The sequence below is a fragment of the Triticum urartu genome, chromosome 4 (genome assembly GCF_003073215.2).
Source record: "Triticum urartu cultivar G1812 chromosome 4, Tu2.1, whole genome shotgun sequence".
NCBI classification, from domain to species: domain Eukaryota; kingdom Viridiplantae; phylum Streptophyta; class Magnoliopsida; order Poales; family Poaceae; genus Triticum; species Triticum urartu.
In genome coordinates, this window is record NC_053025.1 from 517,507,794 (window position 1) to 517,579,186 (window position 71,393).

Below are 71,393 nucleotides of genomic sequence, written 5' to 3' on the forward strand. Positions count from 1 at the left end.
TGAGTTTTTGATTGAGTTATTGCCAGGTACAGGCCCAATATCGAAGCGACCGTACCGGATGCCAGCAAAGGATTTGGTGGAAATTAAGAATCAGATTAAGGAGTTATTGGATAAAGGTTACATTCGCCCAAGTTCTTCGCCTTGGGGATCACCCGTACTTCTAGTGGAAAAGAAGGATGGATCATTAAGGATGGTTGTAGATTATCGGGGATTGAATGAAGTAACCATCAAGAACAAGTACCCACTGCCAATGATTAATGATCTGTTTGATCGTTTGCAAGGAGCTAAAGTGTTTTCCAAGATCGATTTGCGATCAGGGTACCATCAATTGAAGATTCAGGAGCAGGACATACCTAAGACAACATTCACCACGATATATGGACTGTATGAGTATACCGTTATGTCATTTGGATTGACTAACGCACCTGCCTATTTTATGAACCTGATGAACAAAGTGTTTATGGAGTTTTTGGATAAGTTCGTCGTAGTGTTCATTGATGACATCCTGGTTTATTCAAAGAATGAAGAGGAGCATAAGGAACATTTGCGTTTGGTTTTGGAGAAACTAAGGGAACATCAGTTATACGCCAAATTCAGCAAATGTGAGTTTTGGTTGAAGGAAGTTGGATTCCTCGGACACGTTATATCCGGAGAAGGTATAGCAGTTGACCCCATAAGGTTGAGACCGTAACCGAATGGGAAGCACCAACAACAGTTGGAGAGATCCGGAGTTTTCTTGGACTCGCAGGATACTACCGGAGATTCATTGAGAACTTTTCAAAGATTGCAAAGCCTATGACTGAATTGTTGAAGAAGGATACTAAGTTCAAATGGACTGAGGAGTGTGAGGCTAGTTTCCAGGAGTTGAAGAAACTGGTTACCTCACCAGTATTGATTTTGCCAGATCAGACCAAGGATTATGAGGTGTATTGCGACGCTTCACGTCGAGGACTTGGAGCAGTGCTTATGCAGGAAGGAAGAGTTGTTTTGTATGCTTCACGGCAATTGAAGCCTCATGAATTGAATTATGCCACGCATGATTTGGAGTTAGCAGCCGTAGTGCATGCATTGAAAACATGGAGACATTTCCTCATTGGAAATCATTGTGAGGTGTACACGGATCACAAGAGTTTGAAGTACATTTTCACGCAGAAGGAGTTGAACCTCAGACAAAGGAGATGGTTGGAGCTCATCAAGGATTATGATATGAATTGCATTACCATCCCGGAAAAGCTAATGTAGTAGCTAACGCATTGAGCCGCAAGAGCCAATGCAATACCCTAATGACGGGGAAAATACCCAAGGAGTTAGCACAAAACCTTCGTGAGCTATGTTTGGAAATAGTTCCGAGAGGCTATGTAGTAGCATTGGAGATTCATTCAACATTGATGGATAAGATCAGAGAAGCTCAGAAATCTAACAAAGAGATTGCTGCTATAAAGGAGAAACTTAGCAAAGGAAAAGCTAAGGGATTTCGTGAGGATGAGCACGATACCTTATGGTTTGAGGACCGTGTTTATGTGCCTAATGACCCGGAGATCAGGAAGTTGATTTTGCAAGAGACACATGATTCACCATATTCGATTCACCCAGGGAATACCAAGATGTATTTGGATTTGAAGGAAACATTCTGGTGGACCGGAATGAAGAAGGATATTGCAGCATATGTAGCAGTTTGTGACGTATGTTAGAGAGTAAAGGCAGAGCATCAAAAGCCAGCAGGATTGTTACAACCATTGCCGATACCCGAATGGAAGTGGGATAAGATATTCATGGATTTTATCACAGGACTACCCAGGACAAAACAGGCTATGACTCGATATGGGTAGTAGTTGATCGTTTGACAAAGGTAGCACATTTTATTCCAGTTAAGACCACTTACACCAGTGCTAAATGGGCAAAGATATACATGACTTGGATCATTTGTTTGCATGGAGTTCCAAAGAGTATCGTATCAGATAGAGGAATCCAATTTACCTCAAAGTTTTGGAATCAGTTGCATGAAACTTTAGGAACCAGACTAGAGTTCAGCACAGCTTTTCATCCGCAGACAGATGGACAGACCGAGAGAGTCAATCAGATTTTGGAAGATATGCTGAGAGCTTGTGCACTAGATTATGGATCTAGTTGGGACGATAACTTGCCGTATGCGGAGTTTTCTTATAACAACAGTTACCAAACCAGTTTAAAGATGGCACCTTTCGAAGCTTTATACGGAAGGAGGTGCAGGACACCGTTGTCATGGGACGAAGTTGGAGACCGTCAATTCTTTGGACCAGATTTGATTTAGGAGTCTGAACGGAAAGTTAAGTTGATTCGCGATAGGCTCAAGGTAGCCCAGTCCAGGCAGAAGAGCTACGCAGATTCTAAACGCAAGGAGACAGTTTACGAAACCGGAGACAGAGTTTATCTCCGAGTATCCCCACTTCGAGGAGTTAAGCGCTTTGGAGTTAAGGGAAAGTTAGCACCGCGTTTCGTTGGACCGTATAAGATCTTGCAACGTATGGGAGAAGTCGCTTATAAGTTGGAATTACCAGAGGGACTGTCAGGAGTTCATGATGTATTCCATGTTTCTCAGCTGAAGAAATGTCACGCCGAGATGGCGGAGGTACCGCTAAGAGATACAGTACCGCTTGAAGCGATTCAGTTGAAGGACGACTTAACATATGAGGAGAAGCCAGTCAAGATTCTCGATTATGCCAGCAGAGTTACTCGCAGCAAGGTTATCAAGTTTTGCAAAGTTCAGTGGAACCACCACTCAGAGGATGAAGCCACCTGGGAAAGAGAAGAAGATTTGCTCAAGGACCACCCTCACCTATTTTCTAGCCAACCCGAATCTCGAGGGCGAGATTCATCTTAAGGGGGGTAGGTTTGTAACATCCCAAATTTTGCAATTTGGAATGTTATACACTAGATCATCATGCATATCATATTTTCTTGCATTTTGGTTGATCCTAGAAATTTCACGCAACTCAAGGACCTTCGGAGAGAGTTGGGGATTTCGTTATTTTCATATTTGAGAGTTTTCTCGAATTTGAAAAGAGGATCATTTGATTTATTTATTTCATCTTCAATTATTTTCCTATATCAAAAATGAGAGAGGGAATAATATGACTTTCCCAAATTTAGGAAAAATGAAGATTTAATAAATCAAATTTTGGTTCCGGATTTTTGCATTTTATTTGGATAGGGAAAAATGCGCGTTTTCGAAAATTGCATTTTAGGTCCGGAAAAGTTCATTTTGTTCGACTCATTTTTAGGAGTCGGGGAAAATTTACTTTAGGTTTTTCGGAGTTCGTTTAGTTTTCTTTTTCTTTTTTTTCTGCGCGCGAATTTAAAAAAAAGCCAGGCCAGCCGGGCCAAAGGCCCAGCCAGCCGCCGCCTCCCGTGCGCCAGGCGCCAGGCGCAGGAGCGCCAGGCCGCCGCCTCCCCTCCTCAGCCGAGTCCTAAAAGGACTCTGGCCGGTTAGCCCCTCCTTTCCTTGTTTCGTTTTCCTATTCCTACTCTATTTCTTGTCCCCTACCCCAAGTCTCCCTCCCCTCACCCAATATAAATACCCCAACACCCCCCCTCTAAATCATCAAATCAAACCCCAAGCCCCACCGACCCCACCGCGCCCTACCACCGCCGCCGCCACCCCACACCCGCGCCGCCACCTTGCCCCAGCCGCCGGAGCCCCTCGCCGGAGGTTGCCCCGCGCTCTCTTTTCCTCGGATCGTTTTCTTCTAATCGTTCCGATTCTTTTCTTCTCTTCTGATTCGTTTTCTAGATCGGTTTTTCGTTTCGGTTTTCTTCTCCGAAACCCTAGATCGGATTCGTTTTCTTTTCCGATTTAGTTGCCTTTGGACCGTTCGCCGGACCGTTCGTCCTAACGAACGTGATCACCGGATTCTTCTAGGTTAACGAACGTCCGTTCGTTTAACCGTTCTTCTTTTTCTTCTCGTCGGATTTATTCCGCGATCGCGATCTCAGATCCGATCTTCGTTCTAGTCTTTCTTCTCGCTCGTTTATCGGAATCAGGTGATTCAAGCGCCTGGAGTTTCGTTTCGAAACCGCCGTTCCGTCTAATCAACTTAAACAAGTTTTTGCCCCGGTAAAATTTGACCTAGTTTCAACTTGCTAGAACCGAGTTGTTTTCTTCCGCCGTTTGTTTTCCGTTTTTGTTCGGTTCGTTCTTTCTTTGCAACCGGAGTTCTTAAGTTGAACTTTCTGGTTCGTTCTCTTGTTCGAGTTTTACCTGTGCATTAGATGAGTACTTATTGTGCTTGTTGTTTGTCTGCGATAGATTACCCGGATTGCGCCGCCTGTTACTTCGAAATCCCTAGGTCTCGCGGATCATCAGCAAGGCAAGTAACACTTTGATCATACCTTTTCTACAACCCATGTTTTATTGCATTAGATCAATCCTCTCACATTGCATGATTAGGATCTAATTAAATTGTGGGATGGGAAGTAGATGAGGATAGTACCTATTACCTGTTTATTATCAAACCTTTGGGAGTTACTTCTACGTTTGCTTATTATGCCATGCTTTGCTAGTAGACGTGGATTGGGTGAGTGATATCCATGACAGATGTGAGTTGATAATTTTAATGGTTTATCTAAGGTGGCAACTTAAACACACATCTGGGTGGATTGAGGCACCTGATGTCTATCAGGACTTGCCTGTTTTTTTGGACCGCCACCCAGGCTCAAAGGGATCATAAGATCTTTCATGCTAGAAAACTTCCGTGTGCAGCCACATGCTACTATGGGCTCTGGCATAGTTGACTAAGTTGTGCGAACTCTTACAGGGTGGACTAGTAGATGTAGGGGTTGTAGGTGGTACGGTCTACCCCACATGTAAGGTGCTAGCGCTTCTGAAAGACTATGTCTCGATCATCCGTCTTCTCAAACACCATGTAGTGCGAGAAAACAAACGGAGGCGATCGAGTCATGTGGGGAAAAGTGCGCAAACCTCTGCAGAGTGTACAAACTAATCATGATTAGCCGTGTCCCCGGTTATGGACAACTTGAGTATCTAGTACTTGAATATCATGTGAATCTCAACATGTTACTTCTAATTAATGTTGTTGGGTTTTAATTGTTCACTTAATTGGGATCGGAATGCTGTCAACCATTCTCGATGTTTCACAAGCACCATGGTAGTTAAATAAATTTATTCCTTTGCAGTAGGGAAAAACTGGCTTTACGCAAAACTGTAACCATAGAGCTTTCCACCAGCCATATATGCATATAGTATAGCTGTTTCATTTCCATTACTCTCTATGTGTTACAGTGCCAGCATATTCCATGTGCTGACCCGTTTTCGGGCTGCAACTTCTCATGTTGCAGACTTTTCAGACGACGAGTAAGGTGCTTTTAGGTCGTGGTTCTATACTCAGTGATGCCGTTGGAGTTGATGGACCCATTTATCTTCCGAGTCTTCCGTTGTTATCTTTATTAGATGGCCTTAAGCCATATTTATTGTAATAAGTTCTCTTTGAGACAACGATGTAATAAGTGTGTGATTGCCACTCTGCTATAAATCCTTCGATGTACTGTGTGGTGTCAGCATTACTGATCCAGGGATGACACCGGAGCATAGTAGACTTGATCCATTCGGGTCGGGTCGCCACAGAGATGGTATCAGAGCACACGCTGACTGTAGGACACGACCACTAAGTTAAAGCCATAGGTCACCATTCTCTTCTCATTTTCTAAACTCCTCATCTTTTCTACTCTTTTAGGATGACGAACGCGAAGATTAAGTACGCTCAACCGGATGAAGGCACACCATTTGGATTTCACCTGAAGGAAGTCACCAAGTACCTGAACATTGGATTACCAAGCTTCACGGGAACCTTCAACGCCACTCTGCCTGAAGAGGAGCGCTGGAAGATTCAAGCTCACGTTCCGGGAAGAACATTCGCGCCAATCACGATGCCTATAGATAGTGTTTTCAATGCACCAACCTGGAGTCTGGGAAGGAGCATGGTAGCTCATATCACCATAGGACGCATTGGAGAAGTTTATCAAGAAGACCTCAAGGACACTATCTACCAGATTTGCGGACGCCGAGATGAACAATGGGAGTTAGTCAGCACCAAGAAGGATAGATCTATTGCATCTTTCATCCAGGAGTTAAACCAGCACATTCGACGCCACGAGAACCAGATGTGCAATGATATGATAGAGTTGAAGAATGCGAAGGCAAGGATCATCGAGTTAGAAGGAGAACTGAAGTCTACACGCAAGGACTACATGGACGAGATCGTAGATCTAGCAAGGCACAATGGCGATCTTAAGCAGGAGATAGAAGAACTCAAGAGGAAGTTAGCATCCACGGAGGAAGACGAGTACATCGCATGTCCGGACAACTACATCATCATCGACGACACCGATTCGGATCCAAGTGAACCTGACTTTGAAGACGAAGCTGGAGCAGATATCATGGAGTCTTCCACCGGTTCAAATTTCTAGATGACCACCAGATAGTAGTAGTATTCCCCCATGTAAACACAATAGTTTGAGCACTTTTGCGATAGTTAGACCGTTTGTAAGCCCTTGTTTGATTGATTGAAGTGATTTTGTGTGCAGTTGCTCATGTGCATTGGGGTAGCGTTTTCCCTTTAGACCTCACTCTATTCTTAAGTCTCGTCTTTTCTAAAACCTCAGATGCCTTCGAGACGTGACAATGGATTTCCATCGGAGCTCACTCAGTTGATCCAGCAACAGAATCAATTGATGCAGATGTGAGTCCAGAACCAGCAGAACAACAACAAAAACCCACCACCACCTGTTGACCACTTAGCCCGTTTCCTTAGGCTGAATCCGCCGGTGTTTTCCAGTAGCACCGAGCCAATAGTAGCAGACGATTGGCTCCGCAAGATAGGAAGGGAGTTGACCACTGCAGGATGCACGGATGGTGAGAAAGTGAAGTTTGCCGCTCACCAGCTTGATGGACCCGCGGCAGCATGGTGGGAGAATTTCACAGCCACCTACCCAGTTGACACTGTCACATGGGATCAGTTTCAGCAAGCTTTCCGCACTACCCATGTTTCAGCAGGAGCTATGGCCATGAAGAAGCGTGAGTTTCGCAACTTACGCCAAGGAGGAAGGACAGTTGGCCAGTACGTTGACGATTTCAGCAAGTTAGCACGTTATGCCCCAGATGACGTTGCTACGGATGCAGCTAAGCAGGAGCAGAGTATGTGGCAAGTTTATGGTGTGATCGGTTACCATTAAGGATTTGTAACTATGTGTTTCCCTCAGACCTAATAGTATTGGAATCTCAAGGACTGGATGTGATATTAGGCATGGATTGGTTATCAAAGTATAAAGAGAATATTGAGTGTGCTAGTAAGTCAATTTTGCTTACTACACCAGAAGGGAGAAGGATCAAGTATGTATCCCGGCATGTACCAAAAAGGACACAAGTGAATTGCCTAACAGGAGTTGTGCAAGAAGAAGTACCAGTGGTAAAGGATTTTCCTGATGTATTTCCTGAGGAATTACCAGGCATGCCACCGGATAGAGACATTGAGTTTTTGATTGAGTTATTGCCAGGTACGGGCCCAATATCGAAGCGACCATACCGGATGCCAGCAAAGGATTTGGTGGAAATTAAGAATCAGATTAAGGAGTTATTGGAGAAAGGTTACATTCGCCCAAGTTCTTTGCCTTGGGGATCACCCGTACTTCTAGTGGAAAAGAAGGATGGATCATTAAGGATGGTTGTAGATTATCGAGGATTGAATGAAGTAACCATCAAGAACAAGTACCCACTACCAATGATTAATGATCTGTTTGATCGTTTGCAAGGAGCTAAAGTGTTTTCCAAGATCAATTTGCGATCAGGGTACTATCAATTGAAGATTCGGGAGCAGGACATACCTAAGACAGCATTCACCACGAGATATGGACTGTATGAGTATACCGTTATGTCATTTGGATTGACTAACGCACCTGCCTATTTTATGAACCTGATGAACAAAGTGTTTATGGAGTTTTTGGATAAGTTCGTCGTAGTGTTCATTCATGACATCCTGGTTTATTCAAAGAATGAAGAGGAGCAAAAGGAACATTTGCGTTTGGTTTTGGAGAAACTAAGGGAACATCAATTATATGCCAAATTCAGCAAATGTGAGTTTTGGTTGAAGTAAGTTGGATTCCTCGGACACGTTATATCCGGAGAGGGTATAGCAGTTGACCCCACTAAGGTTGAGACCGTAACTGAATGGGAAGCACCAACAACGGTTGGAGAGATCCGGAGTTTTCCTTGGACTCGCAGGATACTACCGGAGATTCATTGAGAACTTTTCAAAGATTGCAAAGCCTATGACTGAGTTGTTGAAGAAGGATACTAAGTTCAAATGGACTGAGGAGTGTGAGGCTAGTTTCCAGGAGTTGAAGAAACGCTTGGTTACCTCACCAGTATTGATTTTGCCAGATCAGACCAAGGATTATGAGGTGTATTGCGACGCTTCACGTCGAGGACTTGGAGCAGTGCTTATGCAGGAAGGAAGAGTTGTTTTGTATGCTTCACGGCAATTGAAGCCTCATGAATTGAATTATGCCACGCATGATTTGGAGGTAGCAGCCGTAGTGCATGCATTGAAAACATGGAGACATTTCCTCATTGGAAATCATTGTGAGGTGTACACGGATCACAAGAGTTTGAAGTACATTTTCACGCAGGAGTTGAACCTCAGACAAAGGAGATGGTTGGAGCTCATCAAGGATTATGATATGAGATTGCATTACCATCCCGGAAAATCTAATGTAGTAGCTGACGCATTGAGCCGTAAGAGCCATGTCAATACTCTAATGACGGGGAAAATACCCAAGGAGTTAGCAGAAAACCTTCGTGAGCTATGTTTGGAAATAGTTCCGAGAGGCTATGTAGCAGCATTGGAGATTCAGTCAACATTGATGGATAAGATCAGAGAAGCTCAGAAATCTGACAAGGAGATTGCTGCTATAAAAGAGAAATTGAGCGAAGGAAAAGCAAAGGGATTTCGTGAGGATGAGCACGACACCCTATGGTTTGAAGACCCTGTTTATGTGCCAAATGACCCGGAGATCAGGAAGTTGATTTTGCAAGAGGCACATGATTCACCGTATTTGATTCACCCAGGGAATACTAAGATGTATTTGGATATGAAGAAAACATTCTGGTGGACCGGAATGAAGAAGGATATTGCAGCATATGTAGCAGTTTGTGACGTATGTCAGAGAGTAAAGGCAGAGCATCAGAAGCCAGCAGGATTGTTACAACCATTGCCGATACCCGAATGGAAGTGGGATAAGATAGGCATGGATTTTATCACAGGACTACCCAGGACAAAGGCAGGCTATGACTCGATATGGGTAGTAGTTGATCGTTTGACAAAGGTAGCACATTTCATTCCAGTTAAGACCACTTACACCAGTGCTAAGTTGGCAAAGATATACATGACTAGGATCATTTGTTTGCATGGAGTTCCGAGGAGTATCGTATCAGATAGAGGAACCCAATTTACCTCAAAGTTTTGGAATCAGTTGCATGAAACTTTGGGAACCAGACTAGAGTTCAGCACAGCTTTTCATCCGCAGACAGATGGACAGACCGAGAGAGTCAATCAGATTTTGGAAGATATGCTGAGAGCTTGTGCACTAGATTATGGATCTAGTTGGGACGATAACTTGCCGTATGCGGAGTTTTCTTATAACAACAGTTACCAAACCAGTTTGAAGATGGCACCTTTCGAAGCTTTATACGGAAGGAGGTGCAGGACACCGTTGTCATGGGACGAAGTTGGAGACCGTCAATTCTTTGGACCAGATTTGATTAAGGAGTCTGAACGGAAAGTTAAGTTGATTCGCGATAGGCTCAAGGTAGCCCAGTCCAGGCAGAAGAGCTACGCAGATTCTAAACGCAACGAGATAGTCTATGAAACCGGATACAGGGTTTATCTCCGAGTATCCCCACTTCGAGGAGTTAAGCGCTTTGGAGTTAAAGGAAAGTTAGCACCGCGTTTCGTTGGACCGTATAAGATCTTGCAACGTATGGGAGAAGTCGCTTATAAGTTGGAATTACCAGAGGGACTGTCAGGAGTTCATGATGTATTCCATGTTTCTCAGCTGAAGAAATGTCACGCCGAGATGGCAGAGGTACCGCTAAGAGATACAGTACCGCTCGGAGCAATTCAGTTGAAGGACGACTTAACGTATGAGGAGAAGCCAGTCAAGATTCTCGAGTTTGCCAGAAGAGTTACCCGCAGCAAGGTTATCAAGTTTTGCAAAGTTCAGTGGAACCACCACTCAGAGGATGAAGCCACCTGGGAAAGAGAAGAAGATTTTCTCAAGGACCACCCTCACCTATTTTCTAGCCAACCCGAATCTCGAGGGCGAGATTCATCTTAAGGGGGGTAGGTTTGTAACATCCCAAATTTTCAATTTGGAATGTTATACACTAGATCATCATGCATATCATATTTTCATGCATTTTGGTTGATCCTAGAAATTTCACGCAACTCAAGGACCTTCGGAGAGAGTTGGAGATTTCGTTATTTTCATATTTGAGAGTTTTCTCGAATTTGAAAAGAGGATCATTTGATTTATTTATTTCATCTTCAATAATTTTTCCAATATCAAAAATATAAGAGAGGGAATAATATGACTTTCCCAAATTTAGGAAAAATGAAGATTTGATGAATAAATCAAAATTTTGTTTGCCGGAGTTTATTTGCATTTTATTTGGATAGGGAAAAATGCGCGTTTTCGAAAATTGCATTTTAGGTCCGGAGAAAAGTTCATTTTGTTCGACTCATTTTTAGGAGTCGGGGAAAATTTACTTTAGGTTTTTCGGAGTTCGTTTAGTTCTCTTTTTCTTTTTCTTTGGTTTTTTGCGCGCGGAATTATTTAAAAAAAAAGAGCCAGGCCAGCCGGGCCAAAGGCCCAGCCAGCCACCGCCCCAGCCTCCCGTGCGCCAGGCGCCAGGCGCAGGAGCGCCAGGTCGCCGCCTCCCCTCGCTCAAGCCGAGTCCTAAAAGGACTCTGGCCGGTTAGCCCCTCCCCTTTCCTTTGTTTCGTTTTCCTTTTCCTACTCTATTTCTTGTCCCCTACCCCAAGTCTCCTCTCCCCTCATCAATATAAATACCCCAACACCCCCCCCCCCTCTAAATCATCAAATCAAACCCCAAGCCCTCCACCGCACCCCACCCCGCGCCCTACACCGCCGCCGCGCCACCCCACACCCGCGCCGCCGCACCTTGCCCACGCCGCCGGAGCCCCTCGCCGGAGGTCGCCCCGCATCTCTTTTCCTTGGATCGTTTTCTTCTAATCATTCCGATTCTTTTCTTCTCTTCTGATTCGTTTTCTAGATAGGTTTTTCGTTTCAGTTTTCTTCTTCGAAACCCTAGATCGGATTCGTTTTCTTTTCCGATTTAGTTGCCTTTGGACCGTTCGCCGGACCGTTCGTCCTAACGAACGTGATCACCGGATTCTTCTAGGTTAACGAACGTCCGTTCGTTTAACCGTTCTTCTTTTTCTTCTCGTCGGATTTATTCCGCGATCGCGATCTCAGATCCGATATTCGTTCTAGTCTTTCTTCTCGCTCGTTTATCGGAATCAGGTGATTCAAGCGCCTGGAGTTTCGTTTCGAAACCGCCGTTCCGTCTAATCAATTTAAACACGTTTTTGCCCCGGTAAAATTTGACCTAGTTTCAACTTGCTAGAACCAAGTTGTTTTCTTCCGCCGTTTGTTTTTCCGTTTCTTTGTCGGTTTGTTCTTTCTTTGCAACCGGAGTTCTTAAGTTGAACTTTCTGGTTCGTTCTCTTGTTCGAGTTTTACCTGTGCATTAGATGAGTACTTATTGTATGCTTGTTGTTTGTCTGCGATAGATTACCCGGATTGCGCCACCTGTTACTTCGAATCCCTAGGACTCGCGGATCATCAGCAAGGCAAGTAACACTTTGATCATACCTTTTCTACAACCCATGTTTTATTGCATTAGATCAATCCTCTCACATTGCATGATTAGGATCTAATTAAACTGTGGGATGGGAAGTAGATGAGGTAGTACCTATTACCTGTTTATTATGAAACCCTTGGGAGTTACTTCTACGTTTGCTTATTATGCCATGCTATGCTAGTAGACGTGGATTGGGTGAGTGATATCCATGACAGATGTGAGTTTGTTAATTTTAATGGTTTATCTAAGGTGGCAACTTAAACACACATCTGGGTGGATTGAGGCACCTGATGTCTATTAGGACTTGCCTGTTTTTCTTTGGACCGCCACCCAGGCTCAAAGGGATCATAAGATCTTTCATGCTAGAAACTTCCGTGTGCAGCCACATGCTACTATGGGCTCTGGCATAGTTGACTAAGTTGTGCGAACTCTTACGGGGTGGACTAGCAGATGTAGGGGTTGTAGGTGGTACGGTCTACCCCACATGTAAGGTGCTAGCGCTTCTGAAAGACTATGTCTCGATCATCCGTCTTCTCAAACACCATGTAGTGCGAGAAAACAAACGGAGGCGATCGAGTCATGTGGGGAAAAGTGCGCAAACCTCTGCAGAGTGTACAAACTAATCATGATTAGCCGTGTCCCCGGTTATGGACAACTTGAGTATCTAGTACTTGAATATCATGTGAATCTCAACATGTTACTTCTAATTAATGTTGTTGGGTTTTAATTGTTCACTTAATTGGGATCGGAATGCTGTCAACCATTCTCGATGTTTCACAACCACCATGGTAGTTAAATAAATTTATTCCTTTGCAGTAGGGAAAAACTGGCTTTACGCAAAACTGTAACCATAGAGCTTTCCACCAGCCATATATGCATATAGTATAGCTGTTTCATTTCCATTACTCTCTATGTGTTACATTGCCAGCATATTCCATGTGCTGACCCGTTTTCGGGCTGCAACTTCTCATGTTGCAGACTTTTCAGACGACGAGTAAGGTGCTTTTAGGTCGTGGTTCTATACTCAGTGATGCCGTTGGAGTTGATGGACCCATTTATCTTCCAAGTCTTCCGCTGTTATCTTTATTAGATGGCCTTAAGCCATATTTATTGTAATAAGTTCTCTTTGAGATAACGATGTAATAAGTGTGTGATTGCCACTCTGCTATAAATCCTTCGATGTACTGTGTGGTGTCAGCATTACTAATCCAGGGATGACACCGGAGCACAGTAGACTTGATCCATTCGGGTCGGGTCGCCACATGTAGAGCCTACGTCTAAAGCATAGGGGACGACCTTCGTCCTTTCTCTCTTCTGCCGTGGTCAGGTCTTGAGTCTTACTCAATGCTCACACCTTGTAACACAGCCAAGAACTCCTTCTTTGCTGATCTATTTGAACTCCTTCAAAATCTTGTCACGGTATGTATTCATTTTAAAGTACTATTAAGCGTTTTTGATCTATCCTTATAGATCTTGATGCTCAATGTTCAAGTAGCTTAATCCAGATTCTCCATTGAAAAATACTTTTCAAACAACCATGCATGCTTTCCAGAAATTCTACATCATTTCTGATCAACAATATGTTAACAACATATACTCATCAAAAATTCTATAGTGCTCCCACTCACTTCTTTGGAAATACAAGTTTCTCATAAACTTTGTATAAACCCAAAATCTTTGATCATCTCATCAAAGCGTACATTCCAACTCCGAGATGCTTACTCCAGTCCTTAGAAGGATTGCTGGAGCTTTGCATACTTGTCAGCATCTTTCAGGATTACATACAACCTTTCCTCAAGAAAAACGTTGAGGAAACAATGTTTTGACATCCTATCTGCAAGATTTCATAAATAATGTAGTAACTGCTAACATAATTCCAACAGACTCTTAGCATCGCTATGAGTGAGAAAGTCTCATCGTAGTCAACTCCTTTGAACTTGTCGGAAAACATCTTAACGACAAGTCGAGCTTTCTTAATGGTGACACTTACCATCATTGTCCGTCTTCCTTTCAAAATCCATCTGCACCCAACAGCCTTACGACCATCAAGTAGTTCTTCCAAAGTCTATACTTTGTTTTTTATACATGGATCCTTTCTCGAATTTTATGGCCTCGAGCCATTCGTCGGAATCCGGGCCCACCATCGCTTCTCCATAGCTCGTAGGTTCATTGTTGTCTAGCAACCTGACTTCCAAGACAGGATTACGTACCACTCTAAAGTAGTACACATCCTTGTCGACCTATGAGGTTTGGTAGTGACTTGATCCGAAGTTTCATGATCATTATCACAAGCTTCCACTTCAATTGGTGTAGGTGCCACAGGAACAACTTCCTGTGCCCTACTACACACTAGTTGAAGTGACGGTTCAATAACCTCATCAAGTCTCCACCATCCTCCCACTCAATTCTTTCAAGAGAAACTTTTCCTCAAGAAAGGACCTGTTTCTAGAAACAATCACTTTTGCTTCCGGATCTGAAATAGGAGGTATACCCAACTATTTTTGGGTATTCTATGAAGATGCATTTATCCGCTTTGGGTTCGAGCTTATCAGCCTGAAACTTTTTCACATAAGCGTCGCAGCCCCAAACTTTTAAGAAACGACAACTCAGGTTTCTCTAACCCATAGTTCATACGGTGTCGTCTCAACGGAATTGTGTGGTGCCCTATTTAAAGTGAATGCGGTTGTCTCTAATGCCTAACCCATAAACGATAGTGGTATTCGATAAGAGACATCATGGTATGCACCATATCCAGTAGGGTGCAGTTATGATGTTCAGACACACCATCACACTATGGTGTTCCAGGCGGTATTAGTTGTGAAACAATTTCCACAATGTCTTAATTGTGTGCCAAACTCGTAACTCAGGTATTCATCTCTATGATCATATCATAGACATTTTATCATCTTGTCACGACGATCTTCAACTTCACTCTGAAATTACTTGAACCTTTCAATAATTCAGACTTGTGTTTCATCAAGTAAATATACTCAGCATCTACTCAAATCATCTGTGAAGTAAGAACATAACAATATCCACTGCGTGCCTCAGCACTCATTGGACTGCACACATCAAAATGTATTACTTCCAACAAGTTGCTTTCTTGTTCCATCTTACTGAAAACGAGGTCTTTCAGTCATCTTGCCCATGTGGTATGATTTGCATGTTTCAATTGATTCAAAATCAAGTGAGTCCAAACGATCCATCTGTATGGAGTTTCTTCATGCATATCTACCAATAGACATGGTTCGCATGTCTCAATCTTTTCAAAAACGAGTGAGTCCAAAGATCCATCAACGTGGAGCTTCTTCATGCATGTTACACCAACATGACTCAAATGGCAGTGCCACAAGTACGTGGTCCTATCATTACTATCTTATATCTTTTGGCATGAACATGTGTATCACTACGATCGAGATTCAATAAACCATTCATTTTAGGTGCAAGAACATTGAAGGTATTATTCAAATAAATAGAGTAACCATTATTCTCCTTAAATGAATAACCGTGTGGCGATAAACATAATCCAATCATGTCTATGCTCCACGCAAACACCAAATAACAATTATTTCGGTTTAACACCAATCCCGATGGTAGAGGGAGCGTGCGATGTTTCATCACATCAACCTTGGAAACACTTCCAACATATCGTCATCTCACCTTTAGCTACTCTCTGTAGCCTTTTATTTCGAGTTACTAATACTTAGCAACCGAACCGGTATTTATTATCCTAGTGCTACTAGGAGTACTAGTAAAGTACACAATAATATAATGTATATTCAAAATACTTCTGTCGACCTTGCCAGCCTTCTCATTTACCAAGTATCTAGGGTAGTTCAGCTTCAGTGACCGTTCCCCTCATTATAGAAGCACTTAGTCTCGGGTTTGGTTCAACCTTGGGTTTCTTCACTAGAGCAGCAACTGATTTGCTGTCTCATGAAGTATCCCTTCTTTCCCTTGCCCTTCTTGAAACTAGTGGTTTTACTAACCATCAACAATTGATGCTCCTACTTGATTTCTACTATCACGGTGTCAAACATCACGAATTGCTCAAGGATCATCATGTCTATCCCTGATATGTTATAGTTCATCACTAAGCTCTAATAGCTTGGTTGCATTGACTATGGAGAACTATCACTTTCTCATCTGGAATATTAACTCTCACTTGATTCAAGCGATTGTAGTACTCGGACAATCTAAGCACATGCTCAACGATTGAGCTTTTCTCCCTTAGTTTGCAGGCTTAAGAAACTTGTCAGAGGTCTCATACCTCTTGACGTGGGCACTAGTCTGAAATCCCAATTTCAGTCTTCGGAACATCTCATATGTTCCGCGACGTTTCAAAACATCTTTGGTGCCATAATTCTAAACCGTTAGTATTACTCACTGAACTATCACGTAGTCATCAAAATGTGTATGTCAGATGCTTCCCAACATCTACAGACGACGCTCAAGGTTCAGCACACTGAGCGGTGCATTAAGGACATAATCCTTCTATGCAGCAATGAGGATAATCCTCAGTTCACGGATCCGGTCCGCATAATTGCTACTGTCAACTCTCAACTAAATTTTCTCTAGGAACATATCTAAAACAGTAGAACCAAAGCATGAGCTACGACATAATTTGCAAAGACCTTTTGACTATGTTCATGATAATTAAGTTCATCTAATCAAATTATTCAATGAACTCCCACTTAGATAGACATCCCTCTAGTCATCTAAGTGATACATGATCCGAGTCAACTAGGCCGTGTCCGATCATCACGTGAGACGGACTAGTCATCATCGGTGAACATATTCATGTTGATCGTATCCACTATACGACTCATGTTCGACCTTTCGGTCTTCCGTGTTCCGAGGCCATGTCTGTACATGCTAGGCTCGTCAAGTTAACCTAAGTGTATTGCATGTGTAAATCTGGCTTACACCCGTTGTATGCGAACGTTAGAACCTATCACACCTGATCATCACGTGGTGCTTCGGAACAACGGACCTTAGCAACGGTGCACAGTTAGGAGGAACACTTTCTTGAAATTTTAGTGAGGGATCATCTTATTTATGCTACCGTCATTCTAAGCAAATAAGATGTAAACATGACAAGCATCACATGCAAATCATAAAATGACATGATATGGCCAATATCATCTTGCGCCTTTGATCTCCATCTTCGAGGCGCGGCATGAACACCATCGTCACCGGCATGACACCATGATCTCCATCATCGTGTATTCATGAAGTTGCCTCGCCAACTATTACTTCTACTACTATGGCTAACGGTTAGCAATAAATTAAAGTAATTACATGGCGTTTTCATTGACACACGGGTCATAAATAAATTAAGACAACTCCTATGGCTCCTGCCGGTTGTCATACTCATCGGCATGCAAGTCGTGATTCCTATTACAAGAATATGATCAATCTCATACATCACATATATCATTCATCACATCCTTTTGGCCATATCACATCACGTAGCATACCCTGCAAAAACAAGTTAGACGTCCTCTAATTATTGTTGCATGTTTTACGTGGATGCTATGGGTTTATAGCAAGAAAGTTTCTTACCTATGCAAAACCACAACGTCATATGCCAATTTCTATTTACCCTTCATAAGGTCCCTTTTCATCGAATCCGATCCGACTAAAGTGGGAGAGACAGACACCCGCTAGCCACCTTATGCAACTAGTGCATGTCATCGGTGGAACCAGTCTCACGTAAGTGTACGTGTAAGGTCGGTCCGGGCCGCTTCATCCCACGATGCCGCCGAATCAAGATAAGACTAGTAATGGTAAGCAAATTGAACAAATCATCGCCCACAACTACTTTGTGTTCTACTCGTGCATAGAATCTACGCATAGACCTAGCTCATGCCACTACTGGGGATCGTAGCAGAAATTCAAAAAATTTCCTACGTGTCACCAAGATCAATCTATGGAGAGACTAGCAATGAGAGAGGGGAGTGCATCTTCATACCCTTGAAGCTCGCAATGCGAAAGCGTTACAAGAACGCGGTCGGTGGAGTCGTACACGAAGCGATTCAGATCGCGGCCGAATCCGATCTAAGCACCGAACAACGGTGCCTCCGCGTTCAACACATGTACGGCCCGGTGACGTCTCTCGTGCCTTGATCCAGCAAGCAGAGAGGGAGAGGTTGGGGAAGACTCCGTCCAGCAGCAGCACGACGGCGTGGTGATGGTGGAGGAGCGTGGCACGCCAGCAGAGCTTCGCCAAGCACTACAAGAGATGAGGAGGAGGTATTGGAGGGGAGGGGTTGTGCCAGGTGCAAGGGTCAAGCTGCCCTCCCACCCCTCCACTATTTATAGGTTGGGAGAGAGGGGGCCGGCCCCCATCTAGGGTTGGGGCGGCGGCCAAGGGGGGAGGAGTGCCTCCCAATTCAAGTGGAGGCCCTCCCCCTTAGGGTTTCCCCTCTCCCATGCGCATGGGCCTTGGGGGGCTGGTGCCTCTGGACCATTAAAGCTAGGGAGCCCCCCTACAGCCCATGTTGCTGTATTGGACGTGGTGGAACATTTTCCGGACCTCCGGACCCCTCCGGAACCTTCCGGAAGCTTCCCGGTACAATACCGGAAAAAACCGAACTTTTCCTGGAACCCGAACAACAACTTTCCATATATAAATCTTTACCTCCGGACCATTCCAGAACTCCTCGTGGCATCCGGGATCTCATCCGGGACTCCGAACAACATTCGGTAACCGCGTACATACTTTCCCTATAACCCTAGCGTCATCGAACCTTAAGTCTGTAGACCCTACGGGCTCAGGAATCATGCAGACATGACCGAGACATCTCTCTGGTCAATAACAAACAGCGGGATCTGGATACCCATGTTGGCTCACACATGTTCCACGATGATCTCATCGGATGAACCACGATGTCAAGGATTCAGTCAATCCCGTATACAATTCCCTTTCTCTACCGGTATTGTACTTGCTCGAGATTCGATCGTCGGTATCCCGATACCTTGTTCAATCTCGTTACCGGCAAGTCCCTTTACTCGTTCCGTAACACATCATCTCGTGATCAACTCCTTGGTCACATTGTGCACATTATGATGATGTCCTACCGAGTGGGCCCAGAGATACCTCTCTGTTTACATGGAGTGAAAAATCCCAGTCTCGATTTGTGCCAACCCAACAGACACTTTCGGAGATACCCGTAGTGCACCTTTATAGCCACCCAGTTACGTTGTGACGTTTGGCACACCCAAAGCATTCCTACGGTATCCGGGAGTTGCACAATCTCATGGTCTAAGGAAATGATACTTGACATTAGAAAAGCTTTAGCAGACGAACTATACGATCTTGTGCTAGGCTTAGGATTGGGTCTTGTCCATCACATCATTCTCCTAATGATGTGATCCCGTTATCAATGACATCCAATGTCCATGGTCAGGAAACCATGACCATCTATTGATCAACGAGCTAGTCAACTAGAGGCTTACTAGGGACATGTTGTGGTCTATGTATTCACACATGTATTACTATTTCCGGTTAATACAATTATAGCATGAACAATAAACAATTATCATGAACAAGGAAATACAATAATAACCATTTTATTATTGCCTCTAGGGCATATTTCCAACAAAAGGAAGTTGGAAGAAGAGTTTGCCCAGCACAAGTCTCGTCAGAGGCAGGCCTGGTCGGAGGTCACGTGTACACAAAATCCGAGCTTGATGCATACTTGGAAGAAGCATCCGAGAAGGCCGGTGATGACTTTGATGTCTTGGGTTGGTGGAAGAGGCATGTCGAAAAGTTTCCTATATTGGCATCTATGGCCCGTGACTTTCTTGCAATTCCTTTGAGCACAGTGGCATCTGAATCAACCTTCAGTTGTGGTAAGTGGATACTAGGCGACAAGAGAAGCTCTTTGAACCCTGATATGCTAGAAGTGCTTGTTTGTGCTAAAGATTGGTTGTTCAAACCAAAGGAGGGTGAGCTAACCAATTACATTTTGGTTCTACTACTTGTGTAAAATGTGATATATAAAACTTGCAGTATAGAAGTGTTCATATGCCTTTAAATTAATCCTTTGTTTCATTTGCGGGAGATGGACAGTAAGCACACATCTAAAAACTTGAAACCGAGAAAAGGTAAAAATATGATCTTGATCATCGATTTGCCTTTGCCTTGCTTCTTTTTTCCGTTATAGTGATTGGACAAGCAAAACCACTGTCGCTAAGCAAGTAAACATTGCCAACACTAGTCTGTAGAACATTGTGGTTTTGTCCAATCTTTTGCTGTATACAACTAGATTGTGGCATTCTAGCTACCACATTTTTTCACACTGAATGCATTCCTGTCAGCGGCTGCCGGTGAATGAAGTTCATCCATCAGCCGCTGCCATGTCACCATCGCCCACAAGCATTTTTCCACAACCTGACACAGTAATACTATTAAAAAACCATATGGGTTCTTCCACAAGATAATAGGATAAAGAGATGGACGTCATCCTCCTGGCAGGGTAGGATTAAAGTTCAAAGCATAGATAGAGCCTCATATGTTACTGTTGATGCGGTGCCAGGCATTTTTATATGGAATTGTGGTTTTGTCCAATCTTTTGTCGGATTATGTGGAAACTGCAATCGTGATCTCTATATGTTACTACTTTAGACCACATGGCTGATTGATTATGGTTCTCAATTCTCAAAAAGTTATGATCTGATAGAACTCTCTCTGTGATGCAACAGTGGTTTAGCATGGTGGTGCGAATGTGTTGCGGCTTGGTTTTTGAGCTACAGACCTTATCAAGCAGCAAAGTCATCTCACATATAGCATGGTGGTGCGAATGTGTTGCGGTTTGGTTTGTGAGCTACAAACCTTATCAAGCAGCAAAGTCATCTCACATATGCCGGCGATGAAGATGCATATTTATTGGCCGAGGGAGCAACAACACAATTCTGGTGATTCTGCCAATGTTGCTTGTTTGTTCTATTGCCACTGTTTGTTTGATGCTTTTCTGGCAGCCAGTAGCATAATTGTACTTATGTCTAAATTGCTCTCTTTTCAAATGCGTTGCCCAGTTGCTAGTCATGTAGAAAATAGATGGACTTTCTACTTTGTTCTGTTTCAGTGTGGCAGAGAATGTAGCCTAAGCAGTAGCCTATTCAGAAAGGACATGTCACTGTAAAACTGTAGTTGAAAACAGTTATGTCACTATTAAAATATTGTTGAAATTATTGTTTGGCATGCCACGGTTAAACTTCAGTTGAATACGGTTATGTATTGGGTTTAAACTCATGGTTATGTAGTGGGTGTGTACCGGTTTGGGTGGAATAAATATTGGGTGCAGTTTTGGTTTGGCTGAAAATAGTATTACCTGGTTATGGTTCATGTTTGGTTTAGAGAGGTACTTGTACGTGTCTAGCTTAGTTATGGTCCGGTTATTAACCTGTTCTCAGATTTACCCTTATGACAAAAATGTTTCATTTAGTTTTTTAGGAAAAAATGTTTCATTTTGTTGATTCTACCGAATTTTGTTCACCAAAAGTGAACGATTAAATTTCACGCCTAGAAGTCCAAACCCCAATTTGGAGACCGAGTTTTCTTCGCATTGGGCGTACCTATGTCCCGCCTCTTGCGAGACACTAGCTGGCCTTGCCACAGGGCACCGGTACTGGGCTGGCCCTATAATAATGTGTGACGTTATGCTGGTGTTGTGACGACGTCACACGTGTTTTTTGTTTTTCCATTCCGTTTCTTCTACACACTTTTCCTTTTTGTTTCACATTTATTTGCAAATATTTATAAATAATCTTTATCTTGCATTTGAAAAAATATTTACGTGTATAGAAAATGTTTCTAATATATAAGAAAAGTGCTAATGACATTTAAAACATCTCACACATTTGAAAAAAATGCATGTGCCATTTAGAAAAATATTATACACCCAAAAAATATCATGTAATTAAAAAAAGTTTCGTACATTTTTTAAAAGTATTTTTCATTTTTTTCATAAGTTTTAAAAATATGTTGGTGACATTTAAAAAAGAGTCAATTACACCGCAGGTGCCTGAACTTGGCGAGAAAAGTCAATTTGGTGCTAAAACTTACAGCATACATTGAACCGGTGACAAAACTTGGCTTGGGTGCGCAGGTGCCTGAACTTGGCGAGAAAAGTCAATTTGATGCTAAAACTTGCAGCATACATTGAACCGGTGACAAAACTTGGTTTGGGCATGCATCTACGATGCTAATTATGCTTGTATACGCACATGATGTTGATGTGGTGAGCCAGCATGGCACGGTCCCCACCCGTCAGTGACGGGGAGCCGTGGACGAGGGCTTGTGGCCTGTTTTTTTGTTTTGCGAAGATGTGCTGGAATTTTATTTTTCTCAAAATAGCCCCTAAAATTGTTTTCCTTAAAAAATGAAACAACACTACACATCTGTATAACAATTGGGCCCCACCTGTCAGGATACATTACATGGAGGAAATTAATATGAAAAATATTGCGCCACGGACCTCCGAACATACCAGGTGTAATTTACTGTTTAAATTGGATAGCTTTTTTTAACACATTTAAATTGGATAGCTAGTCCTAATTAACTATAGGCAAGCACGCACATAAGGCTTAAATGGGCGCCTGTCCCCGCAGCCTATTTTCCAAATGTTAGTTTATTCCTTTCTTAGAATTATGTTGTGTTGTTTCTCAAAAACTATAAAAAAATATGATTATGTTCTATCATGTACTCCCTCCGTTCGGAAATACTTGTCCTAGAAATGGTTGTATATAGATTTGTTTTAGTTCTAGATACAACCATTTCTAGGACAAGTATTTCCGAACGGAGGAAGTAAATTATAAATTATTTAAATACAAATTAAATAAATTATTTAAAATAATTTTATGTAATTTATAAAATATACTTATTTAAAATAATTTTCATATAATTCTAATAAATGTTCTTATTTAAAAGAATATTCGTGTAATTCTATAAATATACGTGATAGTTTAAAAATATTTATATAACTAGAATAATATTTATGTTTTTAATAATATGTATTATTTACAATAATTTTCAGGAATTATGAAAATATTTCAATGATTCAGAAAAATATTCATGTATTTTTAGGCTATCTACACGTATTCACACTTCTGTCCCGTGAAGAATCTCCTGCTGCAGAGATAAGATGTATGACTTCCAGATACCATCACTCGTCATTGTCAAGGGAGAAATATTATTTTTTAATATAATGTTTCATGTAATTCTAAAAATTGTTAATGTATTATTTGAATATATATATATAATTAAAATTATAAATATATTTTTTGAGACAACATCATAAATATTAATTATAATTATATTTTTGAATTAAAAAACTAACATGTGAGAAATGGGCCGTGGTAACTGCAGCGGTGCAGCCTATAGACAGCTAAAAAAAATCCCATGTAGACAGCAAATTTGTCTAAAAAAAGTTGACAGCAATGCGTGTCCGCTCATAGGATATTAGGACTAGCTATCCCATGTAGACAGCAAATTTGTCTAAAAAAAGGTTGACAGCAAATAATAAAGGCTAAGTCTAGCAAGCAGCCGGTTGCTCGCTTAGCCTACACCGAGCGGCCGGTCTAAATTGGAAGTTTTGTGTCTCCTTTCTAATTAATCATTCTAATTAAAAAAAGTTTTTACCTGGTTCTTAAATGTCTGCACAATCATTTATTCGATGCATGCATTTTATTTTTTGGTGTATTTAATTCGTGGTTTCAAAACCTAAAAAAAGCATAATTTTTAATCTGCATGTCGGAATTAAGATCCGTTTTCTTCACTGGAATCCTAGCGACGTGCTCTTCGAAACTAGATCTCGCATGGGGATGTTTCGACGAACTAGTCTTCCTGCCAACTAAACATCAATGTGTGTACAACTAGACTAGATTGTCGCGCCAACTGAGCATATGTGTGTGCCAAAAAGTCCTATCAACTAAACATCAATGTGTGTGCAACTAGACTAGATTGCCGCGCCAACTGAGTATATATGTGTGCAACTAGTGTTCTGTCAACTAAACATCAATGTGTGTGTAACTAGACTAAATTACAAGCCAACTGAGCATATGTATGTGCAACTAGTCTTCCTGCCAACTAAACATCAATGTGTGCAACTAGACTACATTACAAGCCAACTAAAAATCAATGTGTGTGCAACTAGACTACATTACAAGCCAACTAAACATCAATATGTGTGCATTTAGACTACATTACAAGAGAAGGTTGCACATCGACTTTTGTCAAGGCAATAGACTAGTTGCACATCAAAGTTGTCATGATTGCTGGGTTGCAACCTTATACAAAGATGCAGCTTCAAACATTAGTTTTGGAAAAAAGTTACACGATGTAGTAATAAAGTTGCACAATACAGTAATAGAGTTGCACAATATAGCATCAAAGTTGGCATTAAAAAAATTCGTCAAAACATACCCATGCAGGATCTAGTTTCAAAGATCTCGTCGCGAGGATTCCAATAGTGAAACGGATCTAAATTCCGAAGCACGGTTTAAAAATATGGCTTTTTAAAATTTTGAAAACCCGAATAAATGGACATGTGCATCTATGGAATAGTGTCGTGTCTTACCCATGTGACCATCCTAGTAATACATGCCACATCACGAATAAAGACAAAATTAGACCACAAAATTAGACCACAAAATTTAGACCACAAAACTACATACATGCCACATCACGAATAAAGGTCGGCCGCTCGTTTCCTCTAATTAGTTCATATGCACTTTTTAGAATTTAGGAATAATAAATACTTGGTGTGATTGCTAGTCTGCCGTGTTGGTGGGTTGAGGTCGCTGGTTCGACCCATGGCGGACACAGTTTCTCTACTACTATAAAATTCTTAGTTGGCGATGATGGTGTGCCTGCCATCCATCAGTTTAGACCATCAGATCTTCATCCAACGTACAGGAGGCAACCCACTTCAGCCGGGTGATTCTCTCCTCCCCTGCTACAGTATAAAGGTGAAAAGGAAGCGACCGGGAGGCGACTTCAGTTCTTCCGCCGACGATCTCGTCGCTCCTCTTCGCCTCCGATGGCCGTCTGACCTCGTGAAGCGTGGGGGGAGCTCCAGCACTCCGCCTGCGTGTAGATACGGGTTGGTTGGGCGGCGCTCGGATGGTGGCGCCGCGTCGCGTCCAATAAAGCGGTCCTGGCTCCTACCCCATCTCGCCGGCGATGGCGAGGAGCCTATGGGCCTGTGTGGTCTGGCGGTTCTGCTGAGGCGGCAGTTACACCATCGACTCTGGTATTTTTTCCTCCAGCCCTGTCCCCGCCTCGGTGGTTCATGCGCTAGAGCTGCCGACGGGGTGTGTGAGTAGTTGTACAGGTGCTGTGGCGGTGATGGCCGCCTAAGATTTGGTTTGCGGCGACTTACAAAGGCGGCTGTTCTGGAGACCAGTTTGTAGCTAGCTGGACAGAGGATCTGGTGGCCCTTCTCGCCGGAGGAGATCCAGAGGCGGTGGAGCGCAGGGTGTGTCCTCCCCGATCGATGGCCTTCATCAGTTTGGTGCCTCCGTTCATGTTGACTTCTGTTCCGTATCACAACCCAGATTCTTGCCAGGCGCTTCTCCTGCTCACAAATGGATTCGTCCACGGTCATCTCGGTGGCGGCGGCCAAAGGCGTGCGGGCTCTCTTTGGGGCCTTCAGGGATGTGGTTCTGTTCTTCTTTGTTTGGAGGTCCTTTCTTCAAGTTTTCAGCTGGTTCTGGTGTCTTCGCGTGACGGCGTGAGTGTGTACGTGTTTATTTTTTACTTTTGAGGGGAAAATGTCAGCGCATGCCATGAGCAAGCCAACAATAACAAATATTGGGAGGAGGAGTCCGGCTGCTGGATGCGCCATGCGTGTGCTGTTGTAAACTTGTAATGCGTTGAGAGGATTCACCATTGTCTTGCGTGGAGCAGGTTCTAGAGCTAAGGCGAAAGACACAACTTTTGGGACTGGGTCGTGTGCCTGGACTGCATGTATTGTAGGTTGTGTTATATGCTTTAAGGTACTTGTGTTTTTTTTCAAATCATGAAAGTGGTTTAGAATGTTACAACATCAATTTTTCGGATGCGTGATTTACCATTGGCATTACATTTTTTAAATGGATGGCATGGTGCATCATATAATGCTCATACCTCATAGACAAGCATAGATGATCAGATGACTCGACATGGGCAGGTGGAGGAATGAGATAATGTGCTAACATGTTGAGCCCATCGACTTGAGCCGAAGGATAGTAGTCACCGTACTTCCATTGCGCATATTTGCAGGGACCAGTATTGATATTTCTGCATTGTTGTTCTTCCATTATTGATACTAAAGTTAGGTACGCAGTATAACTGAGATGCTTAATGTGTCCCCTTTTCTAGCGGAGAATGGTGCAGACTGCAGGTGAAGCCCGTGCTAAGAAAAGAGGAGCCGAAGAGATAGATTGATTTGGACTCAGAGATAAAGTTGGTCGAGTATAATCATAATCACCAAATGAGTGTGGATGGATTTCTATTTGCCTCATGCTCTCTACCACTCAATATTAGGATAAAGTAAGCGTTGAGAAACCCGAGTAGGAAGAATACCAAGTCTTCTTGCAAGGTGAAAATGAAGGAGAAAATATTTGTCTTGGACCAAGGGGTTATCGATTGGAAACCGTATATCGGTTGTGGGCCTATTAACAATATAAGGTCACTTTGATAAATGTCAAGTAAAGTAAAAAAAAATTGTTCCGTGGCGACGCACGGGTATCTTAATTATAACTTAATAAGTAAACAAATGTTCTATTGATCATTTCTTACCCCGTAGCGTAGCACGGGCATCTTACTAGTTTCATATTAATCTCCTCTTCATACTGTTTCCTGACGAGTGGGCCCCAAGGGTCATAGAGACAAAGTTATGTTTCTGAGCTTTTTATAGAAAAGAAAAAAAATAAGGGCCTTTTTCATGACAAAAAAATTCAAGGTGCTTTCTGAAAAAAAAAACCAGGCCGCACTCCTTCGCCCCGTCCCCATTCACTTACGGGTGGCCCGCGCGCCATGTTGGCGTGCCACGTCAGCATCATGTACGTATATAGACGTGATTAGCACCGTAGATGCACGCACGAACCAAGTTTTATCACTGGTTCAATGTATCCCGCAAATTTTTAGTATCAAACTGACTTTTTTTGCCAAGTTCAGACACCTGCGATGTAATTGACTTTTTAAAAAAATGTATAAACAAAAGTAAAAAAAATGTTTTCATAGTTTAGAAAAAAATGTTTTCATAGTTTAGAAAAAAATGTTTCTTATCATTCAAAAAATATTTCAAGATGTATTTGAGAAATGTTTAACACCTATTCAAAAAAATGTGAAATCATGTGTGTTAAATGTATATAAAAATGTCTTATGTATACAAAAAATGTAGAATGTAAAAAAAATAAGCATGAAAACAAATATTTTGCTAAAATGTAACTTGTATTTGATAAATGTTTATACAAAAATGTACAATGGTTATGAAAAATATAGATAAACAACCTGAAACAAAATCAATGTAAAACAAAGAAATAAAATACCGACAAAGAACCCAAAAGGCATGAGAAGCGACAACAAATTGTTCCACACCAGACTGGAAAGCAAAATAACAATGGTGTACGGCGGTGATCGATGGTACAAAAAGAAGAGCGCACAAGCATAAAAAATAACACCGGCAAATAGCGAAAAAGGTAAAAAAAAATGCTTAAAACAATGGACCAACTAGTCCATTTTGTATTAGGGTTAGCTAATTCTTGTGACATCGGGGCTAAAAAGCCGAGCCACTAGTGTTGTGGTTGAAATGTTTTTTTTTTAACCAGGCGCAGAACATCCCCATCTTACTCACAGCAAGCATTTGCCGCCACATAGCGGAAACTTTTTTTCAGAAGCTTCACGGAAGACCGGCACATTTCTTGAGTCTCAGAATTTCCAAAAGATTAGAATCCTCCTGATTACTTTTGGAGGAAATAGGGAAAAGGAAAAAAGAAAAGTGATTAGATGAAGAAGCTACATGCAACGATCTTGTTAATTCTCTGTTGTGGAAAACAAGAGACAAAACACCATAACTATCGATCCGATTCCTTTGTTATTCAGAGATTAAATTTGCAGAAGCTAAAATAAATAAATTTGCAGAACCATTTGACAGAAAAATAGTACCATCACTGCAGCGCAATTGCGCAAGTCATAAAAGCCACAGCAAAATTTTGGTTACAAACTCGGCCTAAATCAACCTATAATATAGTTTCACTCGAATAAGTAAGATCGGTAGCTTCACGATCTGAGCATGATTTGGGTTTTGGAGACTCTTAATCTGGGGACTAGCAGACGCCGTTGGTCTTCTTGGCGAGCACAAACTTCTTCCAGGCCTCCGTGACCGACTTCTGCGTCTCGAGCTCCGTCTTCTTGACGTGGCCGTTGGCGACGACGACGGTCTTGGGCAGCGCGGCCGGCAGCAGCGCCGGGGGCGCGAGCTTGGAGGGCAGCGCGTCGAGCTGGGCCATGACGGTGTCGATGTCGAGCACGAGGCGCTCGGCGAGGGTGCGGCTGAACTCCTCCCGGATGACGACGCGGAGCACGGTCACGTGCTGCGCGTCCGCCGGCATGGTGTAGGCCGGCACGATCCAGCCGAAGCGGCGCAGCATGTCGGAGATCTCGAACTCGTCGTGCCGGCTACGGTCCTTGAGCGAGAAGGCCACCAGCGGCACGCCCTCGTCCTTGGACACGATGCTGAAGCGCCCCGTCTTCTCCAGGCCCTCCTTCACCACCATGGCGTTCTCCTGGCAGTTCTCCATGATCTTCGTGTACCCCTGCGCCATCGCCATTGCCATTCCGTCGCGTGAGCTCGCTCACCAAAGGAAGGAATTCGATGCTTGAACGGACGAAGATCGGCAAAGAAGTTACCTCGATGCCGTGGCGGATGAGCTGGTAGTACTGGCCGATGACCTGGCTGGAGCCCTTGGAGAAGTTGAGGGTGAAGGTGGGCTGGTCGGAGCCGAGGTAGTTGATGTGGAAGATGAGCTCGTCGGGGAGGTCCTCCTTGGTGCGCCACACGCACCAGCCGATGCCGGGGTAGACGAGGCCGTACTTGTGGCCGCTCACGTTGATGCTCTTGACCCACGGCAGCCGGAAGTCCCACTCCAGCTCCGGGTACAGGAACGGCGCGATGAAGCCGCCGCTCGCCGCGTCCACATGGATCGGCGTCTCCCACCTGCGAAAACTACACTCAGCACACCACGAGCGACGACTCTGTTTCTTGTTCCGGCGGCTGCTCTGCTCTTGTACGCATTGCTTACCCGGTCCGCTTGTTCTTCTCCTCCAGCAGGTCGTTGATGCGCTTGACGTCCTCGAACTCGCCGTTGAGCGTGGAGCCAAGGATGGCGGCGACGCAGATGGTGTTCTCGTCCACCATCTCCACCGCCTGCTCCGGGTCCATGACGTAGTACCCCTCCCGCAGCTTCACCTCCTTGAGCTCCACCTCAAAGTACCGAGCGAACTTCTCCCAGCACACCTGCATCAATTTAAATGTTTGGATGGGTTTCTTGGCTCTCAATTCTTCCATGGATCGCGAGGCAGAGGGTTGATAAGTAACCTGGACGTTGGCGCCGGTGATGATGTTGGGCTTGTCGAAGGGCTTGCCCTCGGCCCTGCGCTTGTTCTGCCACCTCCGCTTGAAGGCCAGCCCGGCCAGCATGATGGCCTCCGACGACCCCACCGTGCCCACGCCCACGGCCGTCTCCGACTCGCCCAGCGGCGCGTGGAAGAGATGCGCGATCATGTTCACGCACCGGTTCTGCAATGCAACGCCGCACGAGGAGAATAAGAGCAATTCTCTGCACGCGCGTCGGCGGCGAGGAAACAAGAGCTTCGAAGCAGAGACTGGCAGTTACCTGGAACTCGGTGGTGACCGGGTACTCGTCCATGTCGACGTAGTTCTTGTTCATGGAGGCCATGATGAGCTTGTCGCACTCGGGCTCCATCCACGTGGTCACGAAGGACGCCAGGTTCAGCCGCGGGTTGCCGTCCAGCATCAGCTCGTCGTTGATGATCTGGTACGCCGCCTCCTTGGGGATCGAGTTCTCCGGCATCCGGTACCTGCACGCACGCGCCAACCACCAGATCCACCAGCCGGTCAATCACTCCTCGAAGAACATCGAAGCCATTAGACGACGACGAACAGGAAGAACAACAGGCACGCAGGCGCATACATACCTCGGGAGGGACGAGCGGACATAGCGGGAGGCGAAGGTGGAGTGCACCGACACGTCGGTGTCGGAGGCGGCCCTGGAGAGCACCATGGCTGCTGCTGCTCGCTCTCGGCTCTAGCTAAGCTGTTGATTATCAGGCGCAATAGGATGCGATGACTCGACTCTGTTGTTGTGTGCTATGGCGGGGGCGGCACCCCGGGTATATATACGCGGGCGAGGGGCGCAAACATGGAAGTTCTTGGGCAGGGGGGCAAGGCGAAGGCCGCGCGGTGGTGCGTTTGCTTGCCATTGCCGCGCGTTCCCAAAAGGAAAGGTCAAGGGAGGAAGGAGAGGGTCCGGTCAGCCTCGGGCCCGGTCCATGTGCGCTGCTACTATTCGTCCTGCGCCGCGAAATTGGCAGGAGCAGCGCCAGCAGAACGTCGCCTGCCTTAACTTTGTGGTTAGACTTGGACCCGACCAAGGCTTCAAGCTCGTGTCAAACATCAGATCTTTTTGGCCGAAAAATGTCAAATATTAATCCAATTGCCAGTCTACGTAGTTGGGGTATATCCTTGTACTGTCCCTACGCATCGAGCGCGGGCAGAGCCGGTCTTCCACTAAACGAAAACCATGGGCAAAACAGGGTGCACATCGATCATGTCTAAAACATAACCTACCCGACTCTTTCTCGTGCATTTGGGCCGTTTCCACACTTGTTTCTTTTTGATTGAGGCGCATTACTGTCCAACCGAGGATGCTAGTGTTCAACACAATGGGTTGGGGGATCTCGCAACCAAAAAAGAAAAGGCATGGTTAAAGCCGACAATGTCATGTTTATTACACCAATTAACAAATTAACCATGCGTTCACTGGGCTTCACTCTCCAACCCAGAATGCCACCTTAACACAAGGGGGTGTGGGATGTCCCCCTCTCCAAGACTGGATATTTCATTTGTTGAATCAATTATTAAGAATGGAATGACATATTATGATCGGCCTTTTGTTCCAACGAAACGGTTGTACTAGCAGTGAGGACTACGCACAATTCCGATGACATTGTGTCTTTTCCTTTTTCTTGAGTATACTCGTGTAGAGTCATGTTGTAAGTAGATCATCAAACTGAATTTCTACTGACATGTTGCTTCAATTTGAGTTATAACTGATTGATTTTCTTAAGCACTCGGGATAGCTACGAACTCTAGCTCTGCTCGATTCGATCAATCCAATGGAAGCGTAGTTCTGGCAAATGTTTGAGATAGTACAGGAGATGCAAGAGGAATGGCGGAAGAAAAAAGATGATCTGAGAAATAGACCCAACCACCAATGATCCGAGATGCCTGACCTCACCTGCTTCTCACCTACCTTTCGCCCCTACATGGGCTCTTGTAGAGATTTGGTGGTATGTAGGTAAGGAGTTAAGCTAGTTACTTTCTGGACTGACAACCAGCCACCATGGCATAGATGGCCCATCTTGGGAGCAAGGACCTCTGCCTTTGTCCGGGGCTGGGACTTTGGAGTGAGCTAGAGCCATCGGTGGAGCGATGCTTAGCAAGTGCTTAGGAAGGGTTTTGGCAGCGATTTGCCGGTAACATATGTGCTCTTCACTTTGCCCATTCTTGGCCAGCAACTCTTGCCGCGGGGGGGGGGGGGGGGGGGGGGGGGGGGGGGGGGGGGGGGGGGGGGGGGGGCATTTGCCCCCACCCCTCAAGACTATACGTATTGTTTTTGTTATACCAATTATCAATCGGACGTTGTTTTGTGCACAACATTTGTTCCAAGAAAAATGAATCTACTAGCACTAAGAACTGGACATAGTTACGATCATGTGGTGTCTTTTCTTCTTCTTGCACCCTCATGTGAAAATGTTGTTGAAGTAGACCTTTTGTATGAATTTTGAGGAATATGTTGCTTCAATTTGAATTATTATCGATCATTCTTTGTGTTTGTAGGGTCTGGTTCGATATGGCACAGGCCCTGGCCGACACCCTAGTTCTCACGAGCTACAAGTTAGGTGCAACTCCCGACTCAATGCTCAAGGCTAGCCTTCATCCTAATTTTAGATGAAGAACTCGTCGAGCATCTCATTGCTACTAAAACTCTCAATGCATGATTATGGCCAAGTAAGCTCCAGTAATCACCGGGGCGGGATTCTTTCGTAATAAGCGATTTGGTCGATCCATGAGACCCTTAAGGCTATGGCATGTAGAGAAGCACTAGCTTTGGTAAGTGATCTTAACGAATGGAATCAACAAGTAGTGACCAATTGTGCAGCATTGATCAAGCATCCAAAAGAGCAATATAAGGGCGTAAGCAATATGATTATTCAGGATATAGAATAAATGCTGAAAGTTTTTTATGAAGTGTAGTTTTCTCATGCAAGGCGAGAGACTAAAGTCGATGCTCATAACTTAGCTAGGTGTGCTACCATGATTAATATTGGGTGTCATTAATGTCTTCTAGCCATGCCGGCTATTGCATGTATTCATGGCACTGGCTTGGCTGGAGTTTTGTTTGACTGTGGTTGAACACTAACTGGAATCCATCTAGTTTCTCGGATATTTTTGGCTGCATTAAGATCTATACGGGTCAGTTTGTTCATGTTTTTTAGATGACTTTTTGCCGCTTCTACCTAGTGCTTCTGGACTACTCGGAATAAGTTTACTGCTGAACTTATGTTTTCGAACGGTCCGACCGATTGTTTGATTAAAATTGGTGCCTTATACAACAATGGAAGGCACTATCTAACGCGATTGATGATGAAGCGGTCGCCTCGCTCATTGCAACGATCCGTGCTTCTGCCATATCCCCCCCCCCTATGTTGGTGCCTCCTTGAGCGCAATTCTCCGTTTATTTTTCATTCTTGCTGGCTTGCGTGCCATGTTGCCCTTTGGTGGAGGGGTGTTATGGTTTAGAATTTGTCCGACCGATTGTTTGATTAAAATTGGTGCTTTATACAACAATGGAAGACACTATCTAACGCGATTGATGATGAAGCGGTCGCCTCGCTCATTGCAACGATCCGTGCTTCTGCCATCCCCCCCCCCTATGTTGGTGCCTCCTTGAGCGCAATTCTCCGTTTATTTTTCATTCTTGCTGGCTTGCGTGCCATGTTGCCCTTTGGTGGAGGGGTGTTATGGTTTAGAATTTGTCCGACCGATTGTTTGATTAAAATTGGTGCTTTATACAACAATGGAAGACACTATCTAACGCGATTGATGATGAAGCGGTCGCCTCGCTCATTGCAACGATCCGTGCTTCTGCCATCCCCCCCCCCCTATGTTGGTGCCTCCTTGAGCGCAATTCTCCGTTTATTTTTCATTCTTGCTGGCTTGCGTGCCATGTTGCCCTTTGGTGGAGGGGTGTTATGGTTTAGAATTTGTCCGACCGATTGTTTGATTAAAATTGATGCCTTATACAACAATGGAAGGCACTATCTAACGCGATTGATGATGAAGCGGTCACCTCACTCATTGCAACGATCCGTGCTTCTGCCATCTCCCCCCCCCCCCCCCCCTATGTTGGTGCCTCCTTGAGCGCAATTCTCCATTTATTTTTCATTCTTGCTGGCTTGCGTGCCATGTTGCCCTTTGGTGGAGGGGTGTTATGGTTTAGAATTTGTTCGTTGGTTGTACTAAATTATGTTCACTCTCCTCATTGGGCTTTGTTTATAAAGTCGGGCACTATGTCTTCTCTCTAAAAAAATATAGTAAAATGTTTTACACCCTCAAAGAACTAAGACTAAAAATATTGTATGTATCAAACCAATTAACAAGGAATGTTATATTGCAGAGGTACTTTCGTATCACGAAACATGTACTGGTACTGCAATAATCTAACAGGAGCTGTACATTTCGAACTAAGATAAGAATAAATATGACTCCCTCCATTTCACAATGTAGCACACACATATTAGTATTATTTTAAAAAGTCAAGCTTGGATACCTTTGACCAAATTTAGAGACAAAACTATCTGTATGTAAAATAAATAGCAAACACATATAGTAGTGCGAAAACATCTCTCGCGTCGTATGTAATGATATTTATTTGATTCGGCATTTCTAAATATAGGTGTTTTTTTTCTCTATATAAGCCTGTTCAAACTTTACAAAGTTCGGCTTTTAGAAAGGAATGTACTATGTGTACTGTATATGGAACGGCTATCCCCTCAAGATAAGGAATGTGCGCGGCTGTTGGGGATCGTGCTGACGGGACGGGATGCCTGAAACCGAGCGGCGATTACCATGGAACGCCTGCGGACCGAGCCGAAACCACCGCCGCCTCGCCGTGGCGTCCGAGTCACGTCGCACGCACGCGCGGTGCGGGTGCAGTGACCGCGTCCAGCACCGACCGACGTCCCCTGCCTGCCGCGGGTTTTCCTTTTCCCGGACCGGACCGGACCAGGCGAAACCGCCGTCACCAGTCGCGCCTCCCCGCGGGCGGACGCGGCGGCGGCATCCCGCGCGCGCGCCTTGCCGTCCAAGAGAAGAGAAGCGGATTCCCTTTCCCGTCCTGCGAGTATGTACACAAGTTTTGGAAGGGCTCGACGTACGGGCTACGTACATACTACATGCTGTATGGCCTCCATACATTACAGAGCAACCGATTCAGGAGTGGCAGGGGCGCGAGGTGTCGCCCGCTTTTCGACAGCCCTTCTAGCAGCCTGGTGCAAACCGCAGGTTGGTATTACCGATCCGCTCGTCGCCGAATCCTTGTCACCACGAGAGAGAGTCCTATTTGCAAGTCTCAGGGGCTACTCACATGTGATCATGGAGACGGACTGCCTGGAGATTGTGAATCTCTTGAACGATCGCCACAACACTTGCTCGATTGTGGCTCCTATTTTGGTAGAGATTGAAGAGCTTACTATGACGTTTGATTTTTTTAGTATTCAACATGTAAGTAGGACAGCTAATCTCCCGGCTCACTTATGTGCGAAGCGTGCCTGCTCGCTTATGGTGACTGAGAGTTGGTTGGACTCAGAACCCTCGTTCCTGATCACAAGCCTGTTGGCGGATGATCGTAGGAGCTCCTTTGTTTGAATAAAGCTCTCAGGTTTCACTGCAAAAAAAAACATTACGGAGCTAAGGCGTTGGAAATTTCTTGCTCTTCCAATTGCGTGCTTAACTGATGTACGTACGTGCTATGCTCGAATCAGAATCGAGAATTCCCTGCCGCGCAATGAAAACCGGCGACATCGCCCGCGGGAAACTCCGGTGGTTCCGTGTGAAGCCACCGAAAGGGGCGAATCGTGCGTGCAGCTCCCGACATTGTCGCTGGAGTCGTCGGAGGTAAAGAAGGGACGCGGCTGCCGGTAGACGGCAGCCGAATAGAATCATCCCGGGGAGGTGCCACCGGTTTTCTGGCTCGGTTACGACCGAAAGCAGAAACGCCGCGTCTGCCTGCCGTCCCCAGGTGGGACCTGAGAGAGACCACGTTGAATTACCTTTTTTTAGGGGATACCACGTTGAATTACTGGTGTGAATTGTTCGCTTCTTGCCAACAAGCAAGGAATACGATGACTTTTTTACGCACCGTCGTTTAACTTGAACCGACCGTGTCGCTTCAACTTTTCTAGACTGGCATCTCATGGTCGCGCCCTTTTTGGATTGCTTGAAAAGTAATCTTCTTTGTAACTTTGTTGATTTTTTTTTGAGGGGTGTAACTTTGTCGATGGAGATGCTACAATCGTACTGGTCATTATTTTTAAGCCCAACGATCCTACAGGCCATTTAAGGACCTGTTTGGTTCATAAGTCTTAGGACTTTTTCTAGTCCCAACTAAAAAGTCTCTGGTCCCTAAAAAGTCTCTCCTTGTTTGTTTTCAGAGATTAAAAAGTCCCTAATCCCTTCCTAGAGGTTATTAAATGACCATGTTGCCCCTAGTATATAGAGAAATAACAATCAAACAACATCATGGGGTGGCGGGCCAATGAATGCATGGAGGGGCATTGTTGGAAAAGTCCCAAAAAAGACTCACCTTGAGAGTCTTCTTCATTTAGTCCCAAATGCCTAGTTTAGTCCCTAAAAAGTCCCTCCCGTTTGATAAAAAAGTCTCTAAGAGGGACTTTTTCTAGTCCCTACACAAAAAAGTTCCTGGAAACAAACACCCCATGAGGCGCCTTATTACGTCGGATATGGTCCATTCGGCGTGGAAGGTGTGGGCTCCTTCGCGGTGCAAATTTTTCGCTTGCCTTGTGCTTCAAAATAGGATTTGGACATCGGACCGCCTTATTCGTCATGGATGGCCCAACTGCGGTCTTTGCCCTCTTTGCAAGCAAAGTCAGGAATCAGCGGATCATCTACTATTTCAACATCATTTCATCCGTCGTGTGTGGAATGATATTCTCCTGTGGCTTGGCATGACTCGCATCAATACCGCTGTATGGACGAAGAGGGCCTCGGTGTGGGAATGGTGGACTGAAAACGTTCATATTCGTAGTGAATCCTCCAAGGCGCTTGCTTCGTTGATGATGCTCATCTCTTGAGAGATTTGGTCGGAGCGCAATGCTATAATCTTCCGCAACACGGCCGTTCCTTCTGTTGTCCTTATTATCAAGATTAAAGAGGAGTTGTCCTTGTGGACTCTGGCGGGCGCCAAGCACTTGAGTACTGTAACACCGTGAGAATAGACTATTTTTTGGGCCGATGTGTGGCTTTGTCTAAATCTTCTTCCTTAATCAATGAAATGGCAAATCTTTTGCCTTGTTTAAAAAAAAGATCCTACAGGCCATTTCTCTCTAGCATGCTCGAGGAAAAGTAACAAATTAATAGCCCAATTAACACTTTGGTGGCACAGTTGTCTTTCAGAGATTTGAGTTCTGTGAAACCCGCGATCCATGGCTTTATGTTGTTTCCGAAATCTGCCATCCCTGATTTAAGTTGGCTCTTTTGTTCAGCACACTGTCACTGCATAGCCACGGCATCCCTCCCATACCGGGGGCTGCTGAGCTGACCTCTTGTCGGTCATCGCACCGCGCGCAGACGAGGATCGGAAGCACAACTTGAGACCCATTCGAAAGCAGAGGCACAAAACCAAAGCGACACCACAGTTCGCCATAGGCTCGTACTAGGTCGTAGTACCTAGAGGCAGGGAGGGAGGCTCATTGCAGAGTGGGCGGTGGCGCAACAGACACGCCGATGCGAGTGCGCGTATCGACAATCTGCGCAGGCCGGTGGCCGGTTTTCCGCTAACCGCTACCGGCGGCAATCTGCGCGAGACGCGACTCTGCTCAGCGCACTGGATTACATTACCCGCAGAGCTAACTCCAACGGGCTGATTCAAACGGATGACGATTTCGTCCGCTTTTTGTTCGTTTGGGTTGGCTAGACGAACACAGATACCCGCTTTCGCATTTGAATCGACGCGTACGCCCAACATTCGCCTGAACCCATTTTAACGGCGTAAAAAAATAAACACATACATATTAAAAAAGAGAAACATCATTAATTAAACATGGGATAAGTATATTTTTTGTCCCTCAATTTTTTCGAAAGTATAGAAATGATCCTTCAATTTCAAAACCAGCAAACTGTAGTCCCTCAATTTTTAAAACCGGATAAGTTTAGTCCCTCGTACCACTTTGGTTGATTATTTGCTGACGTGGACTGGTTGTTGTTTGGAACTATGGGACCAGCCTGTTAGTGGTCGAAATTTGAACAGTATGCGGTGTAAAAAAATAAAAGACACGCAGAAAATATAGCTACTTCATTGTGCACATGAGTACAGAAAAAAACATATGTGCAGAGGACTGAAACTGAAAAAAATAAATCACTTTTAAATGAGTTAATATCATTGTACAGCGAACATGCTTAATATATGCAAAACTACAAAAGATTTTATACTTGTCTGTGTAATACTACATAGAATCCGTGGTATGGTGGTTACCTACTGATCTGGCCTGCTTTCGGTATTAAGTTCGAAACATGTGGCATACATTTTATTTTAAGCTATTATTCTTTCTTCCTGAGGCTGACATGTGGGACCCTGCACATTTGTACACGCTGATGTGACGCCCAGCCTATAGGATGTATCTAGTTTTAGTCAAAACCACTCCACGTCAGAAAAAAAAACAGTCAAAGCGGTATGAGGGACTAAATTTATCCGGTTTGAATAGTTAAGGGATGCTGGTTTTCTAGTTGAGGGACCATTTCTATATTCTTAAAAGAGTTAAGGGATGAAAAATATACTTCTCCCATTAAACATTAAAGCTGGCCACGAAGGCCGCCGAAAGTCTCCACGCGTCCATATTTGCATTTAAAAAATATAAAACGGCTTAAACTACGAGGCGGCGCGCTGCCCTAGACGGCGGCGGCGTCGTCCTCGGGGTCCGTGAGGTCGATGAGCGTCGGCGCCGGCCCGGTCCAGGCGAACGCCGTGTTTCAGAGCGCCGTCATGTCGGGCAGTGCCGGCGCGGGAGGGGGGGGGGGGGGGGGGGGGGGGGGGGGGGGGGGGGGGGGGGTGCGGCCGCCTGTGAAGCCGCGGCCTGGCGCGCCTCCTCCTCGGCCTCGCGCTGCTCCTCCTCGAGGTCGCGCTCGAGCATCTCGAGGTACTCGCCGTCGCGGCGCTCCTCGGCCACCCTGATCTTGCGCCAGTGCTCGAGGTACGCCTGCTCCTGCGCCGGCGTCGCTCCCATCCAGACCGGCGGCGCGCTGCCCTAGGCGTCGTCGTCGTCCTCGGGGTCCGTGAGGTCGATGAGCGTCGGCGCCGGCCCGGCCCCGGCGAACGCTGTGTTTCAGAGCGCCGTCATGTCGGGCAGTGCCGGCGCGGGAGGGGGGGGGGTGCGGCCGCCTGTGTAGCCGCGGCCTGGCGCGCCTCCTCCTCGGCCTCGCGCTGCTCCTCCTCGAGGTCGCGCTCGAGCATCTCGAGGTACTCGCCGTCGCGGCGCTCCTCGGCCACCCTGATGTTGCGCCAGTGCTCGAGGTACGCCTGCTCCTGCGCCGGCGTCGCTCCCATCCAGATCGACGGCGCGCTGCCCTAGGCGTCGTCGTCGTCGTCCTCGGGGTCAGTGAGGTCGATGAGCGTCGGCGCCGGCCCGGCCCAGGCGAACGCCGTGTTTCAGAGCGCCGTCATGTCGGGCAGTGCCGGCACGGGAGGGTGTGCGGCCGCCTGTGCAGCCGCGGCCTGGCGCGCCTCCTCCACGGCCTCGCGCTGCTCCTTCTCGAGGTCGCACTCGAGCATCACGAGGTACTCACCGCCGCGGCGCTCCTCGGCCACCCTGATCTTGCGCCAGTGCTCGAGGTACGTCTGCTCCTGCGCCGGCGTCGCTCCCATCCAGACCGGCGGCGCGCGTACCCACTCGCGCACTACTCCCTTCCAGGAGTAGCACTCGATGGGGGACGGCTCCCGCTCCGGCTCCGGCTTGATGGGGGATGGCGGGGCCACCGGCGGCACCACGTTGTCGCCCGCCGCGGAGAGGGCAAGGGCCTGCGCCATTGCCGCCTTGTACCGAGCCTCCTCTTCCGCCCCCGCCCTGCGCCGCTCGTCCTCCTCACTCTCCCGATAGACGGTCGCAAGGGCTTCCTGGTAGGCTCCTTCGCCGTCTGGTCCTCCTCGCGGACGACGAGCGTCGGTGGCGGCGACCTCCGGTCGACCTCGCGCACGCCCCGTCGCCTCGCCTCCTCGTGCTTGAAAGCGAACCACCTCGTTCAGTTGGGGCGAGTCGGTTGCATAGGCGGCGTCGCGGCGCTGCTCCGGCGTCAGCAGCGCCCGCGGGCGCCGCACCTCCTCCGCGTGAGCCCGAGCCGATCGCGGCGCCGCCGTCACTGGGATCCTATCTGGATCCAGATGCTAGTCGTGCGGCAGCATCACGTCAGGATACGACAGAGGCTGGCGGTGCTGCCAGTGCCACTCCGCCCATTGCACTGGCACGTTCACGCGCTGCCTCTGTCGGCGAGGCGCCGGCGCCGGCCGGAGGAACTCTGAGGGGAAAGGGGTGGCGGTGGCCTTGCCCTTGGCCTTGCTGCCGGTGGTGTCGGAGAAGAGGCCCATCTCGCTGTGGTTGTGGTGGTTAGGGTTTGCCGGCGACGAGGGGGCAGAGGTTGGCAGATGTGGACGGCGAGTTTGGATGAGGACGGTCCCGCCGCACGGTCGGCTTAAAAAAGAACGAGCGCCGTCGCTGACGTGTGGGCCCGTGGTCATAAATTAAGCTGACCGCATGGGCAGCGGGTAGTTGAACGGCCGCCATGTGGGGACGCGGCGGATAGCGAATGGGCGTGCGAAGCGTCAGTTCGGCGTCCGCGCCGACGCATTTGAGGCGTAAATTTGGGCCGCAATTGCGTCGGCGCGGACGCGACGCGGACGTGATTTGGGTTTGGGTCGGCGCGTTGGGCCGCCATTTTTGTCCGCGCCGATCCAAACGGACACAGGCAGACGAAATGAGTCGGCCCTTTAAAGTTGCTCTTACACTGTGGGAATTGGCTATATAACAGTATATTAAATCTGCACGGTTTTGAGTCTATTACAATGAGATTTAGTTATATTAATAATATGAAAACAATGATGAAAAATGCCGCATTCCATGGTTGATGACATGAAAATTTACCCACGCATTTAGGGCAACTCCAACTCTGTGTATCAAACCGCTCTAAATATGTGGACCGTGATGCTCAGATTATTGTTCCATCCAACGACGGGCCTAAAATATCCGCGGACGTATCCGCATGTCCCAAATCCAACAAACCAGTTGCAAAGCTGAGGAAGTTTGTAGGCATTCGGACCACCGCCGCATAGGCCTCTCACACACCCGGCCTACCAAAAAAAACCACATGGATCCATGTTTTCCGCACTCTGTCTCTCCTCCCTTCTATGTCTCCACTCCCTTCCAGCCCGCCACCGTCGTTGTGACACTCCGGCTGCCCGCTCAGGCCTTGACGAACCTCCACCGCTAGACCAGGGCGACATGCTCGCTCTGTCAATGCCATTCCACCCTTGCAGATGTCGTCCGTGGTGCATACCACGCCGGACAATTGTTCAACCAAATGCCATAGCCACTTTTTGAATTTTCCTTACTCTGAGGCAAACAACATGGATTCAGACACAATCGAGGTACTTCTACAAGAACTTCATGGATCTATCCTCATCAGATCAAGACGGATATGAGGATGAAACTGTGATGACGGAGACGGTTCTTGCAGCTTAGCTCGAATGCTGTTAGCCATGAATTAGCTCGGATTTTTTAGGCAAACCACACTATTTTATTAATTTATTCCTAGAGCATGTTTTGCGAGGATATGAGCCTCTGTATTCGCCTCTCTACCCTCAAAGATAAAGAGAGCAAGAGGTAAATTCCCGAGCTGCCACAACGATCTCCCGAATGATGCTTCCATTTCTTCGCCCGTGCCTGATGTGATGTTCTGTACCACCTCCTTGCAATCAGTCGCTATAATTATGTTTTTCAGTGAAAGATCTTTTAGCAAGTGTCAGAGCTTCCTGACACGCCATTGCTTTGGGGACCGACTGATCACCTACACCCGCTCGAATAAGAGCTGCAGCTCCAATATAAAATGCCATCGGCATCCCTGCAAACTGCACTTGATGCACCGGATGCAAGTGTTCCGGACACAACCCCATCTACTTTCAACTTTGTATAACCCGCTGGTAGTGAGATCCAGCGAGCACGACCAACAGTAGTTGTCACTTGAGGAGGGGTTTTGGGGTGTCCTTGATGCCTCCAGGTCACGTAGATAGCTTCGACTAAAATTATGTGTCGCCTGAGGGCTTTGGAAATTTTCCTCGTTATCACCTTACGGCAGGCATGCCAAATTACCCAGAGAATTACTAGAACCGAAACAAAGACATCATGCGACAATGAGTCAGACAGTGAAACGATCCATCATTTCGCATGGGTTCGGTGTTTTGTAGAAGATCAATGAGGTCTGGATCATCTAGTGCCCACACACATCTTTTCATGTTGCATTCCAACAGAGAGTGCCTCCAAGAATTCGGTCTGCCACAAAGTTTGCAATTATTAACCGACGCCATGTTGCGATGCCACACAATGTCGACGGTAGCAGAGATAATCTGGCCATGCATCAAAGGAAAATTTTGATTTTTGCCGACACTTGGATCTTCCACATGGTACACTAAGATCTCAGCGTCTGAAGTTGATGAATTTGCTCTCTCATTTAGCCAAGCTTCCCGTCTCATTTTTGTGTTCACTAGCATGCGGTAAGCAGATTTGACCGAGAAAATACCCTTCTTGTCCAAATTTCAGGCCTAGAAATCAAAGATCGGTCTTGTACATAACGGAATTGACAAGGTTGCTTCCGTATCGAAGGAGATGAAGGTGCTCATGATTTTCTCCCAGTTCCAATAAGCCGTGTGTGGGATCATCAATTCGGAGATGGGCGGTCGTTCGTCAAGTATGTAATATGCCGCATATTAAGATCACGTGGGAGCCAATTGTGGTGCCAAATTTTTGTTGATGTATTGTCATGGATCCTTCGAATCAAGCCTTGCAACAATATATCCCTCAATGATAGATCCCCAAAAGCTTGCAAAAAATCTGTAGAAGGAAAATAGTGAGCCTTGAGAATTCTTTCACTAAGGGACTCGAGATCCTGAAGAATACTACATGTCTGTCATCCTAAGAGAGCCAGGTTAAAAAGCTCAATATCTTTGAATCCTAGACCCATTAGGAATCTAGGTCTAGTCAGGACCTCACAAGAAACCCAAGCCGCCGTCTTTCTTTGCCTTGTCGGCTACCCCACCAAAACTTACGTATTAGAGAATTTATATGTTGGCATAGCCCTCGAGATAATTTGAAGCAAGACATAGAATAAACATGCATTGCTTGAATGACAGACTTAATGAGGACATCTTTCCCTTACGCAGAACGTAACTTCTCCATTCATCCCTTGACCTGGCTCCAAACTATACCCTTCAAATATTTGAAAGACCCATTTTTTGAAGTACCAACACCAGAGGGCATTCCCAAATACTTTTTTGAAAGTGATTCATCAGGGCATCTCCAACGTCGACCCTCAAAAATGCGTGCATCAATCCAGACCCATTATGTCATCCAACGAGGTATCCTATCAATCTGCGAAGTGGTCCGGACATTCGTTTTCCCGCAAACTGGGGGGAGGGGCTTTGTGGGAGTCCGGACCACCGCCACGCAGGACGGCGCCCTTGGCCCACTCAAACCCCCTCTCGGTCCTATTTTCTTCCACTTCGCCCCTACCCCCCTTGCTTTGCATCCGCGCCCTCCTCCTTCGACGCCGTCGTTGTACCTCTCCGGTCGCCACTAAGGTATTGCCGGACGTCCGAAACCACCACCCACGCGCCCGCTCGCCTTGTACCACAACACCTTCCACCCAGGATCCGTCCACAGTAAGGTATGCTCCGCCTCCTTGTCGACACCATTTAGGGCGGACACCACGCCCGACAGGTGTTCGATGGAATGCCATTGAGCTTATTTTCAAACTTCATGTAGTTTTTTAGAGTAAGAAAGATGGCGGGGTACTGAAGGAGGATGAGTTTTTGTGCAATGCATGGTTGGCCGTATCTGCAAACTTCTTAGGCAGGAGCGCAAGGGACGGGGTCTTTTGGTAGCGGGTGCATGGTGCGCGAAATCACTTTATGCCCTACGACATGCACACCATCCATCAACGCAATGTGAGGCCGTTAGCGTATCGATGGTACACCATTCAGAACTCCGACATGAAGTTTTATGCCGCGGTTGATCGATTGGAGGCAATGTGGCCATTGCGCCCGGCAACCATGGAGAAAGTAAGTTTTGTTTCTTCTTGCTATGCTTTTCATTGATTCATTCATTCACTCAATATTGCTTTATACGTTGTGTAGCCTGTAGTGTTGCCATGATGTATCATAGGTCAGACGACACGTCATCCACGCATATACATTGTTGGATGAAGGTCAGGGGCAACAGATATTTCGGGGGAGTGCTGCGTGGCGCGTCTCCTCGCCCCGCGCCCCCTTTGTCCTCTCGCCCCACGCCTCGTCCTGCAGTCGCTCGCGCTCCGGTCTCTCCGCTCAATCCAGTTCGATCTTGCGCCCACGCGGTGAGCAACTCACCAAGCTTGTAGCAGTTCTTCTCCGAGTACGTACTATTTCCATGTGCTTCTTCGTTGATCTGGCAAGGCAAGGCTCTTCCGACTGTGCTGCGTGGTGCAGTGGGGAACTCCACGGCGCTCGCTGCTGCATCTTCTTCCTCGGTTTGGAAGAAATCCGGGCAGCAGCATGCCGTAATTTTCCTTTCGAAGTAGAGAGTAGTTCGTTGGTCGTCTCTCAGCTGACTTGTGACTTGTGAGACCCACCACGATGGGGTTCGAGGGGGGTTGGGTGGCACTGGCACACCTGCCAACACCATAGTACCAATGATAGCCCCTTTTTAAGAGTAAAACAAAAAGAAAAATGAGCTCCATATGTCAAAAGAGAAATGCATGTTTATAGATACCCGGCATAAAAATTAGAGGTATGTACCAGCTGTATGTTTCATCGCCCATATCTTCATGTAGGAGTACATTATAATTATATATGTCCCATGATGTGCAGCACGATTGACTATACTATACTCGATGATTGCGACGTGTGAAGCGGTTGGAACGAGCATCCTCCTCACACGGTTCCATTGCTGTTGGAGCCGCTGGCGATCATTTGTTGCTTACTCTATTTCGGTGCATCATTGTAATCTTCTCCTTCCTCTTGCTTTCTCAGGACATCAAGCTCGTTTCTTCCCCTGCATCTGCAAGAAGAACATGGTCATGGACTCCACGGATCGATTTGACAAGAGCCCTCTGCTGGACGGAGGCAGCTCGTCACAGGAGGTTTGTGCTCTCTCCCTCTCCCTCTCCCTCTCCCTCCCTCTCCCCCGCGTGCGCTTCCCTTGCAAGTGCAAGTGCTTACAACTTACCAGCCTTGCTTGTGCCAATCTTTGTTGTCAGATATGTACTCATTTGTTCACATGAATTGATTCAGCCTCTGTCCATGATAGTTCATAAGCACATGATTATTTTGGTACGGTGTGTGCACGCAGTTTATTCTGCTGACCGCATCAAATGCTGGGAAAATACTGGTTTCAGTCGGTGTCCGAATAAATTTTAGAATTTGGTGCCACGTTGTTGCAAGTCAAAATAAAAGATGAAAACTGTTCTGTTGGAATAAAGTTCCAAAGTTAAATTCAGTGTTATATATTCTTAAGTGGATTTTGGATGTGTTATAGAAACAGTACATGGGGGATAAAATGCAAAAAAAACAGACACATTTTTACCTTTTCTGCTTTTGAAGCAAATCTGTTTTGAGACTAACTACTCCCAATTCGTAATTGTATTAGTAGTTTTTTTTCTCAATTATCAGTCCTCCTTCTGTTCATATTAATTTGTCGGCCATTGCCATTAAATTACTTCAATTCACATTTCTCTATTGCAACATCTTTGCAAAATTAGATGGACGAGATTTTCTTATCATTATGGTTACTGTTGCTTTACTGTGAAATGCAGAGTACCACAGAATATACAGGTGATGGATCTGTTGGCATCAGTGGACATCCTGCTTCCAGAAAACATACAGGGAACTGGAAGGCCTCCTCCTTAACCATAGGTCAGTACAACGCAATGCGCGTGCATAATTCTACTGTGAGAGCATAGAAATGTGATGGTTAGATACTTCTATACATTTTGCCAAAGAACAAATACTTGAACAGCGACACTCATATTTCATACTAAAAGTTCCATATACTGATATACATACATCCAGTCCCAACATACTGTTTGTGAAGATATTTTGCCTCTTCAGATACTGAACCAAACTCTTGTTGAATGTGACACTAGAATTTTACGTGCAAGATCTAATAGAAAGTAAATTACTTTGTTGCAGTCTGTTCATTCTGCTGTTATCTGGCCTATTCTTCAATTGGGAAAAACCTAGTCAGTTATCTCACAAAAGTTCTACATGAAACAAATCTGGATGCTGCAAGACATGTTGCAACTTGGCAAGGTACTAGCTATCTCGCGCCTCTGGTTGGAGCCTTCGTTGCTGATTCATATCTGGGGAAGTACCAGACAGCTTTGATCAGCTGCACCATTTTCATTATGGTAAGCGCTACAAATCACTCATGCCCATTTATGATTCAAAATAATCACAAAGAGTACATGATGCTTGTTTACCTTAACACGTGCATTCAATATCTGAACTCTGTTTTCTTAACTTTTTTGTTTAACTTTTTTTTTGCTCTGTTATTCAGGGTATGATGTTGTTGCTTCTATCAGCAGCACTTCCATTAATCTCAGCCGGTCCTCATGCTTGGACTCTCTCGGTAGATCCTATCTCTTCTCGGTACATTATATTCTTGGTTGGGTTGTACATGGTTGGTTTAGGGTACGGTGCACAGAGCCCTTGCGTCACGTCTTTTGGAGCCGATCAATTTGATGACACCGATGAAGTGGAGAAGACCAGAAAGAGCTCTTTTTTTAGTTGGCACTATTTCTCAATCAATGCCGGTTCATTGATCGCTGGGACTGTTATTGTCTGGGTTCAAGAACATGAAGGCTGGCTCTGGGGTTTTACAATTTCTACACTATTTGTGACTTTAGGTATAAGTGTTTTTTTCCTGGGCTCCATTGTGTATAGATTTCAGAAACCTGGAGGAAGCCCTCTAGCAAGAATATGGCAGGTTGTTGTTGCAGCTTCTCGGAACTTCGATAAAGTTTTGCCATGTGATTCCTCAGCTCTTTATGAGTTTTTGGGGCAACGTTCGGCAATCGAAGGCAGCCGGAAATTGGAACATACAAGTGGACTTGAGTAATACTCTGCTGAGATTTCAACTCTTAACTTTACAATTTATGCATTCATTTTATTTTGAATTTTCGTTCAAGTAAAGTTGATTATTTTATTTTCTAATAGTAGATATGTAAGATACATTTTAAGTTATATTCAAATCATTGAAAAGGGGAAACAATATTGCACACTTTTGTGAAAATCTATGTTGGTACAAATGGATGTGCTGAAATTCGTAGAAAAAAATTCTCTTCTTTTTCAAGTATTAAGGAAGATTTCTATAATTAGGGAAATAGTACTAATATTTTTCGATAAGGAACCTTCAACAGTCTGATCAAGTAGATTTCTATAATTATTGAATTAGTAATATTTTTCGATAAGGAACCTGAAACAGTCTGATCAAGTAGATTTCTATAATTATTGAATTAGTAATATTTTTCTTCCTCATTCAGGTTCTTTGATAAAGCTGCAATTGTGACACTACCTGACTGTGAATCTCCTGGCCAACTTAATAAGTGGAAGATTTGTACTGTCACTCAGGTAGAGGAGTTAAAGATTCTAATCAGAATGTTCCCAATTTGGTCAGGAATGGTATTGTTTGCTGCAGTTCAGGAACAAATGTTTTCAACATTTGTAGAGCAAGGGATGACAATGGAGAAACACGTCGGCTCTTTCGAAATACCCGCTGCATCCTTTCAATCCATAGATACACTTACTGTCATTATGCTGGTTCCAATTTATGAGAGGGTCCTTGTTCCAGTAATTAGAAAATTCACCGGCAGAGCAAATGGCATTTCGTCGCCGCAGCGAATAGGGATTGGTTTATGTTTCTCCATGTCCTCAATGGTGATAGCAGCATTGGTCGAGAGTAACCGGTTACAGATTGCACAGTCCGAAGGTTTGGTGCACAGCAAGGTGACTGTTCCGATGAGCATCCTGTGGCAAGGACCCCAGTACTTTCTGCTAGGCGTCGCTGAGGTGTTCTCCAACATTGGGCTAACTGAATTTTTCTATAATGAGTCTCCAGACGCCATGAGAAGCTTATGTATTGCATTCTCGCTTCTTAACGTCTCTGCTGGAAATTACCTTAGTTCGTTTATCCTTTCCCTTGTGCCGGTATTCACAGCCAGAGGAGGCAGCCCAGGGTGGATACCTGATAACTTGAATGAAGGGCATTTGGATAGATTCTACCTGATGATGGCTGGGCTGAGTTTGCTGAATATATTGGTCTTTGTATTCTATGCTAGGAGGTACAAATGTAAGAAGGCTTCCTGAGCCTCCTTGACCTTGGCATTGTAATTGGAGACTGTAACTCTCTAGATTTTTCTTTTTCGAAACCGGAGATACTCAATGTGAGACCCACATCTCATTACGAGAAATGGTGCTGTTAAAAGTGCTTTTATCTGGAAAAGAAAGTTAAATACCTAAATTTTCTGGTTACTTCTATATTACATGGCTCCAAGGAGTTACTTGCCAGTGTTTGTTTGGCAGAGAACTACACATATTTTGAGTGGATTTGAGCTTTAGGGATACTACTCCATACTGCATTTGGTTAGGGTATGAGGAAATTGTACTGTAATATCAGCATGTGCACCGGTAAACTATACAGTATAGTTTACCTGCCTCACATGCTTCAGGCGACGGGTTTATCGCGTATTGCATACTCAACCGGACCTTCCGTTGCCTATCTTTCTCATACTTGGTGTTTGTGAAGCAGTGTGCGGGGTAATAATTAAGCTACTGCGTCATCAGTAGCTTAACTGACCCTAACATACTGTTAAGCTGCTTAATTTGTTCATTCAACTGGATCTACAATAAATGTGCGAATTGAGTTTACAGCAAAGGAAATGTCAAGTTCATTCTCATTTCCAACAAGGGCCAAGAGATCCTCACCTGCCATTGAAGCTCACATGTGAAATTGTCGATTCTAACATGGATGTCTCAAACAAGATGCCCTTCTACCACTACAACATGTATGGAGATATAAGCTACTCCCTCCGTTCCAAAATACTTGACTTCCATTTGTCCAAAAATGGATGTACGGTGTACCTATATACTAAAACATGTCTAGATACATATATATTCTGACAAATGGAGGTCATGTATTATGGAACGGAGGGAGTACATGCTGATCCGAAAATCTCCATCGCACGGAGACCCTTTCAGATGTCCTTCATATCCACCTCCAGTTCATCCTCTTGCTTAATGGGTGGTCGTGAAAAAATCTCATTTACAAGACCCAATAGTTCCTTGGCACGTTCCTCTTCATTCTGTGTCCCTCCTTGCTCATCTTTGCTGAATCTTTTCCCACAGTCCTCTACCATCTGCAACAGAGAACAGAACAAATTAGATGAACATCTTAACCTAAAACCCATAATGTTTAGTTTAGTACTCTATCCGTTTCTCCGACGAGTATTTCCGGACGGAGGGAGTACTCAATAATAAACATTCCACCTTTCAGATAACTTAAATCTCTTGGCAATAAATCAAGCACATATGAAGGCACAAAATTTTGAAACATGCACATTGTTATTCAAATATATTTGCTTCACTATTTCAGAAATTAGTCAAAGTTGGCCAATAGAGCAACTTTGGCTAGTGTTCGGTTGAATTGCCAAAAATTGGAGCCCAAACAATCAGCTGCCAATATTTTTAGAGTTGCCAAATATTGGCTCCAAACCAAGCAGGCTCTAAATGCTTATATCAAAAGACAATTCCATTTCAAGATCTAACAAATGGTCCAAAGTATTACTATACTGCGTGTCTTGGTTGGTCTCAGCTAAAGAAGATATCATACTAACGGGCATCTTAATATCAGCAAATAAACATGGCAATACCGCATAAACATCAGCAACTGAGGTTGGCCTCCAATTGAGAACATTTTGCTTGTCAGCAACGGTAAGCTTGAAACCCTCACATCTGTTTGCAAATTCAGTAACTGACTCCCTTGTTTGGTTGCAAGCAGGAGTATTTAGGAGGTACTCGTATACCTGTTTGTCACAGCACTAAACATGAGAGCAGTTTAAGCATAAAAAAAGGACACAGATTGGATCAAGCATCAGAGAAACAAATGAGCACCTTGCACTCTGATGCAGCAACAGCCCCCAAACATCCCATGGGATCTGTTTTTGCACCTCTAATTCGTAAGAAGTCAAGAACTTCGAAGTTGGTGAGATGCCCTGCATTTGCTTTCTCTCTACGGAGCAACAAAGTGCATTGGATATTCAGAACTTCAGATGAGAAATACAGCCGAGCTTTTAAATTATTCAGCATCTAGTCTAGCTAAGTTAGCAAAACAAAATTAGGCTAGGACCAACATGTCAGTCTCAACTGTTAGACTATAAGTATGAGCTCAAATGCAGATTGTATTCATCTCTCACACAGGAGTACAAAGATATATAGCAGTACATCAGAGAGAGAGAGAAGGAGAGAGAATACACACGCACACGCTAGCTAAGCTAACCATCGATCCTAATCTCGTGGAGAGTCAGCAGCGGATAATACCGGCTGTGCTGCATGCATGCGCATGCAGAGGCGGTGGTGCCCGTGGCGCGAGACCAGCGACGCTCCTGTCGCAAGACCAGCTCAAGCTGGTAATCATCAGTCTAACAGCCCCCCGCAGTCTCATCGTGGGCTTGCCGAACGTTGAGACTGGTCCGGAACTGCGCGAATGTAGCAGTGGGAAGACCCTTGGTGAAGATATCCGCGTACTGAGATGATGTAGGGACATGAAGCACTCGGACCTCACCGAGTGAGACCTTGTCACGGACGAAGTGAATGTCAATCTCAATGTGTTTGGTGCGTCGATGCTGCACTGGGTTAGCTGACATGTACACAGCAGAGACATTATCACAATACACAACCGTAGACTTGGCGATAGGCTGGTGGAGCTCCTGCAACAACTGGCGGAGCCAAGCGGTCTCGGCAACGACGTGGGCAACATCCCGATACTCCGCCTCAGCGCTCGGCCTGGAAACAGTAAGCTGTCGCTTCGACGACTAAGATATCAAGTTATCCCCAAGAAAAACGCAAAAACCAGAGGTGGAGCGTCGTGTGTCGGGGCAGCCCGCCCAATCCGCGTCGGAATATGCTAAGAGAGTGGACGGAGAGGATGGATAAATGTGGAGGCCATAGTCCAGGGTGCCTTTAAGATAACGAATGATGCGTTTGACAAGATTATAGTGGGAGGAACGTGGGGCATGCATGAAGAGACATGCCTGCTGAACGGCATAGGACAGGTCGGGACGAGTGATAGTCATGTACTGGAGGGCGCCGGTTAGACTGCGATAGATAGTAGGGTTATCGAGGAGATCACCGTCAGTGATGGAGAGTTTGGCGCCAGAGTCAATGGGAGTGCGGATGGGATGACAATCGGCCATGCCAGCACGCTCTATGATATCCAAGGCATACTGCCGTTGAGAAAGATGGAGCCCTGTGGGTGAGTGAGTCACGGCAATGCCAAGAAAATGAGAGAGTGTACCGAGGTCGGTCATAGAGAATTCGCCACGAAGGAGAGAGATGATGTAGTGAAGGAATGAGGTCGATGAAGCCGTAAGAATGATGTCGTCGACGTAAAGAAGAAGATAGGCGGTGTGGTTTGTGGACTTGTAAATGAAGAGAAAGGTGTCACATTTAGAGGCAACGAACCCGATGGACGCGACGAACGCGGCAAAACGAGTAAACCAGGCGCGCGGAGCCTGCTTAAGGCCGTAAAGAGATTTCTTGAGGAGGCAGACGTGAGAAGGTGCAACGGGGTCTTCGAACCCGAGGGGCTGCTGGCAGTAGACGGTCTCAGCAAGATGACCATGAAGGAAAGCGTTCTTGACATCTAACTGGTGGATGGGCCAGGAGTGAGAGGTAGCGAGGGAGAGAACGACGCAGATAGTGCTGGGTTTGACGACGGGAGAGAAGGTCTCGTCGTAATCAACCCCCTCGGTCTGAGAAAACCCACGGACAACCCAACAGGCTTTATAGCGAGCAAGCGTGCCGTCAGAGTTATACTTGTGCCTAAAAACCCACTTCCCGCTGATGATGGGAACACCGGAGGGGCGAGGGACAAGAGCCCAAGTCTCATTCTGAAGAAGAGCTTGGTACTCATCACTCATGGCGCTGGCCAGTGTGGATCAGCAAGAGCAGCCCGGTAGGTGCGGGGGAGTGCCGAGACACCACGAAAATCAGCAAGGAAGTTGAGGCGGCGTGAGGGTAAGTGAAAGCCGGATTTGGCACGAGTGCGCATGTTATGGGGGTTAGCAGGCGGTGCAACAGCAATGACCCGTGGAGGGAGGGGTCTGGGGTTGGCAGTGCTACCAGAGGAGGAAGACGAGGGGCTACTATCGATCGAGGAAGAGGTCCGGGTGGCGGTGGAATCCGGTGTTGTAGCAACGGATGCGGCGGGTGAGACGGCTGCCGTGGCAGCGTTTTCGCCGGGCGAAACGGCCACCGTGGCAGCGTTATCGCCGGGCGAAACGGCCACCGTGGCAGCGGTTTCGCCGGGCGAGACGGCCGCCGTGGCAGTGCTGTCGCCGAGCGAAGTGGCGGTCGTGGTAGAAGTCCTAACGACGAACGGTGTCATCACAGGAGCGGAGGAGAGGGTTGGGCCGTCGTAGGAGGCCGGGTGGGAAAAGTCCATCGGTGGGGAGGCCGTCGGGGTGCTAAAAAAGGGGAAAACAAACTCATCAAAGACAACGTGCCGGGATGTGTACACTTTGTTGGTGGAGCGGTCGAGGCAGCGATAGCCCTTGTGATCGAGAGGGTAGCCGATGAACACACACGCGACGGAGCGGGCGGCCAGTTTGTGTGGTGTGGTGGCCTCGGTGTTGGGGTAGCATAAGCACCCGAAAACACGCAGGTGAGAATAAGAGGGTGGTGTGTGATGAAGGATTTCGTGAGGCGTGGTGAGGGATACCTTTTTGGTGGGACGAAGGTTGAGAAGGAGGGTGGCAGTGGTGAGAGCATCGGCCCAATAGCGAGGAGGCATGGATGCTTGAAGTAAGAGCGTGCGGACCACATCGTTCGTCGAACGAATGGCACGCTCGGCTTTCCCGTTCTGGGGGGACGTGTAAGGGCAGGAGAAGCGCATCACCGTGCCAAGGGGAAGTAGAAAGTCGCGGTTTTGGGTACTGTCAAACTCATGTCCGTTGTCATATTGGAGAGTACGGATGGTACGACCGAAATGCGTGCGGACATATGCATGAAAGTAACGAAACACGGCAGGGACATCGGATTTCTGTTTGAGAGGAAAAGTCCATCAGTAGCACGAGAAATCATCAATGACTAAGAGATCACAATGGAGTAATTCAAATGGACCAGTGGTGGAACTAAGAAAGGAACTGAAAGGTAAACGAACATGTTTTCCAGTCTGGCAAGCATGGCACAAGCGCCCATCAGAGACACTTTTATTGCAATGATCTAAATTTTTATTGTTACGAAAAGTGGCATCGCCGGGGTGACCCAAACGCCGGTGCCAAAGATCTGTAAGGCGTGAGACGGTGGTGACGTAGGCAGTGGGAGCAGGCGGTGGAAAAATGTCATACAGTTCGCCGCTACTGTTGCACCGGAGGACCGCCGCCTTGGTTGCATAATCCTTCACAGAGAGGCCATGGGGATCAAATTCAACGGAACAATTGTTATCAGTAGTTAAACGACGAACATACAATAAATCTTTGATGAGATCAGGTGCAACAAGGACGTTATTGAGATAGAGAGGCCGATGTGGGTTTGGAAGAGTAGCAGAACCAACGTGACTAATGTGCAGAGAACTATTATTACCGACATAAACTGGGGGATAACCTGATACAGGAACGACGGAGGAAAGCTTACGATGATCCGAGGTGATGTGAGCGGAGGCGCCGGAGTCCGCGACCCAGCCGCCGCTCGGAGACTGTAGGGACAGGTTGTGAAGAGCGCCCATCAAGGCGGCGTGGTCGACGCCGTGTGAATCAGAGGCCGCGGCGGGGGCAGGAACTGCTGCTGCGGTGGGGCCGGAAGGTACGCCTGCTGCTGCTGGTGGTGAACGCCGGCATGGGTGTAGGATGCAGATGAGGGCCGCCGTAGGTGTACCCGTACGCCGGCTGGAGCGGCCGCTGAGGGCCGCCGAACGCGGCGTGCGCCTGAGGGCGCGAGCCGAGGAGGCCCGGGAGTGCCCGGGGCGGCGGCGGGAGCGGCATCGGGTAGGCGTACACATGCCCGGTCCAGGGATTGGGGCCGGAGGACGCACCCTGGTACCCCCCGTTGTTGGTGTAGCGCCACCGCTTGTTGGCGCCTTGGTTCGGTGAGGGGGTGCCGGGCTTGCTACCGCCGCCCTGCTGCTTGGTGACATTGCCGGAGGCGCCCTACGGAGATGGAGCAGGGGGACGGCCGTGAGCCGCAAGAGCGGTGTGGGAACCGGCCGGGAAGGCGCTGCCGGAGGTCATCTCGTCGTGGAGAAACATGCCGACGGCCTGCTCGAAGGGCATGGGGTTCGTCGACTTCTCGATGATGGCAGCCGTCATCCCATGGCGATCCCGGTTGACGCCCCGAAGAAGCTGGATCACCAGCTCATCGTCGTCGACGGGCTTGTTGACGTTGCGGAGGGCGTCCGCGACAGACTTGAGCCGGGCACAGAAGACCGGGATGGTGGAGTCGTCCTGCTTCACGGCGTAGAGCTCCGTCTTGAGATGGAACTGCCGGGAGCGCTGGTTGTTGAGGAAGAGCGCTTCCAGCTTGGACCAAAGCTCAAAGGCCGTGGCTTTCCGGTCCTGAACAAACCCGAGAAGTTCAGGACACATGGTGTTGTAGAACCAGGTTTTTACCGCTTTGTTGATGATGGTCCACGTCGGGTCGTGCTGATGATCGGAGAAGTCGGGCGAGACGTGGGCGTTCACATCGAACTGATCGAAGGCCTCTTCCATCAGCCCACGCCAGATGGAGTAGTTCTTCCCCTGCATGTCGAGGACGATGCGGACGCGGTGAAAGATGTTGGCGCCTTCAACGCGCTCGGCATGGAGCTGCGCCGCCGTCTTGAAGTGGGGGAGGGTAGGGGCGGCAAGGAGCGGCAGTGGGGAGGGGGCGACCTGCAGAGGGGAGGTGGCCGGTGGGGGAGGGGGAGGCGAGGAGGAAGCCTGAGGAGTGCCCAGGGCGGCGGCGGCCGCGGCGGCAGAGGTTTCCTCGGCCATGGCGGAAGTGAGAAAGGAGGATCACAAAACTGATACCATGTTAGACTATAAGTATGAGCTCAAATGCAGATTGTATTCATCTCTCACACAGGAGTACAAAGATATATAGCAGTACATCAGAGAGAGAGAGAGAAGCAGAGAGAATACACACGCACACGCTAGCTAAGCTAACCATCGATCCTAATCTCGTGGAGAGTCAGCGGCGGATAATACCAGCTGTGCTGCATGCATGGCGCATGCAGAGGCGGTGGCGCCCGTGGCGCGAGACTAGCGGCACTCCTGTCGCAAGACCAGCTCAAGCTGGTAATCATCAGTCTAACATCAACAATTTATCTGCACAATTTCCCAATTAAACCAAACAAACTCCTCCTTGACAGGATCATCGCTCAGGGACAATTGTGTACCAAACTTAGTTTTGCAAGGGATTGCACAATGGAGAGGGAGAGGTTAGTGTAATGAAAGTGTGGAACTACAAGATTGTGACGGCACACAAAACATAAGCAACAAATGAGTACTGACATCTTCATCCTACTGTGCAAATTCGACGAAGTATTTCGGGCTGGACTGGACTGGGACGGTGCAGATTCGACCGCCCAGCGTCTCGGTCTGTGTGCTCGGAGACAACGGCGTCGTGGACTCGTGGTCTTGGTCAGGGCGGGGAGGTGGTTGGCTTCGACGGCGGCGACTAGAAGCGGTGACTGCGGGGAGGTCAGGGGTCGATCCGGGCGCGAGTGGCGGTAGCCGGAGGGTGGCGGCGGACTAGATTTCTTTTAGGAAATGCCATTCATTCTTTATTAAATCTTCGCATTTATTTTCAAAAAGGAGGAATACCCGGCCTCTGCATTTTTTATTAAATTTTTGCATAAAATAAATGATTTTTAAAACTTTTTTTATGTAGTACAACACTTAGACACATCTACGTGTGAACAATCTATGATTTGATGGTTAAAAAAACAGTGATATCCACTGAAATTAAGGGGTCAAGTTCACACCTTTTTTTTTCAGGTTCATTCATCTTGTGGAAAACAAAGGTTTCTCTTTTGTGATGTGCAATGCAAAAAAACGTTGATGACTCGTACATTTCAGTCCTTCAAATAAAAACACCCTACATAGATCTTTTGAGCTCTCAAATGCCCCCATTTTTATGAATGTCTTTCTAATAATAATAATAATAATAATAATAATAATAATAATAATAATAATAATAAAAATAAATCATCGTAGATACACAAGTATGAGTTGCAATGCACTGGACATAAGGATACTGTGCATGGGCGTTCTTTTGGCTCCCTTAAGCATACGCTTCAGGATAAACTAAATGTACATATAAGTCTTTTTAGAGATGTTGTGCGTGGGCGTTCTTTATGTCCTCTATGTGTGGAACATTTCAAGAACTAAATACGTTATGATCTGGGAAATAAAACAAAATTAGTTCTCTAATGAGGATACTTTTGAGGCACTAAACTTTTTTTTTTCAAAAGTCACAATACTTGTGTTTTTCATGAAAAAAAATTCTCGAATATGCACGAGTGTGCATATTATATATTAAAGAAGAAAGGCAAAAGAGTGCCTCCACCATAGTTTACAAGAGTTCGTTACAACTCACTCCTCACTACTAGCCCACCTATACAATCCACGGAAGAAAACATCAACGTTGCCTTTAAACTTGTCGGCACTCAGCCAAGTCATACCCTCGGACCTCACCCTACTCAGAAGTTCACTCATCGAAGGAGACGCTCCGTCAAATACAATCGCATTGCGATACTTCCATAGTTCTCAAAGCGTTAGAATGGAAATCATATGCAGATCCTTCCAACGTAGGTTGTGAGGCTCCTGCTTCTCCCTAAGCCATGAGCCAAGGGCATCCTGCGCCGTCGGTGTCGAGTCCAACTTGCCCAGAGCTTGACATATGACGGCCCATACCGATCTGGCAAACACGCATGTTAGTAGCACATGGTTTATCGTTTCTTCCTCCTGGTTGCACAGAGGGCATGCGTCCTAATGCGGTAGTCCTCTCTGTGCAAGTCTATCTGAGGTCCAACATCGGTCCCTCAACGCGAGCCATGTAAAGAACTTGCAAGTGGAAGGTGCCCGAGACTTCCAAGTCAGCTCCGCCATGGGCTCAACAGTCCTGCCCCAAAACATTGACACGTATGCCGACCTTACCGAGTACTGTCCATTAGTCTCCCATGCCCAAGATATCGTATCCGGCATATCCATGTTAGGCTCCCATACACTCACTCTGGCTCATAACGAGAGGAATTCCTGTAGAGCCTCATCTCCTATCTTGGGACCAACATCCAATGCCCAAGACCCATCCGCGATGGCCTGTGCCACCGGCCTCGTCGATTTGACTCTCCGCGAGATCCGACCATAAATATTTGGCGCAATGTCTTGAACCCTCAGGCCATCAATCCAACGATCTTCCCAAAAGAGTGTGTTGAGCCCAGCATGCGCTTTGCTCCTAGTTGCTGCCTGGAAAAGTCTTTTCGCTTCCCTTGGAACTCGGATGTTAAATTCACTCCATGGTCTACAAGTGTCCGCCCATTGTAGCCATGGCCATCTCGCCTACATGGCCACGTTAAGCCATCTAAGATTTGGCAGCCCCAGGCCTCCTGCCCATTTCGGTGTGCACATCGAGTCCCAGGCGACAACACAATTTCCTCCATTGGCAGCGGCCCTCCGGCACCAAAGGTGTAACGCCCGGGTAATTAAGCTACAGTAATCCCACGCTAATGGTGCCACGTCACCACGGTTATTGTTGTTAACCTTGCATTGATTCGAAACCGTTTCAAAATTCAAATTCAAATAAATGTCAACAATAAAAGTTTTCAAAAGTTAAAACAAAAATGTTCGGGAGGTGCCTTATTTTGCATATGTAAATATGGTGTAATAAACACATTTTGATAAAATGCCTAAATAATTTAAAATGATTTAAAACAGAAAAGAAAATAAATAAAAAGAAAAGAAAACTAACGAAAAAGGGGAAAGAACCCCCCCCCGGGTTCTGGCCCAGCAGACCACCGGCCCAACTGGGCCACGACCCACCAGGCCGGCCCATCCCCGTACTCCATAACCCCTCCCCACTCCCCCAGGCGCCCACCGACACCCTACTTTCTCCTGAAATATCTTCCCCCTCTCTCCCCCGATTGGATCGGCATCGGAGGAGGAGGCCGCCGCCCGGATCCCCCATCGCCGCCCATCGCTGCCCGGACCCCCCCTCGCCAGCCTGCTTCCGCTCCGCCGCGTCGTCCCCGTGGACCACCCCGTCCCTACTCCTCGCCGTGAGCACGCGCCACTCCTCTCCTCCCCTGCTCGCCCCCGCGCGCCCACGCTCGTGCTCACCACCGCATAGCCGCGCTCAAGCGCGTCCCTGGCCGCACACGCCCCGCACCGCCAAGTCGCCGGCACCCCTATCCCGCCTCGCCACGCGCGCTCGCGCCCGGGTCGGCTGGCCACTCCGGCCGCGGCCCTGCCGTGCTCACCGCGGCCCTGCCGCGCCCGCGCCTCCCTCGCCCTGCTCCGCCGTGCTGCGCTGCTGCGCCCGCGCTCGCAAGTGGCCTCGCCCTGCTGCTACCCGCGCCCCGCACCGCCTCTGCCGCTCTGCTGCCACCCTGCGCGGTCGTCGCCTCTGTCGCCCGCTCATCGCGCGCGTGGTCCTACCTCACCGGCGCTCCGATGGCCTTGTGCCCGCCGCACACCGCAGCGCTACTGCCGCTGCCCACCACGGCCTTGCCCCGCGCTGCCCCTGCTTCTGCTCTGCTACTGCGGCGCCGCTGGTCTTGCTCCGACCCGCTGCCGCTGCTCGCCGGCCTATGCCGTCGACCGCGCCCCCCCGCATCATCCTGCTCGCCGCCGGCCACCGCAAGCCCCCTGCCCCTCGCTGTGTGCTGCTGCCCGCGCGCCCGCGCCCGGGGCCAGCCCCGCACGGCTTCGCCGATTAGGCGATGCCCGACGCCCGCGCTTGTTAAGCCGCCCGACCCACTGTGGCCCTTTGGCCAAATGACATGTGGGGCCCCAGCCCCTGAACGTTAAAAAAGGAATTAAATAATAATAATAATAAACCTAATTAATTTTGATTAATTAAACTAAACAACTAATTGAGCCTAACTAATTAACCTAATCCCTGATTAACCTAAACAGTGTATGACAGGTGGGTCCCACTGGACCCACACGTCAGTTTGACCGGTCAAACACCTCTGTTGACTGCTGACGTCAGCAAGCACTATTCTGTATAATGTTGAATTAAATAAATTCTAAAAATGATTTAAAACTTTAAAAAATCATATAAAATAAATCGTAGCTCACATGAAAATACTTTCTACATGAAAGTTGCTCAGAACGACGAGACGAATTCGGATACGCAACCCGTTCGTCCGCCACACATCCCTAGCATAGCGAACACGCAACTTTTCCCCTCCGATTCATCTGTCCGAAAATGCGAAACACCGGGGATATTTTCCCGGATGTTTCCCCCCTTCACCGGTATCACCTCATACCGCGTTAGGGCACACCTAGCACCGCTACTTGTCATGTCATGCATCGTTATGCATCTGTTTGCATTGTATTCATTGTTTCTTCCCCCTCTTCTCTCCGGTAGACTATGAGACTGACGGCACTGCTGGTGCCCCGGTTGACTACGCTGTTGACGACCCCTCTTTCTTGCCAGAGCAACCAGGCAAGCCCCCCCCCTTGATCACCAAATATCGCCTATTCTCTCTCTACTGCTTGCATTAGAGTAGTGTATCATGTTACTGCTTCCCGTTAATCCTATTTTGATATATAGCCTGTCATTGTTGCTACAGCTGTTGATACCTTACCTGCAATCCTAAATGCTTAGTATAGGATGCTAGTTTATCATCAGTGGCCCTACATTCTTGTCAGTCTGCCATGCTATAGTATCGGGCCGTGATCACGTCGGGTGTTGATCACGGGTATATACTATATACTTTATACATATTACATGTTGTGACTAAAGTCGGGTCGGCTCGTTGAGTACCCGCAAGTGATCCCGATGTTGGGGGTTGAAGGGACAGGTGGTTCCACCCAGGTAGTGGTGGGCCTGGGTTCCCGATGGCCCCCGACTGTTACTTTGAGGCGGAGCGACGGGGCAGGTTGAGACCACCTAGGAGAGAGGTGGGCCTGGCCCTGGTCGGCGTCCGCGGTTATGTCAAAATAACACGCTTAACGAGATCTTGGTATTTGATCTGAGTCTGCCCACTGGCCTATACGCACTAACCAACTACGCGGGAACAGTTATGGGCACTCGATGTCGTGGTATCAGCCAAAGCCTTCGTGACGTCAGCGACTGAGCGGCGCGTGCCGGGTTGGACCGCGTAACGCAACTTCCTTTGTAATGGAGGTTGCTAGGTCTGCTCTCCGGCCGCCCACGCAACGTGCAGGTGTGCAATGGGCGACGGGCCCAGACCCCTGTGCCATAGGATTTAGACCGGCGTGCTAACCTCACTGTTGTGCCTAGGTAGGGCTGCGAGGTGTTGATCTTCCGAGGCCGGGCATGACCCAAAAAAGTGTGTTCGGACAGAGGGGATCGAGCGTGTTGGGAAATGTGGTGCACCCCTGCAGGGAAGTTAATCTATTCGAATAGCCGTGATCTTCGGTAACAGGACGACTTGGAGTTGTACCTTGATCTTATGACAACTAGAACCGGATACTTAATAAAACACACCCTTCCAAGTGCCAGATAGAACCGGTGATCACTCTCTCACAGGGCGACGAGGGGAGGATCACCGGATAGGATTATGCTATGCGATGATACTTGATGAACTTACCAACTACTCTCTTCTACATGCTGCAAGATGGAGGTTGCCAGAAGCGTAGTCTTCGATAGGACTAGCTATCCCCCTGTTATTCTGGCATTCTACAGTTCAGTGCACATATGATACCCCTTTTCCATTTGATACCAATGCATACATATGTACTGTAGCTCCTTGCTTGCGAGTACTTTGGATGAGTACTCACGGTTGCCTTGCTCCCCCTTTTCCCCTTCCTATACCCGATTGCTGCGACCAGACGATGGAGCCCAGGAGCCAGACGCCACCGTCGACGACGACTCCTACTACACTGGAGGTGCCTACTACTACGTGCAGGCCGCTGACGACGACCAGGAGTAGCTTAGGAGGATCCCAGGCAGGAGGCCTGCGCCTCTTTCGATCTGTATCCCAGTTTGTGCTAGCCATCTTATGACAACTTGTTTAACTTATGTTTGTACTCAGATATTGTTGCTTCCGCTGACTCTTCTATGACCGAGCTCTTGTATTCGAGCCCTCGAGGCCCCTGGCTTGTAATATGATGCTTGTATGACTTATTTTATTTGTAGAGTTGTGTTGTGATATCCCGTGAGTCCCTGATCTTGATCGTACATGTTTGCTTGTATGATTAGAGTATGATTGAATCGGGGGTGTCACAAGTTGGTATCAGAGTCGACTGCTTGTACGAATCCCCCTTCCACACTCTTTGGCCGAAGTCGAGTCTATACATTACAAAACTTTTTACTAACATGGCTATGTGTCTTACGGGCCCACGTCGCCATTTGGGTGGTATTAGGATCTTTTACTCCTCGATCCTTACTCTGGGACTCTGAACTCTCTTCTACTCGGGTTAAACGGATTTACTAACTCTAACATTAGGATCCCGTGACCACGTTCACCCCAAAGTTGGATAAGCCCTAGTTATTCCTTAGAGTAGTATATTGAACATTATCCACACTGTCATTTGACTCCTTTGAAACATCTTTGTTTTTAGATGGAACCCACAAGACAGGTCGTGCGCCACACGACGACCATTGGTGCCTCAGGATCACCTGCTGTGTTGGTTGAGATGATGACCTATCTGGGTTATCGCTAGCACCCTGAGTACACCGTCTACGAGGAGTACCAGTACTTTAACCAGGAGCAGTACCGTGCCATCGTTCACCTCTACTCTCGGGAGTATGACTCCACTACCGTGCTGCACACTGCTCATGGTATTGGAGTGACTATCGACATGGCGGTCTATGATGCTGCTTATGCTGCTTTGACACGTCTTCGTGGAGAGTATCAGGAGTTGGACACCTCCCCTTTCAGGCACATTGCTATCACATCTGATGTTGGTGCGGAGGGATACTACACTGCTGCCTACTCCATGTCACCCGAGAGCCCTTCTACCATCAGAACTTGGTTCTGCATGCTGATGGGCTGGATAGAGTTAACCGAGCTCTTCGCCACGAGTTGTACACCACCTGTCAGCACTTGTATCGTGCTCTGACGTTGTTGCACCCCTCTGTCCGATTTGGTGATCTACCCTGCCAGGACCGTGATGCCCCAGGGTGTCGGCTGGCCAGATGTGGGAGGCTACTCTCCCGCACTTGGCCCTCTTCTGCCACCTGTGCATCGGGTTCTGCACCAGAGTATCCGCGGACCCCAGGCTACTGACGTGGAGGACTTTCCGTCGCGTCACTATCAGCTGTCCGGCTACACCTACCTCCATAGTTCCTCCTGGGACTGATGTAGGCTTGCTTGTTAGTGTTAGATGCATTCGCCGCGAGCCTGCGTGCCACCTATGATGTTCTTCGTCTATGCACTGAACTCTGTGTATCGAACTCTATGCATGATCCCTTTTGTAAGATATGCCAACTACTATGTAGTATCTATCGTGTTCCTTTCATTATGCATGTTTCATCATGAATGATTCTTGTCCTTGCAAATTTCTCAATGCTGAACTACCCCTGTCATATATTAGCAGGATGGTTAGACCAGGTGGTCGTGGTCGTGGTGGCCATGCCCCACCACCGCCTGAGTGCATGGCTGGTATGATCCAACAGTTCAAGTTGAACCGCGAGTTCATGGAAAATATGATGGCTCAGTTTCCTCGCCCCAATATGAACCAGCAGCCAGGCCAAGTGACTCTGCAGGATTTCATGCGCCTCAACCCAACTGTGTACCGCAGCTCAACTCAGCCCCTGGATGCTGATGACTAGCTCCGTGACATCACCTATGAGATGGAGTTTACTGATGTGGCCCCTGCCAGCTATGTCACCTTTGCTTCTTTCTTCCTGAAAGGACCCGCTGCTCAATGGTGGGACAGCCACCGGCGTACTCTACCGGTTGGAACAATCATCACCTGGCCAGACTTCCAACCTGCTTTCCGTGCTTGCTTCATTCCTCAAGGAGTCATGGACAGGAAGAAGCGCGAGTTCCGTAACCTCACCCAGGGCAACAAAACTGTGGAAGCTTATCAGCGGGAGTTTCTGGATTTATCCCGCTATGTTGAAGAAGACATTGCAACTGATGCACGCAGACAAGAGAAGTTCCGTGATGTCCTTCAAGCTGACATCAAGCTCACACTTCTAGTGCATGACTTTGCTGATTTCGCCACCTTGGTGAACAAGGCCATCAATGTCGAAACTGGTCTGCAGGAACACCAGAGCTCTCACAGGCGCAATGTTGGAAATATGCCCTAGAGGCAATAATAAATTGGTTATTATTATATTTCCTTGTTCATGATAATCGTTTATTATCCATGCTAGAATTGTATTGATAGGAAACTCAGATACATGTGTGGATACATAGACAACACCATGTCCCTAGTAAGCCTCTAGTTGACTAGCTCGTTGATCAATAGATGGTTACGGTTTCCTGACCATGGACATTGGATGTCATTGATAATGGGATCACATCATTAGGAGAATGATGTGATGGACAAGACCCAATCCTAAGCCTAGCACAAGATCATGTAGTTCGTATGCTAAAGCTTTTCTAATGTCAAGTATCATTTCCTTAGACCATGAGATTGTGCAACTCCCGGATACCGTAGGAGTGCTTTGGGTGTGCCAAACGTCACAACGTAACTAGGTGGCTATAAAGGTACACTACAGGTATCTCTGAAAGTGTCTGTTGGGTTGGCACGAATCGAGACTGGGATTTGTCACTCCGTGTAAATGGAGAGGTATCTCTGGGCCCACTCGGTAGGACATCATCATAATGTGCACAATGTGATCAAGGAGTTGATCACGGGATGATGTGTTACGGAACGAGTAAAGAGACTTGCCGGTAACGAGATTGAACAAGGTATCGGGATACCGACGATCGAATCTCGGGCAAGTATCGTACCACTAGACAAAGGGAATTGTATACGGGATTGATTAAGTCCTTGACATCGTGGTTCATCCGATGAGATCATCGTGGAACATGTGGGAGCCAACATGGGTATCCAGATCCCGCTGTTGGTTATTGACCGGAGAGTCATCTCGGTCATGTCTGCATGTCTCCCGAACCCGTAGGGTCTACACACTTAAGGTTCGATGACGCTAGGGTTATAGGGAATAGATATACGTGGTTACCGAATGTTGTTCGGAGTCCCGGATGAGATCCCGGACGTCATGAGGAGTTCCGGAATGGTCCGGAGGTAAAGATTTATATATGGGAAGTCCTGTTTTAGTCGCCGGAAAGGTTTTGGGGTTTATCGGTAACGTACCGGGACCACCGGGAGGGTCCCGGGGGTCCACCAAGTGGGGCCACAAGCCCCGGAGGTCTGCATGGGCCAAGTGTGGGAGGGGACCAGCCCCAGGTGGGCTGGTGCGCCCCCCCCACAAGGGCCCAAGGCGCCTAAGGGGAGGAGGGGGGCAAACCCTAAGGACAGATGGGCCTTAGGGCCCATGCCTGGTGCGCCTCCCTCTCCCCCTCCACCTGGCCGCCACCCAGATGGGATCTGGGGGCTGCTGCCACCCCTAGGGAGGGAACCCTAGGTGGGGGCGCAGCCCCTCCCCTTCCCCTATATATACTTGAGGTTTGGGCTGCCCAACACACACGAGTTCCTCTCCTTCTTGGCGCAGCCCTACCCCTCTCCCTCCTCGTCTCTTGCGGTGCTTGGCGAAGCCCTGCTGAAGTACCACGCTCCTCCACCACCATCACGCCATTGTGCTGCTGCTGGATGGAGTCTTCCCCAACCTCTCCTTCTCCCCTTGCTGGATCAAGGCGTAGGAGACGTCACCGGGCTGTACGTGTGTTGAACACGGAGGTGCCGTCCGTTCGGCACTAGGATCATCGGTGATTTGGATCACGACGAGTATGACTCCATCAACCCCGTTCTCTTGAATGCTTCCGCGTAGCGATCTACAAGGGTATGTAGATGCACTCTCCTTCCCCTTGTTGCTGGTTTCTCCATAGATAGATCTTGGTGACACGTAAGAAAATTTTGAATTTCTGCTACGTTCCCCGATAGTGGCATCATGAGCTAGGTCCATGCGTAGTTTCCTTGCATGAGTAGAACACAAAGTAGTTGTGGGCATTGATTTTGTTCAATATGCTTACCGTTACTAGTCCAATCTTGATTCGGCGGCATTGTGGGATGAAGCGGCCCGGACCGACCTTACACGTACTCTTACGTGAGACTGGTTCCACCGACTGACATGCACTAGTTGCATAAGGTGGCTAGCGGGTGTCTGTCTCTCCCACTTTAGTCGGATCGGATTCGATGAAAAGGGTCCTTATGAAGGGTAAATAGCAATTGGCATATCACGTTGTGGTTTTTGCGTAGGTAAGAAACGTTCTTGCTAGAAACCCATAGCAGCCACGTAAAACATGCAAACAACAATTAGAGGACGTCTAACTTGTTTTTGCAGGGTATGCTATGTGATGTGATATGGCCAAGAAGAATGTGATGAATGATATGTGATGTATGAGATTGATCATGTTCTTGTAATAGGAATCACGACTTGCATGTCGATGAGTATGACAACCGGCAGGAGCCATAGGAGTTGTCTTTATTTATTTATGACCTGCATGTCAATATAAACGTCATGTAATTACTTTACTTTATTGCTAACCGTTAGCTGTAGTAGTAGAAGTAATAGTTGTCGAGACAACTTCATGAAGACACGATGATGGAGATCATGGTGTCATGCCGGTGACAAGCTGATCATGGAGCCCCAAGATGGAAATCAAAGGAGCTATATGATATTGGCCATATCATGTCACTATTATTTGATTGCATGTGATGTTTATCATGTTTTTGCATCTTGTTTACTTAGAACGACGGTAGTAAATAAGATGATCCCTCATAATAATTTCAAGAAAGTGTTCCCCCTAACTGTGCACCGTTGCGACAGTTCGTTGTTTCGAAGCACCACGTGATGATCGGGTGTGATAGATTCCCACGTTCACATACAACGGGTGTAAGACAGATTTACACATGCAAACACTTAGGTTGACTTGACGAGCCTAGCATGTACAGACATGGCCTCGGAACACAGAAGACCGAAAGGTCGAACATGAGTCGTATAGAAGATATGATCAACATGAAGATGTTCACCGATGTTGACTAGTCCGTCTAACGTGATGATCGGACACGGCCTAGTTGACTCAGATCATGTAATCACTTAGATGACTAGAAGGATGTCTATCTGAGTGGGAGTTCATAAGATGAACTTAATTATCCTGAACGTAGTCAAAAGGTGTTCGCAAATTATGTCATAGCTCGCGCTTCAGTTCTACTGTTTAGATATGTTCCTAGAGAAAATTTAGTTGAAAGTTGATAGTAGCAATTATGCGGACTAGGTCCATAAACTGAGGATTGTCCTCATTGCTTCATAGAAGGCTTGTGTCCTTAATGCACCGCTCAGTGTGCTGAACCTCGAACGTCGTCTGTGGATGTTGCGAACATCTGACATACACATTTTGATAACTACGTGATAGTTCAGTTAAACGGTTTAGAGTTGAGGCACCGAAGACGGTTTTGAAACGTCGCGAAACATATGAGATGTTTCGAGGGCTGAAATTGGGATTTCAGGCTCGTGCCTACGTCAAGAGGTATAAGGACTCCGACGATTTTTTTAGCCTGCAAACTAAGGGAGAAAAGCTCAATTGTTGAGCTTGTGCTCAGATTGTCTGAGTACAACAATCGCTTGAATCGAGTGGGAGTTGATCTTCCAGATGAAATAGTGATGGTTCTCCGAAGTCATTACCACCAAGCTGCTAGAGCTTCATGATGAACTATAATATATCAGGGACATATATGATGATCCTTGAGATATTCGAGATGTTTGACACCACAAAAGTAGAAATCAAGAAGGAGCATCAATTGTTGATGGTTGGTGAAACCACTAGTTTCAAGAAGGGCAAGGGCAAGAAGGGATACTTCATGAAACGGCAAATCAGCTGCTGTTCTACTGAAGAAACCCAAAGTTGAACCCAAGCCCGAGACTAAGTGCTTTTGTAATAGGGGGAACAGTCACTGAAGCAGAACCACCCTAGATACTTGGTAGATGAGAAGGCTGGCAAGGTCGACAGAAGTATATTGGATATGCATTATAATGTGTACTTTACTAGTACTCCTAGTAGCACCAGGGTATTAGATGCCGGTTCGGTTGCTAAGTGTTAGTAACTCGAAACAAAAGGCTACGGAATAAATGGAGACTAGCTAAAAGGTGAGATGACGATATGTGTTGGAAGTATTTCCAAGGTTGATCAAACATCGCACGCTCCCTCTACCATCAAGATTAGTATTAAACCTGAATAATTGTCATTTGGTGTTTGCGTTGAGCATAGACATGATTGGATTATGTCTATCGCAATACGGTTATTCATTTAAGGAGAATAATGGTTACTCTATTTATTTGAATAATACCTTCAATGGTCTTGCACCTAAAGGAATGGTTTATTGAATCTCGATCGTAGTGATACACATTTTCATGCCAAAAGATATAAGATAGTACCACTTACTTGTGGCACTGCCATGTAAGTCATATTGGTGTAAAACACATGAAGAAGCTCCATGTTGATGGATCTTTGGACTCACTCGTTTTGAAAAGTTTGAGACATGTGAACCATGTCTATTAGTGTATACGCATGAAGAAACTCCAGTAAGATGGATCGTTTGGACTCACTTGATTTTGAATCACTTGAGATATGCAAAATCATACCACATGGGCAAGATGACTGAAAGCCTAGTTTCAGTGAAATGGAACTAGAAAGCAACTTGTTGGAAGTAATACATTTTGATGTGTGCAGTCCAATGAGTGCTGAGGCGTGTAGTGGATATCGTTATGTTCTTACTTCACAGATGATTTGAGTAGATGTTGAGTATATTTACTGAAGGAAATATGCCCTAGAGGCAATAATAAAGTTATTATTTATTTCCTTATATCATGATAAATGTTTATTATTCATGCTAGAATTGTATTAACCGGAAACATAATACATGTGTGAATACATAGACAAACAGAGTGTCACTAGTATGCCTCTACTTGACTAGCTCATTAATCAAAGATGGTTATGTTTCCTAACCATGAACAATGAGTTGTTATTTGATTAACGGGATCACATCATTAAGTGAATGATCTGATTGACATGACCCATTCCATTAGCTTAGCACCCGATCGTTTAGTATGTTGCTATTGCTTTCTTCATGACTTATACATGTTCCTATGACTATGAGATTATGCAACTCCCGTTTGCCGGAGGAACACTTTGTGTGCTACCAAACGTCACAACGTAACTGGGTGATTATAAAGGAGCTCTACAGGTGTCTCCAAAGGTACATGTTGGGTTGGCGTATTTCGAGATTAGGATTTGTCACTCCGATTGTCGGAGAGGTATCTCTGGGCCCTCTCGGTAATGCACATCACATAAGCCTTGCAAGCATTGCAACTAATGAGTTAGTTGCGAGATGATGTATTATGAAACAAGTAAAGAGACTTTCCGGTAACGAGATTGAACTAGGTATTAAGATACCGACGATCGAATCTCGGGCAAGTAACATACCGATGACAAAGGGAACAACGTATGTTGTTATGCGGTATGACAGATAAAGACCTTCGTAGAATATGTAGGAGCCAATATGGGCATCCAGGTCCCGCTATTGGTTATTGACCGGAGACATGTCTCGGTCATGTCTACATTACATTGTTCTCGAACCCGTAGGGTCCGCACGCTTAAGGTTACGATGACAGTTTATATTATGAGTTTATGCATTTTGATGTACCGAAGGTTGTTCGGAGTCCCGGATGTGATCACGGACATGACGAGGAGTCTCGAAATGGTTGAGACATAAAGATTGATATATTGGAAGCCTATGTTTGGATATCGGAAGTGTTCCGGGTGAAATCGGGATTTTACCGGAGTACCGGGAGGTTACCGGAACCCCCCGGGAGCTATATGGGCCATGAGGCCTTAGTGGAAAAGAGAAGAGGCAGCCCACATGGGCCGCCGCCCCTCCCCTCCCTTGGTCCGAATAGGACAAGGAGAGGGGGCCGGCCCCTCTCTCTTTTTCCCCCCTCCGCGAATCCTATTCCAACTAGGATTGGGGGGGGGGAATCCTACTCCCAGAGGGAGTAGGACTCTCCTGGCGCGCCTCTCCTAGGCCGACCACACCCCCCCTTTAGTCCTTTATATACGGAGGCAGGGGCACCCCAGAAACACACAAGTTGATCCACGTGATCTTATTCTTAGCCATGTGCGGCGCTCCCAGCCACCATAGTCCTCGATAATATTGTAGTGGGGCTTAGGCGAAGCCCTGCGACAGTAGTATATCAAGATCGTCACCACGCCGTCGTGCTGACGGAACTCTTCCCCGACACTTTGCTGGATCGGAGTTCGGGGATCGTCATCGAGCTGAACATGTGCTAAAACTCGGAGGTGCTGTAGTTTCGGGGCTTGATCGGTCGGCCCGTGAAGACGTACGACTACATCAACCAAACGCTTCCGTTGTCGATCTACCAAGGGTACGTAGATCACACTCTCCCCTCGTTGTTATGCATCACCATGATCTTGCGTGTGCGTAGGAAATTTTTTGAAATTACTACGTTCCCCAACAGACAGTGGTATCAGAGCCTAGGCTTTATGTGTTGATGTTATATGCACGAGTAGAACACAAGTGAGTTGTGGGCGATATAAGTCATACTACTTACCAGCATGTCATACTTTGGTTCGGCGGTATTGTTGGATGAAGCGGCCTGGACCGACATTACGCGTACGCTTACGCGAGACCGGTTCTCCCGATGTGCTTTGCACAAAGGTGGCTAGCGGGTGACAGTTTCTCCAACTTTAGTTGAATCGAGTGTGGCTACGCCCGGTCCTTGCGAAGGTTAAAACAGCACCAACTTGACAAACTATCGTTGTGGTTTTGATGCGTAGGTAAGATTGGTTCTTGCTTAAGCCCGTAGCAGCCACGTAAAATTTGCAACAACAAAGTAGAGGACGTCTAACTTGTTTTTGCAGGGCATGTTGTGATGTGATATGGTCAAAACGTGATGAGATATAAGTTGTTGTATGAGATGATCATGTTTTGTTGAAGTTATCGGCAACTGGCAGAAGCCTTATGGTTGTCTCTTTATTGCATAAGATGCAAGCGCTAAATAATTGTTTACTTTATCGCTATGCGATAGTAATAGTTGAAAGAGCAATTGTTGGCGAGACGACCACGTGACGACACATTGATATAGATCAAGATGATGGAGATCATGGTGTCATTCCGGTGACGATATAGATCATGACAGTACTTTGGAGATGGAGATTAAAGAAGCAAGATGATGATGGCCATATCATGTCACATATTTTGATTGCATATGATGTTTATCTTTTATACATCTTATTTTTGCTTAGTTTGACGGTAGCATTTTAAGATGATCTCTCACTAATTATCAAGAAGTGTTCTCCCTGAGTATGCACCGTTGCGAAAGTTCTTCGTGCTGAGACACCACGTGATGATCGGGTGTGATAGGCTCTACGTTCAAATACAACAGGTGCAAAACAGTTGCACACGCGGAATACTCAGGTTATACTTGACGAGCCAAGCATATACAGATATGGCCTCGGAACACGGAGACCGAAAGGTCGAGCGTGAATCATATAGTAGATATGATCAACATAGTGATGTTCACCAATGAAACTGCTCCATCTCACGTGATGATCGGACATGGTTTAGTTGATTTGGATCACGTAATCACTTAGAGGATTAGAGGGATGTCTATCTAAGTGGGAGTTCTTAAGTAATATGATTAAATTGAACTTAAATTTATCATGAACATAGTCCTGGTAGTATTTTACAAATCATGTTGTAGATCAATAGCTCGCGTTGTTGCTTCCGTGTGTTTATTTTGATATGTTCCTAGAGAAAATTGTGTTGAAAGATGTTAGTAGCAATGATGCGGATTGGATCTGTGATCTGAGGTTTATCCTCATTGCTGCACAGAGGAATTATGTCCTTGATGCACCGCTAGGTGATAGACCTATTGCAGGAGCAGATGCTGACGTTATGAACGTTTGGCTAGCTAAATATGATGACTACTTGATAGTTTAGTGCACCATGCTTAACGGCTTAGAATCGGGATTTCAAAGATGTTTTGAACGTCATGGACTATATGAGATGTTCCAGGAGTTGAAGTTAATATTTCA

At 46.5% G+C, this 71,393-nt stretch overlaps 3 protein-coding genes and 1 long non-coding RNA gene across 5 annotated transcripts; 2 read left to right on the forward strand and 2 right to left on the reverse strand.

Moving 5' to 3' along the window:
* Positions 1 to 24,767: 24,767 nt before the first annotated feature.
* LOC125554038 lies at positions 24,768 to 25,986 on the forward strand. Its single transcript, XR_007304301.1, has 2 exons — positions 24,768 to 25,194; positions 25,348 to 25,986. It is a non-coding gene; the product is annotated as an uncharacterized LOC125554038 (long non-coding RNA).
* A 2,086-nt stretch (positions 25,987 to 28,072) lies between these two features.
* Positions 28,073 to 30,357, reverse strand: LOC125552387 (glutamate decarboxylase 1-like). Its single transcript, XM_048715921.1, has 6 exons — positions 30,144 to 30,357; positions 29,822 to 30,026; positions 29,524 to 29,724; positions 29,228 to 29,442; positions 28,836 to 29,142; positions 28,073 to 28,741 (listed from the first exon to the last, which is right to left on the reverse strand). Exons 1-6 carry the CDS (start codon positions 30,227 to 30,229, stop codon positions 28,253 to 28,255), a joined length of 1,503 nt encoding a protein of 500 aa, XP_048571878.1. The 5' UTR covers positions 30,230 to 30,357; the 3' UTR covers positions 28,073 to 28,252.
* A 13,671-nt stretch (positions 30,358 to 44,028) lies between these two features.
* On the forward strand, positions 44,029 to 48,247 carry LOC125554039 (protein NRT1/ PTR FAMILY 8.3-like). Of its 2 annotated transcripts, none has more exons than XM_048717664.1 (6): positions 44,029 to 44,139; positions 44,795 to 44,904; positions 45,577 to 45,676; positions 45,953 to 46,170; positions 46,320 to 46,876; positions 47,305 to 48,247. In XM_048717664.1, the coding sequence occupies exons 2-6, from the start codon at positions 44,836 to 44,838 to the stop codon at positions 48,125 to 48,127; spliced, it is 1,767 nt and encodes a 588-aa protein (XP_048573621.1). In that variant the 5' UTR covers positions 44,029 to 44,139; positions 44,795 to 44,835; the 3' UTR covers positions 48,128 to 48,247. The 2 variants fall into 2 exon arrangements, with proteins under 2 accessions (XP_048573621.1, XP_048573619.1); XM_048717662.1 differs by having other exon boundaries at positions 44,087 to 44,177.
* Positions 48,248 to 48,980: 733 nt separating this feature from the next.
* Positions 48,981 to 50,125, reverse strand: LOC125554836. Its single transcript, XM_048718236.1, has 3 exons — positions 49,931 to 50,125; positions 49,690 to 49,842; positions 48,981 to 49,176 (listed from the first exon to the last, which is right to left on the reverse strand). Exons 1-3 carry the CDS (start codon positions 50,123 to 50,125, stop codon positions 49,015 to 49,017), a joined length of 510 nt encoding a protein of 169 aa, XP_048574193.1. The 3' UTR covers positions 48,981 to 49,014.
* Between the last annotated feature and the right edge of the window lie 21,268 nt (positions 50,126 to 71,393).

What these genes read in the sequence shown, in the direction of transcription:
- LOC125552387 (XM_048715921.1), bottom strand. Translation starts at nt 30,229, where the DNA reads ATGGTGCTCTCCAGGGCCGCCTCCGACACCGACGTGTCGGTGCACTCC. An exon ending in TCACCGGCGCCAACGTCCAG is followed by an intron (nt 29,443 to 29,523) that starts GTTACTTATCAA and finishes AAATTGATGCAG; the next exon opens with GTGTGCTGGGAGAAGTTCGC. An exon ending in TCATCCGCCACGGCATCGAG is followed by an intron (nt 28,742 to 28,835) that starts GTAACTTCTTTG and finishes GCGATGGCGCAG; the next exon opens with GGGTACACGAAGATCATGGA.
- LOC125554039 (XM_048717664.1), top strand. Translation starts at nt 44,836, where the DNA reads ATGGTCATGGACTCCACGGATCGATTTGACAAGAGCCCTCTGCTGGAC. An exon ending in GAGGCAGCTCGTCACAGGAG is followed by an intron (nt 44,905 to 45,576) that starts GTTTGTGCTCTC and finishes TGTGAAATGCAG; the next exon opens with AGTACCACAGAATATACAGG. An exon ending in GGCCTCCTCCTTAACCATAG is followed by an intron (nt 45,677 to 45,952) that starts GTCAGTACAACG and finishes ACTTTGTTGCAG; the next exon opens with TCTGTTCATTCTGCTGTTAT.
- LOC125554836 (XM_048718236.1), bottom strand. Translation starts at nt 50,125, where the DNA reads ATGCTGAATAATTTAAAAGCTCGGCTGTATTTCTCATCTGAAGTTCTG. An exon ending in TTGCTGCATCAGAGTGCAAG is followed by an intron (nt 49,843 to 49,930) that starts GTGCTCATTTGT and finishes TGTGACAAACAG; the next exon opens with GTATACGAGTACCTCCTAAA. An exon ending in CAGTTGCTGATGTTTATGCG is followed by an intron (nt 49,177 to 49,689) that starts GTATTGCCATGT and finishes TCTCTGTTGCAG; the next exon opens with ATGGTAGAGGACTGTGGGAA.